Source organism: Panulirus ornatus, chromosome 67 (assembly GCF_036320965.1).
Source record: "Panulirus ornatus isolate Po-2019 chromosome 67, ASM3632096v1, whole genome shotgun sequence".
NCBI lineage: Eukaryota > Metazoa > Arthropoda > Malacostraca > Decapoda > Palinuridae > Panulirus > Panulirus ornatus.
Window position 1 is genome coordinate 5,989,274 of NC_092290.1, and position 72,089 is coordinate 6,061,362.

Below are 72,089 nucleotides of genomic sequence, written 5' to 3' on the forward strand. Positions count from 1 at the left end.
TTCTGAAAAGTTGCTCCATATGTACAAGAGATTGACCCATCCCTGTGTGGAGTACTGCTTTCGCATCTGTGAAGGTTCTAACTCTGAGTACATGTTATACAAAGTGAAGTTTAAAGCATTTCAAGTTATCAGCTCTCCCAGTCCATCCTCACATCTTGACCCACTTGCCCTATACCCCAATATTAGTTCACTCTCCCTGTAGGTAGTAGTTTTGAGTTTTACTCCTAAGAGGGAGCTGCTTGTGTATCACCTGCCATTGGCTAGACCATGTAATACTCAGCAAGTTACTGCATTACATAATTATTGTGCAGCTGTAAGCAATTCAAGGGTAGGCCATTTTGATTTGTTTCTTTCCCTACACCTTAGAGCTTTGAAATATGTACTCCTCATGTCTTTTCTAACAGCTATGACCTGACTCATCTTTGAATGGCAAGTTTTCCATTTCCGGTTAAATTTTGAGATATTTTTCCTCTTACTTCTCCCTCATTAACACTCTTCACATTTTCATTAAGGTCTAGTCTCAACATGGACTTTTGCTCATGACCGAAGCTTCTAACATAAAGAAAAAAAGTGGACACTGTTCCTCATAAAAGATTTCTTAAAAAGTAAAATTATAAGGCATGCTTAAGGGGAGCGCTATTTTGTTTTTGATATTTATCTGAGAGAAGGAGACATGGGACATATGTCAGGAGGGACTTTTTAGTTTGTTAGAATGACAAGTGACATAGTGTTGGGCTTGGCCATGCAGCTACTTCTTCTCTTAATATTGGTAAATGACTTGCCAGAGGGATGTGAATCATACCTGAATTTGTTTTTTGATAATGCTAAGAGTCATGAGTGAAGTAAAAACTTTCCGTGATTGTGATAACCTACAAGGAGACTGAATGTCAAGCTTCAGAATTGGTCAGACAGATGTTTGAAAATCAGCATTACTGAATGTGAAGTGATGGAGGTGGGACACTGAAAGAAACCTAAGTATGAATAGCATCTTGCAGAAGACAGAGTACAGACATATATGTGGGTTAACACAGTATCCAACATATCACCAGAATGCTGCATTAGAAAATGTTTTTAAATTTGGTTATTTGTCCTGAAATACATTTGTATTGTGCATATAGTATATTTTTTGATAATTTTTTCTTACATTATGTGAAATTATTACAAAAATAATGATATAGTTATTAGAAAAAGCCTAAGCAACAAATATCTTATTACTGTATGAGTGGAGATAATACTTTTTTATTGAAAATTGCTGTTGCACCCTTGTAGACTTTGGGCTATGAAATGGCATTCTCTGACCACTGTGTGATGCAGTCTTTGTTAGCCTTAAAACCTAAAGCCTTTACCTCAGCCTTCATCAACTATGTTTTCTTTTGCATCATTTGTTAGTCTCAGTTTCATATCTTTTCTGGAATGTAACATCTTTCCTTTACAGTTTCTTGAATTTCACTTGCTCTGCAACCATTACATCAGCTATTGCTGTCTCACCTGACAGAGACATATTTGTAGGGCTGATTTGTCTAATGAAATTATGAAGCCAACCCTAGTATGCAGTAAATTTGCTTTTGCTGACTGGCTCACCTTTTTTCATCAATTCCTCTTGAATCTTCATGGCTTTAATTCTAATCATTTGCCCAGTCTTTTCAGGGCATCCTCCTTCTTCACATATGTCAGCATCCTGAGAAGCTTTGCCATTTTCAAAATAGTGAGCTGAGAAAAGGCTTTCCTGAGAGATTCGCTTTTCATCTTAATGGCGCAGGTGCTTTTTTTCATTAACACCATAACAGCGAGTAACTAAAAAAGAGCTAGACCCACACTCAAGGTCATTCAGTATCTCAGAATTTTCCTGTAAGATGAGGGTCTTCCTTACCCTTTTGGCAGGTTCACTTGTTGTGGGAGTGCTTGCAAGACACTTAAGCATAATGATGACTGGTTCACATGGGCAGAAGTGAATAGAAATATACAAGTGGCAAATGATGTGCCCTTACTGTGTGAATAGTAATAGAGAGCTGATGCTGTGGGCAAAGTTGCTTGTCCAACATCAGAACCCCACAGTGCGCAGCCAGCAGGGCTCATCACTTATCGCAATGGCTTATGTTATAAGAATAGAAGTAATGTAGTTGCTTAGGCCATATCAGGATCATGATATCAAATTGTGATATATCCTGACATTTCTGTATATATATATATATATATTATCCCTAGGCATGGGGGAGAAAGAATACTTCCCACATATTCCCTGCATGTCATTGAAGGTGACTGAGAGGGGTGGGAGTAGGGGGCTGGGAATCCTCCCCTCCAGTTTTTACTTCCCTAAAAGAAGGAACAGAGAAGGGGGCCAAGTGAGGATTTTCCCTCTAGGGCTCACTCCTCAGTCCTTGACTCTACCCTGCTAACACAGGAAATGGCAAATACGTATGAAAAAAAAATTATATATATATATATATATATATATATATATATATATATATATATATATATATATATATATATTTTTCTTTTTTTTCTTTCAAACTATTTGCCATTTCCCGCATTAGCGAGGTAGCGTTAAGAACAGAGGACTGGGCCTTTGAGGGAATACCCTCACCTGGCCCAATTCTCTGTTCCTTCTTTTGGAAAATTAAAAAAAAACCGAGAGGGGAGGATTTCCAGCCCCCCGCTCCCTCCCCTTTTAGTCGCCTTCTACGACACGCAGGGAATACGTGGGAAGTACTCTTAATATATATATATATTATTTTTTTTTTTGCTTTGTCGCTGTCTCCCGCGTTTGCGAGGTAGCGCAAGGAAACAGACAAAAGAAATGGCCCAACCCACCCCCATACACATGTATATACATACACGTCCACACACGCAAATATACATACCTACACAGCTTTCCATGGTTTACCCCAGACGCTTCACATGCCCTGATTCAATCCACTGACAGCACGTCAACCCCGGTATACCACATCGATCCAATTCACTCTATTCCTTGCCCTCCTTTCACCCTCCTGCATGTTCAGGCCCCGATCACACAAAATCTTTTTCACTCCATCTTTCCACCTCCAATTTGGTCTCCCACTTCTCCTCGTTCCCTCCACCTCCGACACATATATCCTCTTGGTCAATCTTTCCTCACTCATTCTCTCCATGTGCCCAAACCATTTCAAAACACCCTCTTCTGCTCTCTCAACCATGCTCTTTTTATTTCCACACATCTCTCTTACCCTTACGTTACTTACTCGATCAAACCACCTCACACCACACATTGTCCTCAAACATCTCATTTCCAGCACATCCACCCTCCTGCGCACAACTCTATCCATAGCCCACGCCTCGCAACCATACAAAATTGTTGGTACCACTATTCCTTCAAACATACCCATTTTTGCTTTCCGAGATAATGTTCTCGACTTCCACACATTCTTCATATATATATATATATATATATATATATATATATATATATATATATATTGTCTGAAAAATTCTCCTTCAGTTATCATAAGTTGATGTTTTGATTATGTAATCTCTGTTCCCCTTTCACTGGGTGGGGTTCTGGTAGCTCTAAGGCTGCGTTTCTGTTTTAGGGAAATGATGGACTCCTTTGGAGTGAGAAGTTTCTCAACATGGTTGTATTCCTTTTCGTTCATTGATTATGATACAGCTTCGCTGAAGGTGACTTTTCATTTGTAATGTAACCACATGCAAGTGGAGTCTGGTAATGCCATTATCATCAGTTTATTCTATATAACATTTCTCATTTTCATTGCTACTCTGTATAGTGCACTGTAATTTCATGCCTGTTGAATTTATTACATTTCAAATTTCTTTGGTATTCCTTTGTTTTAACCCTCATACACAACTTATTCTGCATTTACACATATACTCTGTACCTAATCGTACTTCCCGTACTTTACTGCTGTATATCCTAAACACATGCTTCATACAAATCTGCTCTGTTTTGTTATGGTTTTCATTTACAGTTGCTTTATGCTCTAGTCAAACTTCCCAGCCACTACTCCTGTATATCTTTGTCAGAATTCTTTTATGTGTCTGTTCTAAACTATGTCATACTCCTCATACACTGCTACTGTTTTAATTTCTTTCATCCTTTATTTAGTTTTTCTTGCCTTGTCTCTTGGCTTTCTTTTAGAATTGTCTTCATTCTAGATGCTGACTTATCACAGTGTTATCTTTGTAATGCCATTTTTTCCAGATTTTTTTCACTTGTAAATCACTTTTAAGTAGTGCCTTTATGCAATAATAAAGAGGATCAAACCAGGAATCAAATGCAGTTTCAGATCATTAACTTCAATGAAAGCATCTTTGGTATGAGCAGTTTTGATCTCTTTGGTGAAAGAAATACTTCTTGATATTGTGAACCATTTCTAACTGATGATGCAGAATGAAACATTACAAGTACTGTGTAAGAAACTGAAATGAGAGAAATGAAAGCATTTCTGAGTAATGGCAGTCATTACAAGTGATGAACATTCATCAGATCATTTTAGGTACAGCACTGACATTTAATTTTGCCAACAGATGATTATATCTTTATTGTACTGTTGTGTGTTTAATTCGTGCTTCACCTATTAGTGTTTGAAAATTTACTTTTTGCATAGGAAGTACTCTGTCATTATTTGAGTCTGTCCTTTGATATGTATTAAATGTTTTTGAGGTACTACAGTACAATATATCAGAAAAATTATATTCTTTATTTCTAGGTTTGTGATATTGCTTAAAATGCTTCCAGGTTCTGATGATGTTCACATAAATGATAATTGATTTGTGTGCAGCTGTAAGCACCAAAAATGCTACTGACCCACAAATCCTCCAACCCATGTGCCTGGTGACATGAAATAATGATGTGGTTTTCCAACTGATTATTTTAAAAACCCTAAATTGAAATAGTTCTGTGTATGATTCACATCTTTTATTAAAGAAACATTAATATCCTAATCATAAAGATGATCCTGTGTGGTTACAAAATATATGGTACAGTGTATGCTTTCACTTATGGTCAGTTACGAACAGAAAAACTTACATATTTACATGAATTTTGTGGAATCAAACTGAAAAAATTTCCAAATGTTTTTTTACTGCAGAAGTGAAATGTCCAGATATTGAATTTTTGATACAGTGTTACCTCTTTAAAGATTATTAAAAGTAAAGGTAATCTGAATTTAACAGGAAACTAATGAATGAACTAGAAAGATTTCTTGAAAAAGCAAACATTTTAAGATAGGTAAAATCTTTATCATTCATGACAAAAATCAAAGTGACCATTAAAGTATGCAGGAAATGATGTTTGAATATCATCATACTTCAAAGTGGTTTCAAGGAGTTTTAGAGATACTTATATCTCCTTGTTATATGCAGTTAGGAACACCCATACATACACACTTATTAACATGTGTTCCAGTGTCTTTTTATGGATGCTGACTTACTTTATATTTTCTAGATCTTTAAGGAAAAGTTTTAATTTCTATTTGAATTAATTCTCTTTAAGTTAGTGATAAAATCTATTGTGTAAATTGGAATCAGTGCTGAGTTTGATTTTATTTAATAATGATTAGAAAATTTATTTGTATTTCTCTATTTTGATAAGTTGATTTCCTTGAATTCATAAGTAAGATCACATCCTCTGCAGGTGAAGCTGAACAGTGATGGTCAAGTGACAGACGAAGGAGGAACCAAAGGATCGGGGAAGGGCAGCGTCATCAGCATGAAGACACATAAGTGCTCTCACTGTCCTTACTCTACACTTGTTGCTGCACGCATGATTGACCACATGCGCACACACATAGGGAAGAGACCATTCCTATGTCCTCACTGTCCTTACTCTACATCAAAAAAAGATCATCTACGAAGACATGTGCTGACCCATACGGGAGAAAAACCATATTCATGTAGCATTTGTCCTTATCGATCTAACCGTAAGGACACACTGAAAGGGCATGTTTGGACTCATCATTCCTAGGTTTTGTAACTCTCCTTGGATTTCTTATGTTAGCTGAGATGGCACAGGCAGCTGAGGCCCTAATCAAGGCCATCATATTAACACTATATATATACATATATATGTATGTATACCCAAGCCTGAGCCAGGTACCCATTTTATTGAGCATCCCCTAGAGGTGGATGAACAGCTGGGTTGCAGTGAGCAAAAGAAGATAAAACAATTTCTGTGACTTTATGTGATTTTATTGATGACCCAGTGAAAAGTATTTTACTTCTTTGTGATTCATGAATATCAAGGAAATTGATCTATCCATTTTAATGCAAGAACACTGTAAAATTTCCACTTTATTCACACTGAATAACATAATTAGTTATTTTACTAATACATACTTTATCATGACAAGAAACTTTCTATGTAGCAATCTTAGAAATAATAAATATATAGAATATACCAAAACATCTGACTGCTTAAGTTTTATAATCCATTATTTATCAATCTTCTGGCATCGTAGTTCAGAATATCCTTAAGGTTAATTTACATGTGAACTATTTTGTATACATATTATCAAATAGGTATACATTATCATAGATAGATGGCAGCAATACTGTATATAGTTCTGTCTATCTATCTATCATCAGTAACTTCGTTCCCTTCATTTTCTTGGGGTGGATCAGGTATGTACAACCTCTGAAATCACTTCTAAAGTATAGAAAATATAATGACAAATGAAAAACTAACTTTACTCAAGGATGAAAAAAATTCATAACAGTACATTGCAACAATGAACTATTTAGAATGTTGGTCTCATTCTGTGTATGTGTGTGTGTGTTTGTGTGTGTAATTGTGGATATGTAATACCTATTTGTGTGGGTGTAATTACCCATTTGTTGTACATGCGGACGGAATTTTGCCCTCTGGGGACTTTATCTCTAAACTTATTTGCTGTCATTTCACTTTTTAAAGTTTTGATTTGCTATCATTCCACTTTTTAAAGTTCTGTATGATATCTACATTAACTATTTCTTATTCATTATATTCCATTTGTCTTCCACTCCTATACTGTAAAAGTACTTCATCACATCTTTTTTAACAAGTATCTTGCTTAATTTCATGTTGTCATATTGTTGTTGTATCCCAACATCTCTCAAAGGACTGCTCATTGTCTACATCATTAATATCTTAAAAACCCAAAAGTTGTGATCAGGTCACCCCTCAGTCTTTTCTCTTCCATGGTGATCACATTTAAGGCCTATAGTCTTTCCCTGTTTGTCAGCTTTCTGAATTCTGGTATCATCCTTGTTGCTTTCCTCTTGACCCTCTTATTAGCTCTCTGTGCTTCTTTAGGTGTGGTAACCAACTTGATTGCATATTCTTATTTTGGCCTTATGTAGGATGTGAACGGTTTGCTGAATATATCCTTATCCATGAACCAGAATGCAGTGCTGATATTTACTGCAGATAGTTGGTCTCTTTAACTGTTCTCCAAAGGTGAGACTTTGGCAACAGGGTATGGGTAATATCAACATTCAAGTCTTTATGCTAGATGATATTTTTATTGAGGCCTTCTTTTGTTGTAATACATTCTCATTACTTTATATCTACTCAGGGCAAAGTTCAATCATATATCAGATCAACTTTGCAATTTGTAAAGGTCCCTTTGTAACTTGATGTAATCCCCATGCTTTTCACCTCCCCCATGACTTTGCATCATCAGCAGATATATTCATGTAGGAGTCCATTCTACATGATAAATCATTCACGTAAGTCAAGTCAAGAAGAGTTGTGGTTCCAGAGCAGAACCTTGCCACACTCCACTGGTGACCTCATTCCATTTTCAGAAGACTCCTTTGTTATGTATCCTTTGTTCTCTTCCAATTTGATGATCATCTATCCATAAAGCAGTCACCCCTTATATCTACTTGGTGATCCAGCTTCATAGTCAGCCTCCCATGTAGTAAAGTGTCAATGTCTTTTCGCAATCAAAATAGAAACAATCAACCCAGCCTTCTCTTGTCCAAGTGAGTTCACTCTCTTGTAGAAACCGAAGAGGTTTGTTATGCATGACTTTTTTCCCTTAAAACCATGTATCTCATTTAGGTATTTCTCCTCTTCAGGAAGTCTTCCATTTTCTCTGTGATTATCTTTTCCATTGCCTTACTGACTACACTTGTTAGTGAGACTGGTCTGTAGTTCAGCATCTCTCTCCAGTTTCATTTGTCTGAGGTAGATATAATATTTGCCCTTTTCCATTCTCTTGGCATTATGCCTTTCTCCAGCAACATAATAAACAGTATTTCAAGAGGTTTTGTGTAGTATATTTACACAATTTTTCAGCACATGGTGAAATTTCATTTGGATCATGAGCCCTTTTAGGTCAAAACCCTTCAGTATTCTGTTGATGTCTTCTTTAGATATCTCATTGCTGTATAAAACCTTTCCATCCATCTCTTTGGTATTGGGAATATAGTGTCTACCACTGTGTAAACACTTTTGAACTTTTCGTTCAGGTCCTAACATATCCTTACATCATCCTCTTCTACTCTTCCCCCTGCATCCCTTGACCTGATTAGCTGTTCTTTAAATGACAATTTACTTCTGTTTAATGTATGGAAGTTTTAAGCTTTGTGCTGATGCTGACTTACCCACAACAGTCTTTTCAAAGTTTCTTTGATCCTCCTTTTGTATCTTGGAATGCTCATGTGTGTGTATTTATTATTACTCATTTGTGCTGTATGGGAAGGGTGTTCCACTCTTACATTCCCATTTCTTGACCATTTTCTGATGTGGATTTGTTGGAAATGAGATGCCTTGAAGACAATATGTGTGTGAATGGAGTTGATCATGCAAAGAAAGGGGTGCAGTATCAAGCAGATAATGATTAAGAGAGCTGACTTTGGTATGCTGCAGTGGTGTGGACATATGAATAGGATGAGCAAAGAGACAAAGAGGCTATACATTTCAGAAGTGGAAGGAGCAAGAGGGGAGTACCTATGATGAGATTTCCCCATGATGGTATGATAGAGTGAAGCACTTATCACATGTCTTGCTTTATGAATAAAATAATTATCTAATCTTGGTTAATCTGGGACTGATTTCAACCACATGTCGAGTCTTCTTTTAAATGTTTCTTTGTTGTTCCATGTATGTATCTTACTTATCCTGGTAAAATTTTGAATAGTTGTTCTAGCCTCCTGGTTGGGTTTTAGTATAATGTTGATTTATTATCGGTATGTTCCACGAGATTCTAGAAAATTGCTAATTCCGTATCTTCTTTGTCAGAGGCTTTCAGATTTAATCTTTTTTCCTTATCTTCAATTTTTGCCTCATGTAGATTTTTATATATCATTTCTTCTTTTTAGATTGTATACTTTCAGTTCTTTCTTTCTTCCATGATATTTCAGATCTTCCATTCTCTTGATTATGCTTGTGAAATGCTTTTTAATTCTCTGTTAATATTTTTCTTGTTTCATTTTTGACCATATGTCAGCAGTATTCAATTTTGTATTTCATTTATACACCAGATATTTTCATTAATTGGTTTACATCTCTTGTAGAGAATGTTTACATAATCATACCACTTATTATTTGGCTCAGTAGTGCTATCTTCTCAGTATTGTTCTGAATACTAGTAGCTCATCCATGAAAAGCTCCAGATCTTTTAAATTTGTTTTTCAATGCAACACTTTCTCTGTTGGGTCTTTATATAATGTCATAAAACGTGTTCTTACCTGTGTCATAACTTTTTTGCTCCAGTTCAAGTTTAAAGATCCTGTCACCTTGCTTCTGCCCATTCATAAATCATATTTAAGTCTTTTGTGTCTCCTTGATCAGTTTTTAATCTAATCATTTTGCCTACTTTGGGTTGTCAGGAAAACTCAATACTATGCTTTCCTTTACTCTCAATATATGATATCATTATTATAAAGAGGATTGAGGTTAATGCTATTCCTTGTGGTACCCTAGTGAACTTCCTTAAACATGGATCCATATGCTACTATAGTACCTTGAATTTTTTGTAAGTTAGAAACTTTAATGCATCATCATAACTTACTATTCATATATTGTTTAGCTGTTTCACTTCCAAGTCTATGATGTCCTTTTTCAAATGTTCTTGCATACCCAGCTACCATGCAATGTTATAAGGGTTATAAGGTTTGAATCCTTGCTGTTGGAGAGCATTATGTTTTCTATGAATATGTATGGTCATATGCAGTATATAGGGTGGGGGAGGGGGCGAAAATTCTGGGGGCCTTGAAGAATGTGTGGAAGTCGAGAACATTATCTCGGAAAGCAAAAATGGGTATGTTTGAAGGAATAGTGGTTCCAACAATGTTGTATGGTTGCGAGGCGTGGGCTATGGATAGAGTTGTGCGCAGGAGGATGGATGTGCTGGAAATGAGATGTTTGAGGACAATGTGTGGTGTGAGGTGGTTTGATCGAGTGAGTAACGTAAGGGTAAGAGAGATGTGTGGAAATAAAAAGAGCGTGGTTGAGAGAGCAGAAGAGGGTGTTTTGAAGTGGTTTGGGCACATGGAGAGAATGAGTGAGGAAAGATTGACCGAGAGGATATATGTGTCGGAGGTGGAGGGAACGAGGAGAAGAGGGAGACCAAATTGGAGGTGGAAAGATGGAGTGAAAAAGATTTTGTGTGATCGGGGCATGAACGTGCAGGAGGGTGAAAGGAGGGCAAGGAATAGAGTGAATTGGAGCGATGTGGTATACCGGGGTTGACGTGCTGTCAGTGGATTGAATCAAGGCATGTGAAGCGTCTGGGGTAAACCATGGAAAGCTGTGTAGGTATGTATATTTGCGTGTGTGGACGTATGTATATACATGTGTATGGGGGGGGGTTGGGCCATTTCTTTCGTCTGTTTCCTTGCACCACCTCGCAAATGCGGGAGACAGCGACAAAGTATAAAAAAAAAAAAAAAAATATATATATATATATATTCCTATGAGTTGACAGAGAAAATGAAACACGATAAGTTTCCAAGTGCATTTTCGTGTAATAATCACATCATCAGGGGAGACACAAGAGAGAAATATACCAGTCAGTTGATATACAATGAAGAGACATGGCTAGGATGCCATTTGGTAAACATGCGATTGTCCAAGACTGACAATGAGTGTATCATAAACTTATTATGTGGACAAGAAGGTGAATTGTGTACAAATTTTATCGACAATAAAGTTATCCAATTTGTATAGACCTTCACTAATATTAAGATTATAATTCTTTGTGTATTTAATGATAAAAGATTCAATAATATTTCTCGTGGTACTGGAGTTAGAGTTAATAACTGAGATGGCTTTACTCCAGTCAATACAATGATCATAGTTTTAAACGTGATAAACAAGGCATTTGATTCTTGTCCCGTTTCTTATACTATATTTATGTTGCTTAAGTCTAACAGAAAGGTCCTTACCAGTCTGCCCAATATAAAACTCATCACGGTTTCTACATGGCACTTTATAGATGCACCCAGGAGAATTTTCTGGTGAGTTCCCAATTAAGATATTCTTTATAGTATTATTGTTGCTGAAGGCAACATTTACATTAAAGGTTTTAAGCAACATGGGAAGTAAAGTAAAATTATTATTAAAAGGGAGAACTAAAAGATTCTTGGTGTCAATGGGAGGTTTGGGCTCAACTCTATAAAATGATTTCTTTGCTAACTTAAGGGATTTGTCAATGAAAGATCTAGGGTACTTTAACTAGATCCAATAGAATATATCTTCTCAAACTCATCATCAAATCAAATGCCTTGTTTGATCATGTTAAAAACTATGATCATTGTATTGACTGGAGTAGTGCCATCTCAGTTATTAACTCTAACTCCAGTACCACAAGAAATATCATTGAATCTTCTATTGTTAAAGACACAAAGAATTGTAATCTTAATATTAGTGAAGGTCTGTACAAATTGGATAACTATATTTTTGATAAAATTTGTAAACAATTCGCCATTTTGTCCACATAAGTTTATGATATGCTTGTTGTCTGTCTTGGACAATCGCATGCTTACCAAATGGTGCCCTAGCTATGTCTCTTCGTTGTATGTCAACTGACTGTTATATTTCTTTCTTGTGTTTCCCCTGATGATATGGTTATTACATGAAAGTGCACTTGGGAACTTATCGTGTTTCATTTTCCCCATGAACTATGATCATAGGAATATACTTGATCACATGCAAAATTGTGATCCTTTCCAACATATATATATATATATGTGTGTGTGTGTGTAGATGTAACCAGGATGAGAAGAGGGGAGAGACAGGTAGTATGTTTGAGGAGAAAAACTGAATGTTCTGGCTTTTGAGTGAAAAGAAACACAAGGGTCAAGGGGAAGAATGATTTGGAAACATCTTGGGAGTAAAGTCGGGTTGGTGAGAGGACAAGAGCTTAGGAAGGAGTAGCACTACTCCTGAAGCATGAGTTTTGGGAGTATGTGATAGAGTGTAATGCAGTAAATTCTAGACTGATGTGAAAGAAACTGAAAGTGGATGGTGAGTGATGGTTAAGCAGCTGAGTGAGTGTGTCAGCAGTTTTTTTGCTTGAGACTGGTTATTAGTGATGTGTGACTTGAATGCAAAGATGAGTAATGTGGCATTTGAGGGTATAATTGGTATGCATGGGGTATTCAGTGTTGTGAATTGAAATGGTGGAAGAACTTGTGGATTTGTGTGCTGAAAAAAGACTGGCGATTGGGAATACCTGATTAAAAAGTAGAGATATACATAAGCATATGTATGTGAGTAGGAGAGATAGTCAAAGGGCATTGTTAGATTACATATTAATTGATAGGCATGTAAAAGAGAGACTTTTGGATGTAAATGTGGTGAGAGGGGCAGCTGGTGGGATGTCTGATCACTATCCTGTAGAGGCGAAGGTGAAGATTTATAGAGGTTTTCAAGAAAGAAGGGAGAATGCCGGGGAGAAGAGAGTAGTGAAAGTAAGTGAGCTTGGAAAGGAGACTTGTGTGAAGAAATATCTGTAGAGGTTGAATGTAGAATAGCAAAAGGTGAGAGCAATTGAAGTGAGGGGAGTGGTTGAGGAATGGGATGTATTTGGGGAAGTAGTAAATGCATGTGCAAGAGACACATGTGGCATGAGAAAGGTGGGAGGTGGGCAGATTAGAAAGGGTTGTGAGTGGTAGGATGAGGAAGTAAAGTTGTTCGTGAAAGAGAAAAGAAAGGCATTTAGATGATCCTTACAAGGAAGGAGTGCAAGTGGCTGAGAGATGTATGAGAGAAAGTGTCAGGAAGTCAAGAGGAAGGTGCAAGGGCTGAAAAAGAGGGCTAATGAGAGCTGAGGTGAGAGAGTATCATTGAACTTGAGGGAGAAAAAAAAAAAAATTGTAAGGAGTTAAATAATGTGCAAAGTCAGGAGAACAAATGGGAGCATCGGTAAAGGGGACAAGGGGGAAGTGATAACAGGTAGTGATGGAGTGAGTATTTTGAAGGATTGTTGAATGTGTTTGATTATAGGGTGGCAGATGTAGGGTGTTTTGATTTGGGTGGTGTGCAAAGTGAGAGTCAGGGAAAGGAAATGTTGACAAAGAAGATATATGTGTCAGAGGTGGGAGGGAACAAGGAGAAGTTGTAGACCAAATTGGAGGTGGAAAGATGGATTGAAAAGGATTTGGGGCAATCGGGGCCTGAACATCAGGAGGGTGAGATATGTTGATATGTTTATGTATATGTGTGTGTATGGGCATTTATGTATATGTATGTGTATATGAGTTGGTGGACCATTCTTTGTCTGTTTCCTGGCATTACCTCACTGATGCAGGAAACGATGATTAAGTATAACAAATAATGATAATGATAATGACAAAGCAAAATGAATAATAAATAAATCTATATATATATATATATATATATATATATATATATATATATATATATATATATATATATATATTTATTTTATTATACTTTGTCGCTGTCTCCCGCGTTTGCGAGGTAGCGCAAGGAAACAGACGAAAGAAATGGCCCAACCCCCCCCATACACATGTATATACATACGTCCACACACGCAAATATACATACCTACACAGCTTTCCATGGTTTACCCCAGACGCTTCACATGCCTTGATTCAATCCACTGACAGCACATCAACCCCGGTATACCACATCGCTCCAATTCACTCTATTCCTTGCCCTCCTTTCACCCTCCTGCATGTTCAGGCCCCTGATCACACAAAATCTTTTTCACTCCATCTTTCCACCTCCAATTTGGTCTCCCTCTTCTCGTTCCCTCCACCTCCGACACATATATCCTCTTGGTCAATCTTTCCTCACTCATTCTCTCCATGTGCCCAAACCACTTCAAAACACCCTCTTCTGCTCTCTCAACCACGCTCTTTTTATTTCCACACATCTCTCTTACCCTTACGTTACTCACTCGATCAAACCACCTCACACCACACATTGTCCTCAAACATCTCATTTCCAGCACATCCATCCTCCTGCGCACAACTCTATCCATAGCCCACGCCTCGCAACCATACAACATTGTTGGAACCACTGTTCCTTCAAACATACCCATTTTTGCTTTCTGAGATAATGTTCTCGACTTCCACACATTCTTCAAGGCCCCCAGAATTTTCGCCCCCTCCCCCACCCTATGATCCACTTCCGATTCCATGGTTCCATCCGCTGCCAGATCCACTCCCAGATATCTAAAACACTTCACTTCCTCCAGTTTTTCTCCATTCAAACTCACCTCCCAATTGACTTGACCCTCAACCCTACTGTACCTAATAACCTTGCTCTTATTCACATTTACTCTTAACTTTCTTCTTCCACACACTTTACCAGACTCAGTCACCAGCTTCTGCAGTTTCTCACATGAATCAGCCACCAGCGCTGTATCATCAGCGAACAACAACTGACTCACTTCCCAAGCTCTCTCATCCCCAACAGACTTCATACTTGCCCCTTTCCAAAACTCTTGCATTTACCTCCCTAACAACCCCATCCATAAACAAATTAAACAACCATGGAGACATCACACACCCCTGCCGCAAACCTACATTCACTGAGAACCAATCACTTTCCTCTCTTCCTCTCCCTGCGTGTCATAAAAGGGGAGGGAACCGGGGGCTGGAAATCCTCCTTTCCAGTTTTTACTTTTCCAAAAAAAGGAACAGAGAGGGAGAGCAAGTGAGGATTTTCCCTCTTAGGCTAAGTCATCTGTTCTTAATGCTCTCTTTAATGCGGGAAATGCCAAATATATATATATATATATATATATATATATATATATATATATATATATATTTATTAGTTTGATGGTGGTTTAAGTCACAAAAACATTGAAAATATGAAATGGCATGTGAGTTTATTTTAAAATATCTGAAATGGCATACGACTTTAGTGGAAGTTTAAGTAAGTCGGGCATTCCCTACAGGTTGGGCTGGACAGAGCTGATCAGAGGAGCAGAGGAGGAGGATCATCTGGAGCCCGACTGGTTCACATGACTGCCAAGACTCATCAGTGTCCCTACTGTCCCTACACCTCTCATGTTACTACTAATTTAAAGAACCACATGCGCACTCATACTGGAGAGAAACCCTTTTCTTGTCCGTACTGCTCATTTTGTTCTGCAACTAAAGAAAATTTGAAAACTCATATTCGTACTCATACTGGGGAGAAGCCTTTTTCATGTCCATATTGTATGTATTGCTCTGCTTCAAAAGAATACTTAAAGACACATATTCGTACTCACACAGGAGAGAAACCATATTTATGTCCATATTGCCCTTACCGTTCTGCACGGAAGGATACTCTAAGAGCTCATACTTTAACTCATCAGTCATAATGTGCTTTTGAAAAACATGACGCTAGTTTTTTCTGGTCATATATCATGATAGTGATTTCCTGTATTGTAAGGTTTGAAGTTCACTTTTTCATTCTATATACAATTTGCTTATATGATATTTATTTTGAAATTTTTTTTGATAGTTTCTTTTATGACTAAAAGGAAATGAATATAATTCCTCAGTAAGCAAATGCCTATATTTTCTTTTTATGGAAAAATCAACAATATCATTGCAAGACTCTTAGTCCATTGTAGAGGTTAACCTTGTTGAAAATCATGTGAAATATTTTACAAATAAAAGTAGTATAAGACACCAACTTAGTTCTTGGTGAATCCACAAACAAAACTGCTAACAATTAATCTTTTTATTTTAAATCAGCCACATCTGATTATATTTTATAAAATGAAATGGAAAATTTGGTGTTTTATTGATTATGAACCTTTCAGTAATGAAGGAAACAAAGAATATGAGAGGTGCCCTCTCAAAATGGGTTGATAAAAACTCGTCACTGCTTTGAATAGCTTTCCTCCCGCACCATATTTTCATAACACCTTCCACAAAGCATTTATATCAACCCTATCATATGCTTTCTTTAGATCCATAAGTGCCACATACAAATCCTTTTGTTTCTAAGCACTTCTCAGAAATATTTTTCAAAGCAGACATGTGATCCAGATATCTTCTATCATTCCTGAAACCTCATTTTTCTTATCCATTCTGATACTTTATGCAAGCACCACTGAGTCAGTCACCACTCTCCCGTACAACTTTTCAGGTATCCTCAACAAACATACCTTTGTAATTCAAACACTCACCTTTGTCCCCTTTGCCTTTCTACACTGGCACTATACATGCTTTCTACCAATCCTCAGACACCTCACCATGATTCATAGGTACATTGAAAATCCTAACAAATGAATCAACAAAAAAAATCAACCTTTCTTAAGAAACTCAACTACATTACCATCCACTCCAGATGCCTTGCCATGTTTCATCTTGAGCAAGGCTTTCACTACCTCCTGTCTCTTCACCAAACCACTTTTCATGACCCTCTCATTTTGTATATCTCCTTGGCCTAAACACCCTACACCTGCCACCTTTTTATCAAAGACATTCAACATTCCTTCAGAATACTCACTCCATCATCACTTCATTACTGCCTATTACCACTTCCTCATTTGCTCCCTTCACATATTTGTTCTTTTTCTCTTACACAATAAACCTACTTCCAAAACATCTTATTCTCTCTGAAATTTAACATTACCGTCTCACTCCAACTATTTGCCATTTTTTCAGCCCCTGCACTTTCTTTTCATTTGTTCTTTTTCCCTTACACAATTAACCTCCCTCCAAAACATCTTATTCTCTTTGAAATTTAACATTACTGTCTCACTCCAACTGTTTCCCATTTTTTCAGCCCCTGCACTTTCTTGACCTCCTGCCACTTTTCCTTGTATTTTCTCTTTTAGTGATGAATGTATATATACCTCTTCACGGTGAAGGTTCTGCGTATATATGAAACACAGTAAATTTCCAAGTGCACTTTTGTGTAATGATCACATCATCAGGGGAGATGCAGGACTAAGATAGAAGGCATAGAACAGTCAGTAAATATACAAGGAAGAGACGTAGCTGAGACACCATTGATAAACAAGCATTTCCAGATGGTGATGTTTGGTCTGGCAACATGCCTGTCATAGAATTTGTTATTATGTGGACAAGAAAGGGAACTGTTGGCACATTTTACTTACAATAAAGGTATCCTTCTCATGTCTTTCCCAATAACTGGACCTGGCACATTTCAAAAGACAGGTCTTTCATGTCCAGGAAAATTCGTAAATACTTTCCCTTGTTTTTTCTTTTACACTTTATAATTCTCTCTTTATTTCAGTTAAGACCCAGCCTTGATGTGGTCTTTTGTCTGTGACTAGAGCCTTCAGCTTTAAAATTTCTTTATTTATTTATCTGTAATACTTTGTCGCTGTCTCCTGCGTTAGCGAGGTAGCACAAGGAAACAGACGAAAGAATGGTCCAACCCACCCACATACACATGTATATACATACACGTCCACACATGCACATATACATACCTATACATTTCAATGTATACATACATATACATACACAGACATATACATACTGTATATACACATGTACATAATTCGTACTTGCTGCCTGTATTCATTAAAAAACCTTCATTAATACTAATACTAATGTTACATGTCTTTGTGTAACGTTAGTGAATGTCTATACAAATTGGATAGCTTATTGTAGTCAAAATTTGTAAACAGATCCTTTTCTTGTCTGAATGATAGAAAAATATATGACAGGTATGTTGCCAGTCCCTAACGCACCAACCCAAACACTACCATCTGGCACCACTTGTTTACCATTGGTGTTTTGGGTACACCTCTTCCTTGTACATCAACCTACTGTTCAGCATCTTCATCTCATTCATTCTTGTATCTCCCCCTGACAATGTGATCATCACACAAAAGTAGGCTTGGGAACTCATGTTTTTTTTTTTCTTCATATACTAGATCACATGCACCACTGTGACCTCATGCAATTTATTTTATGTTATTAATATACTTGATTGCCATTTTCCACTCAGCGAGGTGATGCCAGGAAACAAACGAAGAATGACTAATCCACTTGTATACACATTTTTTTTTCTTTGTCGCTGTCTCCCGCGTTTGTGACGTAGCGCAAGGAAACAGACGAAAGAAATGGCCCAACCCACCCCCATACACATGTATATACATACACATCCACACACGCAAATATACATACCTACACAGCTTTCCATGGTTTACCCCAGACACTTCACATGCCCTGATTCAATCCACTGACAACACGTCAACCCCGGTATACCACATCGATCCAATTCACTCTATTCCTTGCCCTCCTTTCACCCTCCTGCATGTTCAGGCCCCGATCACACAAAATCTTTTTCACTCCATCTTTCCACCTCCAATTTGGTCTCCCACTTCTCCTCGTTCCCTCCACTTCCGACACATATATCCTGTTGGTCAATCTTTCCTCACTCATTCTCTCCATGTGCCCAAACCATTTCAAAACACCCTCTTCTGCTCTCTCAACCACGCTCTTTTTATTTCCACTCATCTCTCTTACCCTTACGTTACTTACTCGATCAAACCACCTCACACCACACATTGTCCTCAAACATCTCATTTCCAGCACATCCACCCTCCTGCGCACAACTCTATCCATAGCCCACACCTCGCAACCATACAACATTGTTGGAACCACTATTCCTTCAAACATACCCATTTTTGCTTTCCAAGATAATGTTCTCGACTTCCACACATTCTTCAAGGCTCCCAGGAATTTTACCCCCTCCCCCACCCTATGATCCACTTCCGCTTCCATGGTTCCATCCGCTGCCAGATCCACTCCCAGATATCTAAAACACTTTACTTCCTCCAGTTTTTCTCCATTCAAACTTACCTCCCAATTGACTTGACCCTCAACCCTACTGTACCTAATAACCTTGCTCTTATTCACATTTACTCTTAACTTTCTTCTTTCACACACTTTACCAAACTCAGTCACCAGCTTCTGCAGTTTCTCACATGAATCAGCCACCAGCGCTGTATCATCAGCGAACAACAACTGACTCACTTCCCAAGCTCTCTCATCCACAACAGACTTCATACTTGCCCCTCTTTCCAAAACTCTTGCATTCACCTCCCTAACAACCCCATCCATAAACAAATTCATCTTCCGCAAAGCTTTCACTACCTCTTCTCTGTTTACCAAATCTTTAATTTAATATATATATATATATATATATATATATATATATATATATATATATATATATATATATATATATATATATATTCTATCCTTATGAGGCTCCTGCAGCACTCAGGAAGCTGGCCATGTACACCAGTTGAAACCACAGGTCATCAAATGTTTTACAACATTGTGTGTGCTTTTATCTCGTTGTTATGGATACAAAATACATTCAGATAAAAGGAAGTTAAGCAAAAAAAAAACTAAGGATAAAAGAAGCTAGGTAGGGCTTTAGAGTTAAAGTTAGAGTTAAAAAACAAGATGATTAGCTGACAGGCATTTTATTGCATTTTGTAATAAGTTGAAAAGTAGTTGATGGTATACACTATTGTTGGTCTAGGTATGCTTGCTCGACATCACAGATTCCCACTCCTCCAGGGATCATGTTGCTATGCAGATGACTGAAAGTTGTGCCATGCAATTATTAAGATTTTTATAATGCAGTTGAATGAAGCATCATGCAAAAATGTGCTGTTTAGTGGTTGTTTGAGTGTTATTTGAATGATTAATGGAAACACCTCCTTATTTTAAAATAATCATATACAGTTAATTACAAGCTGAATTCTTGTTCAAGGTAATGAGTCATATTATATCATACCAGTATTGGAAAGTAATTATGGACGCACAAGAAAATTGCATTTTTAAATACAACAGCATGTTTTGAAATAAATCCTCCTATGTCCATCTGATAACCTTATGTCATGTAGCAAGAGGCTTTGCCTAAGCTACTCTGCACTATGATTGGGGAAAAGTCTGTAGGAGGTAGGCAAAAGAATTTCAAGGTGCAGTGTTTGATGAGGTTCTGGACTGAAAAGATATTGTTTAACATGATGCAGTAGGTTTTTTTTTTTTTTATTATACTTTGTCGCTGTCTCCCGCGTTTGCGAGGTAGCGCAAGGAAACAGACGAAAGAAATGGCCCACCCCCCCCCCCATACACATGTATATACATACGTCCACACACGCAAATATACATACCTACACAGCTTTCCATGGTTTACCCCAGACGCTTCACATGCCTTGCTTCAATCCACTGACAGCACGTCAACCCCGGTATACCACATCGCTCCAATTCACTCTATTCCTTGCCCTCCTTTCACCCTCCTGCATGTTCAGGCCCCTGATCACACAAAATCTTTTTCACTCCATCTTTCCACCTCCAATTTGGTCTCCCTCTTCTCGTTCCCTCCACCTCCGACACATATATCCTCTTGGTCAATCTTTCCTCACTCATTCTCTCCATGTGCCCAAACCACTTCAAAACACCCTCTTCTGCTCTCTCAACCACGCTCTTTTTATTTCCACACATCTCTCTTACCCTTACGTTACTCACTCGATCAAACCACCTCACACCACACATTGTCCTCAAACATCTCATTTCCAGCACATCCATCCTCCTGCGCACAACTCTATCCATAGCCCACGCCTCGCAACCATACAACATTGTTGGAACCACTATTCCTTCAAACATACCCATTTTTGCTTTCTGAGATAATGTTCTCGACTTCCACACATTCTTCAAGGCCCCCAGAATTTTCGCCCCCTCCCCCACCCTATGATCCACTTCCGCTTCCATGGTTCCATCCGCTGCCAGATCCACTCCCAGATATCTAAAACACTTCACTTCCTCCAGTTTTTCTCCATTCAAACTCACCTCCCAATTGACTTGACCCTCAACCCTACTGTACCTAATAACCTTGCTCTTATTCACATTTACTCTTAACTTTCTTCTTCCACACACTTTACCAGACTCAGTCACCAGCTTCTGCAGTTTCTCACATGAATCAGCCACCAGCGCTGTATCATCAGCGAACAACAACTGACTCACTTCCCAAGCTCTCTCATCCCCAACAGACTTCATACTTGCCCCTCTTTCCAAAACTCTTGCATTTACCTCCCTAACAACCCCATCCATAAACAAATTAAACAACCATGGAGACATCACACACCCCTGCCGCAAACCTACATTCACTGAGAACCAATCACTTTCCTCTCTTCCTCTCCCTGCGTGTCATAAAAGGGGAGGGAACCGGGGGCTGGAAATCCTCCTTTCCAGTTTTTACTTTTCCAAAAAAAGGAACAGAGAGGGAGAGCAAGTGAGGATTTTCCCTCTTAGGCTAAGTCATCTGTTCTTAATGCTCTCTTTAATGCGGGAAATGCCAAATATATATATATATATATATATATATATATATATATATATATATATATATATATATATAATTATTAGTTTGATGGTGGTTTAAGTCACAAAAACATTGAAAATATGAAATGGCATGTGAGTTTATTTTAAAATATCTGAAATGGCATACGACTTTAGTGGAAGTTTAAGTAAGTCGGGCATTCCCTACAGGTTGGGCTGGACAGAGCTGATCAGAGGAGCAGAGGAGGAGGATCATCTGGAGCCCGACTGGTTCACATGACTGCCAAGACTCATCAGTGTCCCTACTGTCCCTACACCTCTCATGTTACTACTAATTTAAAGAACCACATGCGCACTCATACTGGAGAGAAACCCTTTTCTTGTCCGTACTGCTCATTTTGTTCTGCAACTAAAGAAAATTTGAAAACTCATATTCGTACTCATACTGGGGAGAAGCCTTTTTCATGTCCATATTGTATGTATTGCTCTGCTTCAAAAGAATACTTAAAGACACATATTCGTACTCACACAGGAGAGAAACCATATTTATGTCCATATTGCCCTTACCGTTCTGCACGGAAGGATACTCTAAGAGCTCATACTTTAACTCATCAGTCATAATGTGCTTTTGAAAAACATGACGCTAGTTTTTTCTGGTCATATATCATGATAGTGATTTCCTGTATTGTAAGGTTTGAAGTTCACTTTTTCATTCTATATACAATTTGCTTATATGATATTTATTTTGAAATTTTTTTTGATAGTTTCTTTTATGACTAAAAGGAAATGAATATAATTCCTCAGTAAGCAAATGCCTATATTTTCTTTTTATGGAAAAATCAACAATATCATTGCAAGACTCTTAGTCCATTGTAGAGGTTAACCTTGTTGAAAATCATGTGAAATATTTTACAAATAAAAGTAGTATAAGACACCAACTTAGTTCTTGGTGAATCCACAAACAAAACTGCTAACAATTAATCTTTTTATTTTAAATCAGCCACATCTGATTATATTTTATAAAATGAAATGGAAAATTTGGTGTTTTATTGATTATGAACCTTTCAGTAATGAAGGAAACAAAGAATATGAGAGGTGCCCTCTCAAAATGGGTTGATAAAAACTCGTCACTGCTTTGAATAGCTTTCCTCCCGCACCATATTTTCATAACACCTTCCACAAAGCATTTATATCAACCCTATCATATGCTTTCTTTAGATCCATAAGTGCCACATACAAATCCTTTTGTTTCTAAGCACTTCTCAGAAATATTTTTCAAAGCAGACATGTGATCCAGATATCTTCTATCATTCCTGAAACCTCATTTTTCTTATCCATTCTGATACTTTATGCAAGCACCACTGAGTCAGTCACCACTCTCCCGTACAACTTTTCAGGTATCCTCAACAAACATACCTTTGTAATTCAAACACTCACCTTTGTCCCCTTTGCCTTTCTACACTGGCACTATACATGCTTTCTACCAATCCTCAGACACCTCACCATGATTCATAGGTACATTGAAAATCCTAACAAATGAATCAACAAAAAAAATCAACCTTTCTTAAGAAACTCAACTACATTACCATCCACTCCAGATGCCTTGCCATGTTTCATCTTGAGCAAGGCTTTCACTACCTCCTGTCTCTTCACCAAACCACTTTTCATGACCCTCTCATTTTGTATATCTCCTTGGCCTAAACACCCTACACCTGCCACCTTTTTATCAAAGACATTCAACATTCCTTCAAAATACTCACTCCATCATCACTTCATTACTGCCTATTACCACTTCCTCATTTGCTCCCTTCACATATTTGTTCTTTTTCTCTTACACAATAAACCTACTTCCAAAACATCTTATTCTCTCTGAAATTTAACATTACCGTCTCACTCCAACTATTTGCCATTTTTTCAGCCCCTGCACTTTCTTTTCATTTGTTCTTTTTCCCTTACACAATTAACCTCCCTCCAAAACATCTTATTCTCTTTGAAATTTAACATTACTGTCTCACTCTAACTGTTTCCCATTTTTTCAGCCCCTGCACTTTCTTGACCTCCTGCCACTTTTCCTTGTATTTTCTCTTTTAGTGATGAATGTATATATACCTCTTCACGGTGAAGGTTCTGCGTATATATGAAACACAGTAAATTTCCAAGTGCACTTTTGTGTAATGATCACATCATCAGGGGAGATGCAGGACTAAGATAGAAGGCATAGAACAGTCAGTAAATATACAAGGAAGAGACGTAGCTGAGACACCATTGATAAACAAGCATTTCCAGATGGTGATGTTTGGTCTGGCAACATGCCTGTCATAGAATTTGTTATTATGTGGACAAGAAAGGGAACTGTTGGCACATTTTACTTACAATAAAGGTATCCTTCTCATGTCTTTCCCAATAACTGGACCTGGCACATTTCAAAAGACAGGTCTTTCATGTCCAGGAAAATTCGTAAATACTTTCCCTTGTTTTTTCTTTTACACTTTATAATTCTCTCTTTATTTCAATTAAGACCCAGCCTTGATGTGGTCTTTTGTCTGTGACTAGAGCCTTCAGCTTTAAAATTTCTTTATTTATTTATATGTAATACTTTGTCGCTGTCTCCTGCGTTAGCGAGGTAGCACAAGGAAACAGACGAAAGAATGGTCCAACCCACCCACATACACATGTATATACATACACGTCCACACATGCACATATACATACCTATACATTTCAATGTATACATACATATACATACACAGACATATACATACTGTATATACACATGTACATAATTCATACTTGCTGCCTGTATTCATTAAAAAACCTTCACTAATACTAATACTAATGTTACATGTCTTTGTGTAACGTTAGTGAATGTCTATACAAATTGGATAGCTTATTGTAGTCAAAATTTGTAAACAGATCCTTTTCTTGTCTGAATAATAGAAAAATATATGACAGGTATGTTGCCAGTCCCTAACGCACCAACCCAAACACTACCATCTGGCACCACTTGTTTACCATTGGTGTTTTGGGTACACCTCTTCCTTGTACATCAACCTACTGTTCAGCATCTTCATCTCATTCATTCTTGTATCTCCCCCTGACAATGTGATCATCACACAAAAGTAGGCTTGGGAACTCATGTTTTTTTTTTTCTTCATATACTAGATCACATGCACCACTGTGACCTCATGCAATTTATTTTATGTTATTAATATACTTGATTGCCATTTTCCACTCAGCGAGGTGATGCCAGGAAACAAACGAAGAATGACTAATCCACTTGTATACACATTTTTTTTCTTTGCTTTGTCGCTGTCTCCCGCGTTTGTGACGTAGCGCAAGGAAACAGACGAAAGAAATGGCCCAACCCACCCCCATACACATGTATATACATACACGTCCACACACGCAAATATACATACCTACACAGCTTTCCATGGTTTACCCCAGACACTTCACATGCCCTGATTCAATCCACTGACAACACGTCAACCCCGGTATACCACATCGATCCAATTCACTCTATTCCTTGCCCTCCTTTCACCCTCCTGCATGTTCAGGCCCCGATCACACAAAATCTTTTTCACTCCATCTTTCCACCTCCAATTTGGTCTCCCACTTCTCCTCGTTCCCTCCACTTCCGACACATATATCCTGTTGGTCAATCTTTCCTCACTCATTCTCTCCATGTGCCCAAACCATTTCAAAACACCCTCTTCTGCTCTCTCAACCACGCTCTTTTTATTTCCACTCATCTCTCTTACCCTTACGTTACTTACTCGATCAAACCACCTCACACCACACATTGTCCTCAAACATCTCATTTCCAGCACATCCACCCTCCTGCGCACAACTCTATCCATAGCCCACGCCTCGCAACCATACAACATTGTTGGAACCACTATTCCTTCAAACATACCCATTTTTGCTTTCCGAGATAATGTTCTCGACTTCCACACATTCTTCAAGGCTCCCAGGAATTTTACCCCCTCCCCCACCCTATGATCCACTTCCGCTTCCATGGTTTCATCCGCTGCCAGATCCACTCCCAGATATCTAAAACACTTTACTTCCTCCAGTTTTTCGCCATTCAAACTTACCTCCCAATTGACTTGACCCTCAACCCTACTGTACCTAATAACCTTGCTCTTATTCACATTTACTCTTAACTTTCTTCTTTCACACACTTTACCAAACTCAGTCACCAGCTTCTGCAGTTTCTCACATGAATCAGCCACCAGCGCTGTATCATCAGCGAACAACAACTGACTCACTTCCCAAGCTCTCTCATCCACAACAGACTTCATACTTGCCCCTCTTTCCAAAACTCTTGCATTCACCTCCCTAACAACCCCATCCATAAACAAATTCATCTTCCGCAAAGCTTTCACTACCTCTTCTCTGTTTACCAAATCTTTAATTTGGTAAGATTTACCAAATCTTTAATTAATATATATATATATATATATATATATATATATATATATATATATATATATATATATATATATATATATATATTCTATCCTTATGAGGCTCCTGCAGCACTCAGGAAGCTGGCCATGTACACCAGTTGAAACCACAGGTCATCAAATGTTTTACAACATTGTGTGTGCTTTTATCTCGTTGTTATGGATACAAAATACATTCAGATAAAAGGAAGTTAAGCAAAAACAGCACTAAGGATAAAAGAAGCTAGGTAGGGCTTTAGAGTTAAAGTTAGAGTTAGAGTTAAAAAACAAGATGATTAGCTGACAGGCATTTTATTGCATTTTGTAATAAGTTGAAAAGTAGTTGATGGTATACACTATTGTTGGTCTAGGTATGCTTGCTCGACATCACAGATTCCCACTCCTCCAGGGATCATGTTGCTATGCAGATAACTGAAAGTTGTGCCATGCAATTATTAAGATTTTTATAATGCAGTTGAATGAAGCATCATGCAAAAATGTGCTGTTTAGTGGTTGTTTGAGTGTTATTTGAATGATTAATGGAAACACCTCCTTATTTTAAAATAATCATATACAGTTAATTACAAGCTGAATTCTTGTTCAAGGTAATGAGTCATATTATATCATACCAGTATTGGAAAGTAATTATGGACGCACAAGAAAATTGCATTTTTAAATACAACAGCATGTTTTGAAATAAATCCTCCTATGTCCATCTGATAACCTTATGTCATGTAGCAAGAGGCTTTGCCTAAGCTACTCTGCACTATGATTGGGGAAAAGTCTGTAGGAGGTAGGCAAAAGAATTTCAAGGTGCAGTGTTTGATGAGGTTCTGGACTGAAAAGATATTGTTTAACATGATGCAGTAGGTTTTTTTTTTTTTTTATTATACTTTGTCGCTGTCTCCCGCGTTTGCGAGGTAGCGCAAGGAAACAGACGAAAGAAATGGCCCACCCCCCCCCCCATACACATGTATATACATACGTCCACACACGCAAATATACATACCTACACAGCTTTCCATGGTTTACCCCAGACGCTTCACATGCCTTGCTTCAATCCACTGACAGCACGTCAACCCCGGTATACCACATCGCTCCAATTCACTCTATTCCTTGCCCTCCTTTCACCCTCCTGCATGTTCAGGCCCCTATCACACAAAATCTTTTTCACTCCATCTTTCCACCTCCAATTTGGTCTCCCTCTTCTCCTTGTTCCCTCCACCTCCGACACATATATCCTCTTGGTCAATCTTTCCTCACTCATCCTCTCCATGTGCCCAAACCACTTCAAAACACCCTCTTCTGCTCTCTCAACCACGCTCTTTTTATTTCCATACATCTCTCTTACCCTTACGTTACTCACTCGATCAAACCACCTCACACCACACATTGTCCTCAAACATCTCATTTCCAGCACATCCATCCTCCTGCGCACAACTCTATCCATAGCCCACGCCTCGCAACCATACAACATTGTTGGAACCACTATTCCTTCAAACATACCCATTTTTGCTTTCCGAGATAATGTTCTCGACTTCCACACATTCTTCAAGGCCCCCAGGATTTTCGCCCCCTCCCCCACCCTATGATCCACTTCCGCTTCCATGGTTCCATCCGCTGCCAGATCCACTCCCAGATATCTAAAACACTTCACTTCCTCCAATTTTCTCCAGAAATCCTCCCCTCCTTGTATTAACTTTCTAAAATGGGAAAAAGCAGTAGGTTTTAACTGATGTAAATACTTTTTGGTAAAGAATAAAGATAGTGGGTTCTTATTTGTGGTGTAAAATTAAAAACAAAAGCATATATATTATTTATTTTAATCCAACATAGATTACTTTTATATAGTTTGATGGCATTAGATGATGTCCACACTAATTATGGACTTCATTCAGTGTTAAATAAGATGGGCATCCTCTACAGGTGGGAATGGACACTAGCTTGGAGTGGACTGGTAGAAGAGAAGCTACAGGAGTAGTGAAGACAACAAATAGTACCAGTAAGATGCACCAGTGCCCCTATTGCCAATATTCTACAAATGTTTTAACCAATCTAACAAGACATGTTCGTACTCATACTGGAGAGAAGCCATTTGCCTGCCCACATTGTTCATACAGGTGCACAACTAAAGAGAATCTTAAAACACATATCCGCACCCACACTGGAGAGAAACCATATGGGTGTCCTTACTGTCCATACCGTTCATCACGGGCAGATTCATTGAAAAATCATATGTTTATCCATCAGTCCCAAAAGACATAAGTGATATTTCCTTGAGTATTTTGTTTCAGGTATTATCTTAGACTTATACTAAAATGATTGCCCTTAATGAGACACAACTAATTTTCACCATTTTGTTTTAGATCCTTTATTGTTCTCATGTGAAGTATTAACAGCTGAGGCTATGTATTTGCTTTTGGATATTCAATATTTTAAGTATATTGATAGAAACATGTTGAGTGTGATTCTCAATACAGATGATATTGATTTGGTAAGAATGTAGCATGCATCCCATGTAGAAATGACTCTGTACAGAATTTATTTTGCAGGCAGTGTTTCATATCAAGTTTTTTGCTTTGCAGTATTCCATATCAAGTTTTATTGGCTTCAACCATCCAGTATAAGTTTTCACTTTATAAGATCACAGTAATTCCTTAGAGCCATAATTTAGGTTGAGAATAATTTGAGGATAGATATCAAACATGTAGTCATCTCTATGTAAACAGCATTTCTGCCATATACTATATTCAGTAAATTAAAGAAAAAAATAGTTTGTTGCAGATTTCGCTAAATATTCATAAATCACATCGTTATCCATAAACATTTCTAATATTCCAGGTATTATATCACATTATGATTTAACTGATATCATGATATGACTAATGAAACAGTGCTGTTGTTAGCATAATAAATAGTAAGACATGAAATTAAGAATGTGAAGAACAGTGTACTAGAAAATAGTGTAATGAAATCTTAACCTTATCATTTTTAAGTGTTTTTTCTGGTGGACTGTTTGAAATTTCATGTCTCATTTGCCCCAAGTAGAGTACTGTAATATCTTTATTTATCAGTTTAGTTCTTTGTGCCTCTTTGCATTTTCCTCTTTGATTTGTTTATTTAGTATCAGGAACAGGTGAACAAATGATCCCACATACATCCAGTTTCTAGATATCATGTATGATCTATCAAAACCAATGTCTGCCATTCACAGATAGCCAAGCCTTACAAACTACTTAGCATAATTGATGCCTTCACGTGCTTTGATTCAGCTCATTATATATTAACCCTAGGAAGGTAACCCTTAAAAGCTGTTACACAATTGGTAATCTGGGGTCAACACAATCTCAAAATGAAGAAAAGAAATATATATATTTCATGTGTGGCAGGGTGGCAACAGGAATGAATAAAGGCAACAAGTATGAATTATGTACATGTATGTATATATGTATATGTTTGCGTATGTGTATATCAATGTATACGTTGAAATGTATTGGTATGTATATGTGCATGTGTGGATGTGTATGTATATACATGTGTATGTGAGTGGGTTGGACCATTCTTTCGTCTGTTTCCTTTCGCTACCTCGCTAACATGGGAGACAGCGATATATATATATATATATATATATATATATATATATATATATATATATATATATATATATATATATATATATTATTAAATAAATGAATATAAATGTTTACCAAATGGCGTCACAGCTTCGTCTCTTCGATGTATAACAACTGACCGTTATATTTTTCTCTTGTGTCTCCCCTGATGATTTGATTATTACACGAAAGTGCACTTGGGAACTTATTGTGTTTCATTTTCCCTGTGGACTCTTAGGAATATATTTATATATATATATATGTGTGAGTGGGTGTGTGTGTGTTGTGGGGTGGCGACAGGAATGGATGGAGGCAGCAAGTATGAGTGTATACGTGTGTATATATGTGTATGTCTGTGTATGTATATGTATGTATACGTTGAAATGTATAAGTATGTGTATGTGCGTGTGTGGGCGTTTATGTACATATATGTGTATGTGGGTGGGTTGGGCCATTCTTTCGTCTGCATGATTGTGCTACTTCACAAATGTGGGAGACAGCGAATAAGTATAATATATATATATATATATATATATATATATATATATATATATATATATATATATATATATATATATATATATATATATAATGTGTGGTGTGAGGTGGTTTGATCGAGTAAGTAATGTAAGGGTAAGAGAGATGTGTGGAAATAAAAAGAGCGTGGTTGAGAGAGCAGAAGAGGGTGTTTTGAAATGGTTTGGGCACGTGGAGAGAATGAGTGAGGAAAGATTGACCAAGAGGATATATGTGTCGGAGGTGGAGGGAACGAGGAGAAGTGGGAGACCAAATTGGAGGTGGAAAGATGGAGTGAAAAAGATTTTGTGTGATCAGGGCCTGAACATGTAGGAGGGTGAAAGGAGGGCAAGGAATAGAGTGAATTGGATCGATGTGGCATACCGGGGTTGACGTGCTGTCAGTGGATTGAATCAGGGCATGTGAAGCGTCTGGGGTAAACCATGGAAAGTTGTGTGGGGCCTGGATGTGGAAAGGGAGCTGTGGTTTTGGGCATTATTGCATGACAGCTAGAGACTGAGTGTGAACGAATGGGGCCTTTGTTGTCTTTTTCCTAGTGCAACCTCGCACACATGAGGGGGGAGGGGGATGGTATTTCATGTGTTGCGAGGTGGCGATGGGAATGAATAAAGGCAGACAGTTTGAATTGTGTGCATGGGTATATATGTATGTGTCTGTGTGTGTGTATATATGTGTACATTGAGATGTATAGGTATGTATATTTGCGTGTGTGGACGTGTATGTATATACATTGTGTATGGGGGTGGGTTGTGCCATTTCTTTCGTCTGTTTCCTTGCGCTACCTCGCAAACGCGGGAGACAGCGACAAAGCAAAATATATAATATATATATATATATATATATATATATATATATATATATATATATATATATATGTAGATGCTCTGTGGAAGGTATTAAGAATATATGGTGTGGGAGGCAAGTTGTTAGAAGCAGTGAAAAGTTTTTATCGAGGATGTAAGGCATGTGTACGCATAGGAAGAGAGGAAAGTGACTGGTTCTCAGTGAATGTAGGTTTGTGGCAGGGGTGTGTGATGTCTCCATGGTTGTTTAATTTGTTTATGGATGGGGTTGTTAGGGAGGTGAATGCAAGAGTTTTGGAAAGGGGCAAGTATGCAGTCTGTTGTGGATGAGAGAGCTTGGGAAGTGAGTCAGTTGTTGTTCGCTGATGATACAGCGCTGGTGGCTGATTCATGTGAGAAACTGCAGAAGCTAGTGACTGAGTTTGGTAAAGTGTGTGAAAGAAGAAAGTTGAGAGTAAATGTGAATAAGAGTAAGGTTATTAGGGTTGAGGGTGAAGTAAATTGGGAGGTAATTTTGAATGGAGAAAAACTGGAGGGAGTGAAGTGTTTAAGATATCTGGGAGTGGATTTGGCAGCGGATGGAACCATGGAAGCGGAATGTTTGAAGGAATAGTGGTTCCAACATTGTTGTATGGTTGCAAGGGGTGGGCTATGGATAGAGTTGTGCGCCATTTTTGCTTTCCGAGATAATGTTCTCGACTTCCACACATTCTTCAAGGCTCCCAGGATTTTCGCCCCCTCCCCCACCCTATGATTCACTTCCGCTTCCATGGTTCCATCTGCTGCCAGATCCACTCCCAGATATCTAAAACACTTTACTTCCTTCAGTTTTGCTCCATTCAAACTTACCTCCCAATTGACTTGACCCTCAACCCTACTGTACCTAATAACCTTGCTCTTATTCATATTTACTCTTAACTTTCTTCTTTCACACACTTTACCAAACTCAGTCACCAGCTTCTGCAGTTTCTCCCATGAATCAGCCACCAGTGCTGTATCATCAGCTAACAACAACTGTCTCACTTCCCAAGCTCTCTCATCCCCAACAGACTTCATACTTGCCCCTCTTTCCAAAACTCTTGCATTTACCTCCCTAACAACCCCATCCATAAACAAATTAAACAACCATGGAGACATGTATATATATATATATATATATATATATATATATATATATATATATATATATGCTTATTTATGGTACATCATATCATATAATCTTTAATAAAGTTATTTTGTCCAAAGCATCTAAAAACAAGACACACTGAACTTCTCATTATGACCCAGTAAAAAAGAATGGTAGAAAATACTTCAAAATTTACCCACTGAAGTTCAGAAAAAATAGTTGAATTTAATGAGGACTTATTCTCCAATTTTTCAATAGAACTTAGGCCCTAATACCTATGGAACAGGATGCTTCCAATCTAGTATAGATTTATGCTGAAAATATTTGTAAGAAATTTTACACTCACTGCTGTTACACCAAAACTGCAAGCAGCAACATCACATGATCTCACTTCCAATCAGGTCTAACAAAGTTAGGATATTACATTGAGTCATGTGGGTAAGTTGTGCTCACAACTAGATGAACCATGGAAAGTGTGTCACCTAGAGTGAGATTGACCTGTCTAGGTTAGGTCTAACTACATATGCTGTATAAATGTTCATCAGGGATTAACTTTGAACAGTGGGTTTTTAAATTTCTCAAAGAATTTGAGTGAACTAAGGGTTCCCTTACTCACTGGAGGCATATATGGATGCTGTAAGTCACTTAAAACCCTGAGTAGCCAACAGAAAAATCCTTAAGGCTTAGTTACTGAGAGATGACAAATGCCGGAAGATGTTGCATTAGATTACCCCCTCACCTCCAATTTATGCTATAGTATAAACAAAAGGGTATACCCTTCACTACAACTCCACAAATACAATTTCAGCATATCCCATGACCCTTCATGCTTACAATGCAGCTACCGTAAGGAAGGCTGACCACTTACTGCTCAGTTGCCTTGCGCTCTGTACACAGAGATGCACACACATCACATCATTTTCTGATTTGTTGTCCTGATGGTGGATGTGGCCAGCTCCCTGAGTGCTGCAGGAGCCTCATAAAGATAAAAAGGAATGCTTAGGCAGGCAGTAAGCATATGAAACAATTTCAAAGAAAAGATATTCTGATCAAAAATGAAGACATTGGTGTCCTTTTCTATATTGTGAATATGGCAGTTGTAAAAACACTGGCATGTGACTCTGATATATCTTTTTTAAGGTTGTTAATCATCTGATAAAGATTTAAAATCACAGATACTTAAGGCAAAACTAATGCATATGAACTACACATAACAACTTGCTGCAGTATTGAGACATGTACTGTCATCCTTAATGTCCACTTAATTGAAGGAGCAGGGAGTGCTTAGTCAAAAGAAAGTTGTCACTTGGAATTTGTTTTGATTTTGAAGTTATACTTGCTGCTGTGTATATGCAAATATATATTGAAGTGCTTTTACACTGTTCATTACTTCTTAATTCTGTTGCATGGCCTTAAGTAAGTTAGGCATACTCAACAGGTGGGGCTGGACAGTGGCGGTCAATGGACTGGTGAGAAAGGAATGAGAAGAGATATGAAGTCACCCAACACTACTATCAAAATGCACCAGTGTCCCTACTGCCAGTATTCAACTGCAGTTATAACTCATATGAAGAGACATGTTCGTACTCACACTGGAGAGAGGCCGTTTGCCTGTCCATACTGCTCATATAGTTGTACTACGAAAGAGAATCTGAAAAAACATATTCGCACTCACACTGGAGAGAAACCTTATTTTTGCCCACATTGTCCATACCGATCATCACGAACAGATTCATTGAGATCCCACTTGTTCCAACATCAAACTTAGAATTAATTTTCTTTTCTAATGTATTATTTATTTGGAAATGATTTTTTTCTCATGACCTGAACTCCTCAGCTTATCCAGTATTATAGAATATAAATCATGATGTGGACACAGTTACCCAAATTATTACACTGAAATATTTGATATGTGTATAACAAGATGCATGCTGTTTTCATTTTTTCTTGTCTCGTGAAAACTGTCTTTCTGCTTATCTATCTGTTATCATAGATTCCATTCCCATTGTAATAGAGTGAATTCATTGCATACAGGCATGTATCTTTTGTGGGAATTATTTTTTTAAGAACTGTGATCTTCAACTCTAGTTTCACTGGCAGGCAAAGAGAAGGGAAGCTTGATTCCTTGGGAATGGACTTTTAACTGCTACTTCATGAAAATTATTACGAATAATTAATGTGCATTTTCAGGCTGGTTTATTACACACACCAACTCCTATCCACACATGCATAAAAAGAGTAACAAAAAGGTAAAAGCTTATCATATTAACCATAATGACATGGATTTCATCTTAAGATTAATTTTTAGCTCTCCTACTATCTTCATTAAAAGCTTTATGTTATAACATAAAAGAAAAGAAATATATTATGGGATAGGATTTTTTTTCTGTGTTAATTTCCATCATAAAGTAGGGCAGACCATGTTCAAGAGAAAGAGGAAATTAGGTCTGGGCCTAGAGTAGTATAGCAACAAATTATGTGTGCATTCATAGCAAAAATTGGTGGCCATGGCAATTTAGAACAATATGTTAGATTTGTTTGAGTTCCAGTGGTCATTACTAATATTGATTGTAAATACTTGTTTATGTCTGTTAAGAAGTGTCCTGTTACTTACTACTAAAAACAATAAAATCATATCTGTTCATATAAATGCAGTTAGTTTTATTTCCTTTAGTCCAAAATATATCTTAACTTTTAATATCATAAAATTATATAATATCTGAAAGCATTACACTCTTTTATGAATTATATCATTAAAAGAAAGAAAGAAAATCAGAGGACAATTCATTTATCCTAATTTGGCTATTAATAAGAGAAACTCCTTTAGGGATTTGTGGTTCATTTCTCATAAGTAGTTGCTGAGTCATTTATTACTAATACAAGTAACCCAGTGACTACTAAAGTCTAAGTAAGATGGGCATCCTCTGCAGGTGGGGCTGGACAGTGGCAGTCAGTGGGCTCGTGGAAAAGGAGTTAGAAGAGATCGTACGATGACATACACCGCCAGCAAGATACATCAATGTCCCTTCTGCCAGTATTCCACAGGTGTTATAACAAACTTGAATAGGCATGTGCGCATACATACTGGAGAAAAGCCATTTGCATGTCCACACTGTTCATATACTTGTACACAAAAAGAAAATCTTAAAACACATATTCGTACTCATACTGGAGAGAAACCTTATGTATGTCCTTACTGTCCCTACCGTTCTTCTCGAACAGATTCACTAAAAAACCACATGTTTACACACCAATCATAATGATTTTCATGATATTGCATTCAATGATACAGAAATATATAAAAAGGTTCTTTTTTTGAAAATTATTTATTATTGGTCATCATAAACTGATCTTGCACAATTCTGTTGTTGATTTCTTTATTGAATACAGGTTCTTATCACCAAAGTCTTTTGCAAAAATGAACTATCAAGTTGCATAATTTGCCTTAAAAATTTAGTATTTCAAGTATTGTCTCTATAGAAATACTGTTATTTCTACTGATGAATAAGTTGCATAATTTGCCTTAAAAATTCAGTATTTCAAGTATTTTCTCTATAGAAATGCTATTATTTCTACTGATGAATAAAGATAATGGATTTTATTTATTGAATTACTCTCTTATATTGACTGGTTTGTACTTACAGCAAAAGTACAAAATGTTAATGTACTATTTCAGTTGTCCCCTTCTTGTACGTGAATTACTATTGGATTCTGTTACTGTTTGATGTATGTTATGAATGCTTTATTATTCAAGTGTAAGATCTTTGTAATTTTTCCTTAGTGTCCTGAAGTTTGTACAGTGAATAAAGAACAAATCATTGTCATTTGTGAATGAATTTTTAGCATTATTTTCGAAGTCTCTTCTTTCACTTGTTCACAGCTTTAGAATACTTTTCAGTCATAACAACAGATGAAAATTCATTAAAGAAATAATTTCTTTTAGTTAAGAAAACCTGAAAAATCATCAGTCATTATTCTCAGTTGAATGGTGCTTCTTCAAATTGACACAAGAAGGAATAAAACTTATTAGTATTATGTAAGACAACTCTTGCCCAAAAATGATTTCAGTAAAACATAAATCAGTAAAACAGGATTTATAATTCAGAACCTTATACAGTATGTATCTGATATATATGCATGCTTTTTAATTCTGTAGTGTGTAAGTTTTTAAATTTTTGAGATGTATCACTGTATTCAGTACTGCAATAAATTTTTAATAAATTTTTCTTTTCAGTATGTCAATTAACAGTACCTTCTTATTGAAATGAATAACAAAAGTAAGCAAATAGATTTAAGTTGAACTTAGCACAAAAAAGGAGCATCAGAATTTCATGACCTGAAAGTTACTGTAATGCAAATGACATTGTTATATTTTACAATACAGACAAAACTATATCTATTAGGGGCAGTATAGAATTCTTGTCCCATACATACATCATGATTGTAAATGTAGATTTGGAATACATTTAGAATAAGGTAAGAAATCTGGTCTCCTTGAATACTTTTTACTTATCCATATGTTTTTGTGAAGGGCATTGGTGCTAAATAAGAAGATTTCATCTTGTTTATCACAGTAAAACAGTTATGATAATCTGCAAATAAAGATTTAAGATTATTTTTTTCTTGCCATAACAGTAGGTCATTTGTGAGGATATAGCTCGCTGGTGATACTTTAAGCAATGATAGATGCTGGTTTTCAATATCAGTTATTCTACAATAGTGATTGGTATCTAATAATTAACACTAATGATCAGCATCAGTAATTGATACACTGGCAGTTGATATTATTTGACTAAAGGCAGAATATAATACTCAATGTACGGTACTTAGAATATTTGACTTTCAAAGCCACCTTAACAGTTTAGACTTCCTTGGTTTTGAATTAATTTGCAAGGTGAAATGGCAATCACTTAGCTTTTACTACGGGAGGTGTTACTGCTGTCACAAAAATTAGTTAAGTTGATGAATATTAACAGATAGTTATGGCAGGTATAACTGCTGTCACAAAGAACCAGTTAATTTAAATGAAAGTTGATAAATGTTGACTAGTAACCTTAAACTAACAACATTTAGAGTTTGAATGTGCTGGAGATGGCAATACCCGACCAACTCATTGTCACCACACAAGTGAGCTTAACAAAATTGAGTTCTATTGTATGAGACCCCTTGTATTCAAAATTTCTTATGGTAGCCTCAGTCATTCTGCACAGATGATTGTAGGTTAGTGACAGTTTCATGGGATTGTAGATGGCTCATCAATGATGTGTGAGGGGATATCAGCCTGTTATCTTAGGCAGGTCACAATGGGTTCTGCAATCTTGCTGGAAATGGAAATGTACTAGATTTAGAGATGGACACCATGGGTGAGCCTGAGAGAGCTACATCAAGCGTGGTGGAGCATTTATTGTACTTAGGTTGCACATGCTTAAGCTTAAGCTGGAGAGCACCAGAGAGAGGCAGTCTAGATTAAAGGCGTAGGAGTGCAGGTGTGTGCTTATGAGCTGTTGCCAAGCTTAGCACTGTTGGTGAGAGCTGTAGGGTGTTAATAGAAGAAAAGCATAGGTTCAGCCTTGTCAGCTGGGCATAGATTCAGGTCATACTGCAATACATGGGTGGTCAGCAAGGAGGAGGGTGGGGCCATTATGCTAATCTAGCAAATCAGAAAACAAGAAAGAAATGGATAGGAAGCCAGCTGGATGAACAATGTGGCATGTATGTAAACTTGATGTATTCCATTCATGTTATTCTACTTGAAGAAGGCCTTTGAAAAGTCTAAGATAAAGTCTCTGCTCTCACCTTGTGTTTCTTTTTTACCTTATTATCTCCATATTGAACAATATTTGAGCGGTCTATCATTTTGTGTCTGCACACTCCTTCAGCAGATGTAGTGAGACTTTGTCTGGACAATGATCCTTGAAAGGGTCAAGGCCCTTGAGTGGTTTGTTTATGTCCTTTCTAACAATTTCAATACATCCCAAGACCTCTTTCCCACCCTATCCTTCTGGCATTGGGAATGTAGTGTCTTCAGCTCCAGAACTTGTTCAGTTCCTCACGTATGAGTACATACTACCATTTGTACCTTTTCCCTCTGAATATTCTAATTTGATTAGCTGCTTTTTGATGATAATATGATCCTGATGAGTTAATGGAAATTTAGGATTACAGTACTATATCCCATGTCTTGTTCACATTCTTTTTACAGGTTCTCTGATCCTCCCAGCAGGACTCATTTTTTTTACTCTTGTACTTTTGTGTTACATCTATCCTATCTATGGTACTTCCCCAAGTTCTGTGCATTTTGATATTTTCTGATGAACATTACCTCTCTCTTTTTCTACCTTTCCTCTTAATTGTAGCTAATGGTACCCATGTTTTAGTTCTTCAGTTCTCTGATTTAAGTCATGGGTCCTTTCTAATACCCCTTTTATGTATTCATTAAAGACAGAGTCAATGCAGTTGCTATGTGATAACTTTTTTCAGTTGGTGTATCATATTTGATGTTTTACTTTTGATCCTACTCTGTGAAAACCCAAAACTTAGGAGTAATGGTGTTCCAGCCCCTTAGACTCTAGTGTGCTCAGTTATGTGCTGATACAGGGTATTTTCCTTCATACTTTGTTGAAAATTGTCTCCTTGACTCATTATGACCATGAAAATCTAAATTGTCCTCATCTGTTTCTTTTTAATGGAAATTCCTTATCAGAAGTTTACCATCTCTGAGGAGTGCATGTTTGACATCACTCTTTTTCATTTGATTTTTCATTCACTGTCTTTCTTAACTAATATCTTTAGATCAGTGCAATTTTTTTAAGATTATTGATTATTAGTATCACTATACATGGCTTTCTTACAGCACTTTTCCCATTATGTACTATTGGAATGGTCTGTCTATTAATATCTCAAAATTTAACATTACTTGTAATTAGAAGGTTATTTCCTCTCTCCTTTGTCTTCCCTGTTTTCCCTTACTATCTTCTACTTGTAATTAGAAGGTTAGTTCCTCTCTCCTTTGTCTTCCCTATTTTCCTTACTATCTTCTACTTGTAATTAGAAGGTTAGTTCCTCTCTCCTTTGTCTTCCCTATTTTCCTTACTATCTTCATCCTCCTGGACTAAAGCCAGATTTTACCTCTTTAGTAAGTTTCATCCTTACTCATTTGGTCCTTGAAGTCTGGCTACATCCCATCTTAATTCATATATATAAATTTAATTTAGAACTCATCCTGGCCTCAACATGATAGTGGTGAAGTTCGTGAAGTTCAAAATTACTCACAAAGGTAGCCAATTGATTATGAAAGTGAGAGTATTTCCCTTTCATAACACAATTTGTGTTTCATTGTCTGAGTTGTAGTGTACTGTTCTGCAAGACATTTGTAGAGGACCTTCTTTTCAGGGGACAAACTTAAGTTACCCAAATCAAAATATGTACTGCCAAAACAAGTACAAAACTAATGTAAGGAGGCTACCTTTCTGTGGTTATACTCTCATAGAGCAACCTCAAAGCAAAAGAAAAAGAGTTTAAAAGACATAAAACATACCTTGAACATGGCTAATAAGTGGAAACACACCAGAGAACAAAATATCTTCACAGAAGGAGGTATAAAATGGAATAAGTGGCCAACAGTTTGTAAACGAACCTGGATTGCTTTGGCATTTTTACACCTAAAGTGCCTTAACTGAGGGGAACAACCCAATGTTTAGTTCCCCTCGGTTCAAAATGAAGTACTCCAAAATCTCCAATTTGTTTGGAATCAAGGTGTGCATTGTTGTAATTACATGCTTTATTATTGATATCAAACCCTGAGTATGCTCATGAGAATTTTTCTTTCTCGAGTCAGTTCAATTCACATGCTGCTCACCATAATGCCTCTCAGTCATCATGTGGTTCTTAATGAGTGAGCAGCATCTTACTACTTTTTGAGCTTACACATGCTTTATAAGACTCTTAACATTTCACATCATGTATATAAATGCCCTATTGGTATTCTTGATAAAGGAAAGGCCTGCCAAGATTTTCATATTGGAAGAAAAGTTAGCAGTGATTAGAAATTTGTAGCAAGGGGAAGATCTATCATTTTAGCTTAACGCTGTAGTATGAACAAGCCCAGCATTTGAGCCATACAGAAGAATGTTGGCAAGATTAAGGAGGCCATTGCTAATGTTTCACTAGTTTTAGTAAAGTCTGTCCCTTGTTCAAGATCTTTTAGAAAAGGTGATGTAAAATTGAAGGTATGGAACACATGAACTGTCAAGAAATGAAATAGAGCAGCTCTTAGTGAATCCTGTGAACTCAGGTTGGACAGCTGTGCCATGTGTGTGGCTGCAGAAAAAAACAGTATTGTGGAGTAAGCAAAATATGAAGGAAGCGCTTTGTGCTAACCCTGCCCTAGGCAAAATCTCATCAAAAGTGCTCGCAGATCAGTAGGTAATGCAATCTTGCATAGTTGTTAAATACATGAAGTATCTATATCATATTGAACTGAGAATCCACAAAATGTTCCACCAGGAAGAAGTATCTATATCATATTGAACTGAGAATCCACAAAATCTTCCACCAGGAAGAATATACAAATGATGTATAGACCCACTGGGAGTCTGAAAAATTAGTGAAATTAGTATATAACCAAAGATTTATAAAGAAAAATAAAGAAAGAATGAAAGGAAGGCAATCATCAACACAATTTGGTGCATGAGTTTAGGTATATGAAATCAGAAATACATCATCAAAACTATAATGATAAGATATGAAAAAGATGAGGTGAATCAAAAACTTCTAGAAGTGAATGTTATCACAAATGTAACATGCATTTACTGCTTAAATCACAAACTATGAAGATGGCTCATGATCAACAAAAGCTTGGTAAGAACTACAAGATTAAAAGGAGTTGTAGAAAATTTTGCAAGAAAGACAGCTGTAGGTGAAAGTGATAGTAATTAGATACACTGTTGGAGCAATATAACAAACATGATAATTGTATTTTGGATTTACTTTACCATGTGTCCATCCCTAAAAGCCCCTGTAGATTGATGTATAATCTGCCAGGAAAACAGAATGTGAAAGACCTACCCACCCTATTATGTAAGTTGTGTCCTCATACTCATACACCATCTCCTTCTGCCTCTCTTTCATACCATGGGATGAATATGCTACAGCATCTGTATAGCTAACTCATTTCAGTAACTGCAAATATTTGATCATATTTATTCAGTAGGGGTGGTAGAGTTAGGTTAGATCAGGTAAAACGTAGACTGGAACTTAACTTGATCCATGTTATAATGGGTTCTTACTATATGGATTCCAGTTGCACAGCATTCTCAAGGAATGCACAGGAATCCCTACACAAATGGGGAATTGTGTGTTTTTATAAAGGGATGCTTAGTTTGTTCAGGAGAAAGTCCAAAAAAAGCCCTAGATGGAGGTAAAAGGGCATGAAAGGAAGACACAAGCCACTGGCTGTTGCTGAAGTGAGTGCAGAGTAGGAACAGGTTGAACTTTTGGCATCAGCCCTCTTTACTGAGGAAGTGGTGATAAGCAGTGGTTCATGAAAGGTGATCCTGTCCTTAGGAACAGATTATGGGTTTACCCACAGGTTGATATTGGGATATCACAACATCATTTCCAAAGAGAGTGCTCCCCAGCTGCAAACTTGTAATAGGAAGAAATAGATTTATAAAATCTTGATAGCTGTACACCAGATATTATGAAAATGTTTTATGTTGCAGGTGAGTTTTATTTCAATGGATAAGAATGATTTGAAATAACTTTAAGTAAATTGATAGTATCATACTGTATCAGCAAAACAGAAGCAGTGTTATACATTTATTTGAAACATTATTTTTCACACTCATTTTAAGGTTACTCATTATTGATTGCTTATTGACTGCCTAAAGACTTATTACTGAGAAATTTAAAAATATGTTCTTTTATGGCTTTGAATGTGAACATCGTTTGGTTTCTTTTGTTGTATAAGTTCTATTCAGCAATATATATTTTGATGTTTTGTTATTGAATGGTATTTATTACAAGAGGTTACTGGAAATATGTTGTAATTTATTAATGGCTGTTTTAGCCTAAAGTAAGATGGGCATCCTCTGCAGGTGGGGCTGGACAGTGACGATCAGTGGAGTGGTGGAAGATCATCCAAGCAAACCTGGACCTGCCTCAGTAACACGAAGATGCACAAGTGTCCCTACTGTGAATATGCTACTAGTGCCTTAAATAACTTGAAAAGGCATATAGGTGTTCATACTGGAGAGAAACCATTTGCTTGTCCTCACTGCCCTTATAGTTGTTCAAGAAAAGGAAATTTGGAAACACATATTCGAATCCATACGGGGGAGAAGCCATATTCATGCCCACATTGTCCATACCGTTCTTCACGGATGTTCTCTTTGAAAAGTCACATGTCTACTCATCATCGATTTCAAAATTTGGGAACTTCACATCCATAATAATTGTTTACCAAACCATTTAGCGTTTTGTAGCTTTCAGGTATGTTTCATATTGGAGAGGTGATGCAGAACTGCTTATGTAACTTTCTTTTCTTTCCTTGTCGTTATTTTCTCATTAGAATTCTGGATAAGTATATGAAATATAACAAATGAGTAACTGTGAGTGAACATACAGAATTTTGTATCATAAAAATCTAGAACTGTCTATTGCTATCAGAGCATTCCATAGATAAGATTAAACTAAACAAAATACTCCTCCCCATATAGTATTTCCTTTTGTAAAGCCCACTTATGTTAGTTCATTACTGATAAGAATATCTTAAAAGACCAGGTCATGACCTTAGTGTCATCTTGATTTTAATACTGGGTGTGGGTAAACAAATTGGACAACATTTGTGTAAGTGCTACACTTTCTCCATTTGCAATAAGACATGATGAAAATGTGAATAGATATCTGAGTAGAATTATGGTTAGTCACATGAAAAATTTGTGCTTTAATACTCCAGTATGGATTTATGCCCACACCATATCATCAAAGGTTTGTCTGTGAATACATTTATGATCAAAAGAATTGAAAATGGTGATTCCACCTCTCTCATCTGAGACACATATAATATTGCTACTCAAGATGTTAAATATGTGGTGTGTTGGGCAGACTTAACCAGAATGTTGATATTGACTGTAACCATTTCCTTCCAAGACCTTGAAAAGCCAAAAAGAAAACAAGAAAGATATCATGGTTGATGCTGTAAATGCTAAGGACATTTATTGACAAATAGAACTATTGATGAAAAAATGCTATATATGCATGCAATCTGATCATTTGAATTCTAGAGGTTGAGAAAATTTCCTTCATGTGTAAAAGATTTACTTATTAGCAGTAGTAGATAGAAGGATAACAGCATGAAAGGCATTTAAAGTACTGAGATGATTTGAGTTAACTGTACCTGCATCATTGCTGAGCACAGCTATATATATATATATATATATTTTCATACATATTCGCCATTTCCCGCATAAGCGGGGTAGCATTAAAAACAGAGGACTGAGCATTAGAGGGAATATGCTCCCTTGGCCCCTTCTCTGTTCCTTCTTTTGGAAAAATTAAAATGGGAGGGGAGGGATTCCAACCTCCCACTTCCTCGCCTTTCAGTTGCCTTCTATGACATGCAGGGAAGTATGACATGTGGGAAGTATTCTTTCTCCCATATGTGTATATATATTTATTTATTTATTTTATATTTATTTATTACACTTTGTCACTGTCTCCCATGTTAGCGAGGTAGCGCAAGGAAACAGACAAAAGAATGGCTCAACCCACCCACATACACATGTATATACATACATGTCGACACACGCACATATATGTATCTATACATCTCAATGTATACATATATATATATATATATATATATATATATATATATATATATATATATATATATATATATATATATATATATATATATATATATATACACATGTACATAATTCATACTGTCTGCCCTTATTCATTCCTGTCGCCACCCTGCCATACATGAAATGTAAACCCCCTCCCCCTGCATGTGCGCGAGGTAGCACTAGGAAAAGACAACAAAGGCCACATTCATTCACACTCAGTCACTAGCTGTCATGTCATATATATATATATATATATATATATATATATATATATATATATATATATATATATATATATATATATATATATATGTGTATCCTTGCTGATAGGGGAGAAAAATACTTCCCATGTATTCCCTGCTTGTCGTAGAAAGCAACTAAAAGGGGTGGGAGCTGGGGGCTGAATATCTTTCTCTCCTGGTTTTACCTTCCCAAAAGAAGGACAGAGAAGGAGGCCAAGTGAGGATTATTCCCTCTAAGCCTCAGTCATCTGTTCTTGACTCTACCTTGCCAATGCTGAAAATGGCGTATGTATTAGGAAAAAAAAAAAAAAAAAATATATATATATATATATATATATATATATATATATATATATATATATATATATATATATATATATATATATATATATATATATATTTATTTTTTTTGATTATCCAAAAGAAGGAACAGAGAAGGAGGCCAGGTGAGGATATTCCCTCAGAGGCCCAGTCCTCTGTTCTTAACGCTACCTTGCTAATGTGGGAAATGGCGAATAGTTTGAAAGAAAGAAAGAAAGAAAAAGATGCATATATATATATATATATATATATATATATATATATATATATATTTATATTTATTTATTTTGCATTGTCGCTGTCTCCTGCGTTAGCGAGGTAGCGCAAGGAATATATATATATATATATATATATATATATATATATATATATATATATATATATATTATCCCTGGGGATAGGGGAGAAAGAATACTTCCCACGTAATCCCTGCGTGTCGTAGAAGGCGACTAAAAAGGGAGGGAGCGGGGGGCTGGAAATCCTCCCCTCTCACTTTTTTTTTTTAATTTTCCAAAAGAGGGAACAGAGAAGGGGCCCAGGTGAGGATATTCCCTCAAGGGCCCAGTCCTCTGTTCTCAACGCTACCTCGCTAATGCGGGAAATGGCGAATAGTATGAAAGAAAGAAAGATATATATATATATATATATATAATATATTTATACACATATATACGTGCGAGCTTTTATGAATCTTGCAGCATCATATAATGATTTCTTGTGTAAATAGTCACTGTTTCATCATGAATAGCATTCTATGTTTGATGTACTTCAAAATATTTTGATATCAAATATTAAGGTTCATTAAGCTTTTGGAACTAGTTGTGTTTTCACTAAAACCTCATTTATCAGTATTGATTGGAGCTTAAGGTGATCTGGATATCTGAATGTAGGAATGTAAGCAAAAATCTTTGAACTTGGTCTACTGGGACATTAGAAAATGAGATAGAAAAAAATGTTGAAAATTATTAATTGAGTAACCTCCAGACACAGAAAATGCTGTATAGTTATAGTATAGTTGTGTTGCTGATTGCTTTATACACATATATCACCCTGCCAGGGTTTACCCTCATGGATCATCTGCCACATATTTGTGTCTTTTTGAATGGTACCATGATACTTTGCTGAGTGTTTTTTGATATCCTAGAATATTGAATTTCTAAGGTTATATACTTTCTTAAGTATTGTCACGCTTGCCTTCATATTAATTTTCTCAGGATCCCTATTGTCATAGTGACTGCATTTTTTTCCCAAGTCAATTTCAACATTATGGTAGATTTTGTTGTTACTAAGGTTTGAAAATTCAAATACAGTGCAGTATCAGTTGGTACAAGATAGAAATGCTTCTTCAGCTCAGTGCAGAATTTGACAAAGAAGCCAGTTAATCAGTTGGTTTGCTTCACATATGTCATGAAATTCCTGCTCTTAGCCAGTGAGGAAAGGTTCATGTCGCTAGCATAAACAAAGCACTACATGTAAAACCCATTCACACAAGGTAGACTTTGCTGATATATGGATATCATGTCATTGCTTAAGGTTTTGGATCAAACATGGACTGTATATTTATAACTGTCCTTAGTTTAGATTTTGGAGAATCACTGGGGAATCCCATTGTTGTGAAGTCATTGCTTTAACAGGGTCTGGATGAATGAGGGTTTAGTGTACTTAACATAAGTTTCTTCTTTATAGTTTGTAATAAATTGTTTAAAGGAGTCTCAGATGCACAGTTTCTCCATCCTTTATATAAATAGTTGATATGTGAATATGCTTTAGGTATTGTAATGCTCTTTGACATCAAGTGTTTATTATAACAGTAGTCTCAAAATAGTGAAATAAGTTCATACTTTATAAAGAAAATGTCATATGCCACCCTAAGTAAGATCTTGCTGCACTTTCTTATATCTTTAATAAATTTTCACCAATTCTTGAACAGAATATTGGTTAACAGAGATGCATGTTCAACAGCCATAATTCTGTGGTGAGTACATATGTTCACTGTGAATACTGAGGCAATAACCACTGTCATGTTGAAATGAATGTAAGTATGAATATGATTATATTCAGACTTTTTGATATCCCTGAGTAAGACAGGCGTCCCCAACAGGTGAGGCTGGAGAGAGACCAAGTGTGGACGGGAAGGAGAGGAGGTGCCAGCACTGGACGGGGCCACAACACCAGCATGAAGATGCATCATTGCCCTTACTGTGACTACGCCTCGAATGTTACTACTAATTTGAAGAATCATTTACACAGACATACTGGCGAGAAACCATATTCATGTCCATTTTGTTCTTTTGGCTTTGCTACAAAAGACCGTCTAAAGACACACATTCGGACCCACACTGGAGAGAAACCTTTTGAATGTACTGTTTGTCCATATAGATCATCAAGAAAAGACTCTTTGAAAAACCACATGTTAACTCATCAGATGTAAAATAGTTTTAGTTTTCATCCTTTGATAACCCTGTGTTTGCTCTGAATTTCCAGTAAATTTGTTTTTAAGTCCACTCCATTTCTAATGTTGAACAAAGGATGATGATGTTTTATGTTTGTTGTTTAATTTTTATATGCACATTTTCAGTACATAAACTTCCTTCAGCTTTTAACACCTCAGAATTCATATGAAGTTTGAGTTGATACTACAGTACCAGCATTTAACTTCTTACCTCAGTATCGATAAAATATGAGGGACTTCATTTTATCTGTATGTATAACAGCACATTTTCCATGTATTACATTTCAGTGATAAGTGTGCTTTGCAGCAGAAACTGAGAACTTAGGAGTAAAAGAAAATTAATGATGTAACATATTTTCCTTTATTTGTTTCTCAGTCATTTTACAGTCAGTCAAAAGTTTACAGAGCATTTCAAATTAGATACATTAGCATGAGATTTGTTTACTGTAAAACGGCAGAATATTTGCTTCCATTGCATCAACTTTTATCACATGTTCCTTGTAATAGTAATCCTAGTTCAACTTGGCAATTTTTACCAAAGGGCTCAATTCTCTCTTGCCCAATATCTGATTCTCTTTATGATTTTAGTTTTTTAATGAGTATTTGATTTGGGAATTAGTATAAACAAATGGTTTACATGTGCAATATGTACGAATATATGTGCAATGCAAGGGTTAAGTATTTAAGGTGTAATTTTTTAAAATTATTTATTGTTACACTGACCTCACAAATCCGATGCTTTAAGATCTTTTGCAAAATCTTAGAGGTACAAATAGAAAAAATAAAGTTACTCTTTAATCTCATCTCATTATTTACTACACTGGGTAATTGAAATATTAATGGATATGTATGTTGCATATACAGTGAAGGAATTTTGCATGTGAGCTTTATCTCATAACCATTCTTTTTTGCCATATATAGAATTTCTGCTTCTTTTTTCATTACCTCTTCACTTAGCTCATTCCTCTGTTTACTGCTCTAATACTGAAGAAGTATTTCTTTACATTTTTTCTGATGTTTATCTCACCATTCCCTGTTGTGTCCTCTTATTGATCAGCTCCTTCATACCTTAAAGGCTTATATCATGTTGACTACCTAGTTCATCTATGAACTTGAAAATTGTCATTGCTTTCAATGCGGGTACATTTGTATCCATTGACCTTCCCCGTCTTAGCTTTTTTATTTTTGGTACGATTGTTCACTGTCCTCTTTTGGATCCTTTCCAACAGCTCTGTTTACATTTTTCTATGGGATGATCAAATTGCTTACGCAGTAAATATTCTTTCTAACATGTCTGTCTATGTACATAAGGAAATTTTCACATTTGCCTGTACTGAACACATTTCACTATATTGACAGTTCTCCTGATGTAGTTTTCTGGTAATCTTCTCGGTAATTTATAAAGTCAAAGTCCATCTCTCAAAATTTTTATTTGTATATTCTTGCATGAAGGTATTTGTTGCTTAGCCTCATTTCACTGTGTCATATCCTCAACACTTTGCACGTCACTGAGTTAGATTTCATCATCCCTATATATATTGTTTCAGTGCTCAAATTCATTTAAGATTTTTTTTAGGTTGTCACAGTCCTGAATATTCCTTACTTTTTCCTAAGATAGCATTATGTACAAAGATACTTAGGTATGATTTCAAAACTATATGGGAAGTCATTCATACCAGTAAGGAATAGCAGGGTCCCCAAGCTTGAGCTTTGTGAAATATGATTAGTTACTTTTACCCAAGTTGATAAGCATTTCAGACCTGTTTTCTCTATTCCCTCCCATTTTAATCTATTTGATCCATTGAATGAGCCCTCGTTTTATACCTGCCTGGAAATTAGTTTCCTAGAGGACAGAGTCCATTTAGAGGACAGAGTCAAATGTCCTTTGGCAGCCCAAAATCACAGTCAACTCATCTCCTTTAACCTGTTTGTCTAAGCTAATGCTTACTTTCACAAAAGTATCCAAACAGCCTGACTAAGCAAAGGGGCATCAGTAAAATTTAGCCAGAGACTGAACTTTGTGAGCAGAAGAGCCTCTGAAACCACCATAAGATATGCACAAGGTAAGACACTTTTCCCTTAAAAACAGTTGCTTTTCATTTAGGTAATCTTTCCTTTGGAGGTACTCATCCATTTTCAGATTATCTTTTCATGCAGTTTACCAGATAATGCCACTCTTACGTTACAATTGCCTTTTCGAGTGAGTAATAGAATTCTAGTGGTCTGTCTAGTGTTTACCTTTTGAGTATGTAGGGTATTCTACTTACATGAATCTAGATCATTTATGAGCATGTTTATAACTTGCCCAGTGATTTTTAAGCTTTCCTTAGTCTCATCTTGTTGGTACTATAGATCATGTATCTTCAACTGTGAGGATTTCCCTCAAAGGCTTAGTCCTCTGTTGTTCTTAACGCTACCTTGCTAACGTGGGAGATGGCAAATAGTATGAAAAAAATATACATCAAAGAGACGAAGCTAGTACGCCATTTGGTAAACACTTCGATGTATATCAACTGACTATTATATTTCTTTCTTGTGTCTCTCCTGATGATGTGATTATTACATGAAAGTGCACTTGGGAACTTATCGTGTTTCATTTTCCCCGTGCACTCATAGGAATATATATATATATATATATATATATATATATATATATATATATATATATATATATGTATATATATATATATATCCCTGGGGATAAGGGAGAAAGAATACTTCCCATGCATTCCTCACATGTCATAGAAGGTGACTAAAGGGGACGGGAGCGGGGGGCTGGAAACCCTCCCCTTCTTGTATTTTAACTTTTGAAAAGGGGAAACAGAAGAAGGAGTCATGCGGGGAGTGCTCATCCTCCTCGAAGGCTCAGATTGGGGTGCTAAATGTGTGTGGATGTAACCAAGATGAGAAAAAAGGAGAGATAGGTGGTATGTTTGAGGAAAGGAACCTGGATATTTTGGCTCTGAGTGAAACGAAGCTCAAGGGTAAAGGGGAAGAGTGGTTTGGGAATGTCTTGGGAGTAAAGTCAGGGGTTAGTGAGAGGACAAGAGCAAGGGAAGGAGTAGCACTACTCCTGAAACAGGAGTGGTGGGAGTATGTGATAGAGTGTAAGAAAGTAAGCTCTAGATTGATATGGGTAAAGCTGAAAGTGGATGGAGAGAGATGGGTGATTATTGGTGCATATGCACCTGGGCATGAGAAGAAAGATCATAAGAGGCAAGTGTTTTGGGAGCAGCTGAGTGAGTGTGTTAGTAGTTTTGATGCACGAGACCGGGTTATAGTGATGGGTGATTTGAATGCAAAGATGAGTAATGTGGCAGTTGAGGGAATAATTGGTGTACATGGGGTGTTTAGTGTTGTAAATGGGAATGGTGAGGAACTTGTAGATTTATGTGCTGAAAAAGGACTGGTGATTGTTAATACCTGGTTTAAAAAGAGAGATATACATAAGAATACATATGTAAGTAGGAGAGATGGCCAGAGAGCGTTATTGGATTATGTGTTAATTGATAGGTGTGCGAAAGAGAAACTTTTGGATGTTAATGTGCTGAGAGGTGCAACTGGAGGGATGTCTGATCATTATCTTGTGGAGGCGAAGGTGAAGATTTGTAGAGGTTTTCAGAAAAGAGAGAATGTTAGGGTGAAGAGAGTGGTGAGAGTAAGTGAGCTTGGGAAGGAGACTTGTGTGAGGAAGTACCAGGAGAGAATGAGAACAGAATGGAAAAAGGTGAGAACAAAGGACATAAGGGGAGTGGGGGAAGAATGGGATGTATTTAGGGAAGCAGTGATGGCTTGCGCAAAAGATGTTTGTGGCATGAGAAGCGTGGGAGGTGGGCAGATTAAAAAGGGTAGTGAGTGGTGGGATGAAGAAGTAAGATTGTTAGTGAAAGAGAAGAGAGAGGCATTTGGACGATTTTTACAGGGAAATAATGCAAATGAATGGGAGATGTATAAAAGAAAGAGGCAGGAGGTCAAGAGAAAAGTGCAAGAGGCAAAAAAGAAGGCAAATGAGAGTTGGGGTGAGAGAGTATCATTAAATTTTAGGAAGAATAAAAAGATGTTTTGGAAGGAGGTAAATAAAGTGCGTAAGACAAGGGAATCAATGCGAACTTCAGTGAAGGGGGCTAATGGGGCGGTGATAACAAGTAGTGGTGATGTGAGAAGGAGATGGAGTGAGTATTTTGAAGGTTTGTTGAATGTTTGATGATAGAGTGACAGATATAGCATGTTTTGGTTGAGGTGGTGTGCAAAGTGAGAGGGTTAGGTAGAATGATTTGGGAAACAGAGAAGAGGTAGTAAAAGCTTTGTGGAAGATGAAAGCCGGCAAGGCAGTGGGTTTGGATGGTATTGCAGTGGAATTTATTAAAAAAGGGGGTGACTGTATTGTTGACTGGTTGGTAAGGTTATTTAATGTATGTATGACTCATGGTGAGGTGCCTGAGGATTGGAGGAATGCTTGTATAGTGCCATAGTACAAAGGCAAAGGGGATAAAAGTGAGTGCTCAAATTACAGAGGTATAAGTTTGTTGAGTATTCCTAGGAAATTATATGGGAGGGTATTGATTGAGAGAGTGAAGGCATGTACAGAGCATCAGATTGGGGAAGAGCAGTGTGGTTTCAGAGGTGGAAGAGGATGTGTGGATCAGGTGTTTGCTTTGAAGAATGTATGTGAGAAATACTTAGAAAAGTAAATGGATTTGTATGTAGCATTTATGGATCTGGAGAAGGCATATGATAGAGTTGATAGAGATGCTCTGTGGAAGGTATTAAGAATATATGGTGTGGGAGGCAAGTTGTTAGAAGCAGTGAAAAGTTTTTATCGAGGATGTAAGGCATGTGTACACGTAGGAAGAGAGGAAAGTGATTGGTTCTTAGTGACTGTAGGTCTGTGGCAGGGTTGCGTGATGTCTCCATGGTTGTTTAATTTGTTTATGGATGAGGTTGTTAGGGAGGTGAATGCAAGAGTTTTGGAAAGAGGGGCAAGTATGCAGTCTGTTGTGGATGAGAGAGCTTGGGAAGTGAGTCAGTTGATGATACAGTGCTGGTGGCTGATTCATGTGAGAAACTGCATAAGCTGGTGACTGAGTTTGGTAGTGTGTGAAAGAAGAATGCGAATAAATGCGAATAAAGAGCAAGGTTATTAGGTACAGTAGGGTTGAGGGACAAGTCAATTGGGAGGTAAGTTTGAATGGAGAAAAACTGGAGGAAGTGAAGTGTTTTAGATATCTGGGAGTGGATTTGGCAGCGGATAGAACCATGGAAGCAGAAGTGAATCATAGGGTGGGAGAGGGGTGAATGTTCTGGGAGCATTGAAGAATGTGTGAAAGTTGAGAACATTATCTCAGAAAGCAAAAATGGGTATGTTTGAAGGAATAGTGGTTCCAACAATGTTATATGGTTGGCGGTGTGGGCTATGGATAGAGTTGTGCGGAGGAGGGTGGATGTGCTGGAAATGAGATGTTTGAGGACAATATGTGGTGTGAGGTGGTTTGATCGATTAAGTAATGTAAGGGTAAGAGAGATGTGTGGAAATAAAAAGAGTGTGGTTGAGAGAGCAGAAGAGGGTGTTTTGAAATGGTTTGGTCACATGGAGAGAATGAGTGAGGAAAGATTGACCAAAAGGATATATGTGTCAGAGGTGGAGGGAACGAGGAGAAGTGAGAGACCAAATTGGAGGTGGAAAGATGGATCGAAAAAGATTTTGAGTGATTGGGGCCTGATTAAGAATACTTCCCACGTATTCCCTGCGTGTCGTAGAAGGCGACTAAAAGGGGAGGGAGCGGGGGGCTGGAAATCCTCCCCTCTCGTTTTTTTTTTAATTTTCCAAAAGAAGGAACAGAGAAGAGGGCCAGGTGAGGATATTCCCTCAAAGGCCCAGTCCTCTGTTCTTAACACTACCTCGCTATCGCGGGAAATGGTGAATAGTATAAAAAAAAAATATATATATATATATATATAAGAATACTTCCCATGTATTCCCTGCGTGTCGTAGAAGGCGACTAAAAGGGGAGGGAGCGGGGGGCTGGAAATCTTCCCCTCTCATTTTTTTTTTTAATTTTCCAAAAGAAGAAACAGAGAATTCGGCCAGGTGAGGGTAGTCCCTCAAAGGCCCAGTCCTCTGTTCTTAACGCTACCTCGCTAATGTGGGAAATGGCGAATAGTTTGAAAGAAAAAAGAAATATATATATATATATATATATATATATATATATATATATATATATATATATATATATATATGCGAGTTACAAGACTCTGCCTGTATGAGGTTATTCCATGAGTGAAAGATTACATTTGACAAGGCTGATCCACTGGGAATTCAGTCTTATCAAAGAGCTTCTCTTTCCAAAGGAGTCTGTATTTCCCTTCTGCTGAAAGTAGCACAGCCTTGGACAAGAGGAACCATTCAAAAGGTCCTGGTTAGCACTAGGATTCTCATAGAAATTGGTCCAGGGGTAATTATGATTAAATGATATATATATATATATATATATATATATATATATATATATATATATATATATATATATATATATAATATATATATATATATATATATCTTTCATTTTCATAGCAGAAACTGAAATTCAGCCTGAGAACTTGATATCAAAATGCCTGTCTTTACTTTAACCATCCTTTGTTTTCAATATGAGTAAGCTGGGCATTCCCAACAGGTGGGGCTGGACAGTTTTGACCGGAGGATTGACCCAAGAAGAGCAGCAGGACCTGGAATAGCAATCACCACCTTCTACAAGACGCATCAATGTTCATACTGTTCATACAAGACAAAATTTACCTCAAGTTTGAGAAACCATATGCGTACACATACTGGAGAGAAGCCATATTCTTGCTCCTACTGTTCCTTTTCTTCTGCTACAAAGGATCGTTTAAAAACACACATCCGCACCCACACTGGCGAGAAACCATATTCTTGTTCGTTTTGTCCTCACCGTTCCTCTCGGAAAGACTCTTTAAAAACTCATATGTTAACTCACCAACTTTAGATTCACCATTATGTGAACAGTTACAGTAATAACATTTGTTATACTATGATATGACTATGTGCAGCAGATATACAAAAGAGAAAAATTATTTTTCAAATGTCCCTTTAAAAGAAAAGATGCAAGATTAAGAAATTATACACTTATACATGATTCGTCAGTGATGCTACAAATCAAGTATACATAATCAGAAACAAAGCACATTGTGGCAGGTACAATCTTTACATATCAAGGAGTAATAGCGCAAAAGTTAAACTTAGAATCATCATTAATTTACAAAACTGGTATGACTCCCTGTGGTTTTCTTACTGTGAACAGGAGGCTTTTTCATAAAACTATCTTATTTCTGCTGATTAGAATTTTAGGCAACCTGTTAAAGTTTCCATATATGCCACAAAATTTAGGTTTAAGAGAAAATTCTTAGTCTTTCAATTATACATGTAGAGAAATCTAATAAATGTGGACATGTGTTTTTTTTTATCATATAACATTACACAAGAGCATTTAATCTGATGTCATAACATTTGCCTCTTTGCCCTATAGTGATGCTGTACACAGGGTTGTTTTCATATGCTGGAAATGCCTTTATCAATGTTGTTGTTCAATTGTACAGAGCTGCTCACAGACAGTGAAAACACCCAGTATCAACACCTGTGTGCCTCCCTCCTCCATATGTCCTCCAGATGTACTCACCAACTACAAAATATGACTAACATATCCAACAGCTATCTCTGCAAATTTCAAAGTTCACCATCCCACTTGGCTTAGCAATCACACCTATGAACCCTTAGGTGAACTACTCGTAAATCTACTGCAACCTCTTGATATCCTTATCTCATGTGACCAGCCAATCAGACTTTCAACCCACCCCCTCCAACAGCCAGCCTCACTAGACATCTGGTCACCAAGCCTACACACACAGACCACCTGGAGCACACCTCGTGAACTGTTCCCAGACCATCTGCACATTCATCTATACAGCCAACAAAAAGACAGTGCAAGTTTAGGAAAGCAGACTGGCCAGTCCTCACAGAGGACATGGGAACAAAGATCCAAAAGTTCAGAGTAGATGATTTCCCATTCTTAAATCATGCTATTTCACATTTTAGCAACATTTCCAACCAAAACAACAAAATGCTAGTACCACAAAACAGAAATAAGTATAACTTGAATATCTCTCCACAATTTACACTTCTCATTAAACAAAGAAACCAGCTCAGACAAAGTCACTCACCTTTAGTAGAATTTTAAAGACAAATCCAAACTCTGAATAAACGTCATCACTCACCTTATCACTGAAAAACAAACTGAAAACTGGTACACCTTCCTCATCACAATGAACCACAAGGCCCACAACAACCAACTCTGGTTCACTTTAAGGATCCACATGTACCACACCAATCCAGTCCTCATTCCTAGAGAAATCTTGGCCCATTCCAATGACATCCCTTCTCCCAAAAGCACAAAAACATAATCAGCTGAGACCAACATCACCCCTAAATAGGAAAGGCAAGAAAGAACAATACAAAACCCATCCAGAAACAACTTCCTTCATGCCGTTCATTCCCAATGATATAACCAGTACAGTTACAAACTTAATTGTCCTCCTGTTGTCCTCCTATGGGCCCTGACAACATCAAATTTTTTCTTAAAATCACTTTGGTCCATTTGCAATCCAGATATCTTCAACCACTCTTGGCGACACAACATTTTCCCTAACATCTGGAAATTTGCCATCATAATACTAATTCTAAAGCCCTCCAAACCACACAGCTCCCCTTCTTCCAACTGCCTTATATCACTTCTGTGCTCAGTATCCATACTCCATGAAAAACTGATCCACAGCAGAATCAAACAAAGCATGCTACTTTCACCTTGACAACATAGCTTCAGACCCAACCACTCCACTGCCATGGTACACACTGACCTCATAGAAGATATCTCTAGAGGGCTTCAATCAGACACAGCCCCTTTCCTGCATAGTACTAGTGGCAATAGACATCAACAAAGCATTTGACACTGTCCCTTGACACATTCTAACACTAAAGAGACATGACGCCACCTTTCACAATAGTGATATAATGTGGTTAGCCAATTTTATATCAGCCACCATTGGAGAATCACTCACAAGGGCTTCACCTCTAAAACTCTTGAACTCTACAATGGAGTTCCCCAAGGAACAGTTTTTTCTGCAACACTCCTCAATCTCCTCATACACAGCCTCCCATTACCTCTCGCAAACCACAACATTACAACACACTGACACCACAATAGCAGCAAAAAACACACAGCACTACATTACACAATTGGAACAATGGCTCACCCAGAACAGAATGCCTGCAGCTCCATAGAATTCTTCAGTCATTTCTAATTACTCTCCCAACTACAGGTGACAAGGCATATGGCCCAGCTGGCATACCTCCTCAAGCCCAAAAGCATGTGCATCTGAGCTACCTCTTTGTCTTGCTTGCTTGTTTTGTCTTTGCCTAAGATTCCAGATTTTTCTTTTCTCTTGGCAGCATTCCTTGGTGTAGCCCGTCTTGAAAAGAAAGATCACTATAACTATTGCCCCATTGCTCTCACTTCTGGTATCTCCAAAGTCTTTGTAACTCCCCTTAACTCCCACTTTCTTAAGGAATTAGAAACTCATTCCCTTCTTTCTAATCACCAGTATGGATTTTGAAGTGTTAGGTCGACTGGTGATCTTATCTCTAATGTGACTTACTTCTGGTCCTCCTCTCTCAGGGATTTTGATGAAATTATGTTGAATATTTCATCATCTCCAATGCATTTTACAGGGTGTAGCATCAGTCTTTGCTTTCTAAATTTCCTTCCTTTGGTTTTCCTACTTCTCTCTGTACCCTTAGACTTGTACATAGTTTCCTTTCCGGCCAGTCTAGTCTAGAAGTTCTTGATGGAGTGACTTCCCCCTTCTGTCGTAGAAACAGTGATGTTTCCCAGGGTTCTGCCTTATCACTTACTGTACTTCTTATCTCAATGAATGATCACTCTTCTAATTCATCAGTAACCCTATTCACTATTATGTGGAAGATTCATCTTTGCATACTCTACCTCACTTTCCTTCCCCACCTCCTAGTACTCCTTGTCTTTCTTGTACTGAACCTATAACCTCTCTCCATGCAAATCTGAGTAGCATCTCATATATGGGAATCAGTATCCTATATAGATTCAGTAATGCCAAAATGCGATTTCTTTCTAGCTCTCTTTGTAAGACCCATTCATTTCTTCCTATTAAATTTCAAAACATTGCAATTCAGCCCTCAAATACTGTAAACATGTTGGGCACAGTCATATCTTCCACTCTGTCCTGGAAACCCTATGTAATCAAAATCACAAAGTCTGCTTTCCAAATGCTTGGGTTCTGTATGGGTACCATGATTATTTTTCTTGTAAACAGCTTCTTCATATCTACAGGGATTTTATATCTGTGATGGCTCCTCCTCCACCTCACTGGAATCAAAAGCCTTCCATCTCATTAATGCTCCTGGTATCACCTCTTTTCAAGCATCCATTTCTATATGCCATGATGTTGCTGCTCACTTTCCTTTGTACAGGTCTTGTTTGATACGTGGTCAAGGCCCTTAAGAGGACAACAGGACAACAATTAAGGTTTTACTGGTGTTGATTATATCAGTAGGAGTGAAGGGTGGGTGGACAGTTGTTTCTAGATGGATTTTCTCATGAGCTATCTGCAAGTGTCCCCTCCCCCAAGGCTTGGGCGCAAGGCACACTGCTGCTTGCTGCTTCCCACAGTTTCTGTGTGGAGACTAGCCACCTGAGAATGAAATATCATGATACCTCCTTCTTCTCTTGAGTAACTAAGCTTTGGAATGCCCCTCTTCCCTCTGTCCTCTCTTCTTTGTATAGCCTCTCTACCTTTAAGAGTCAGGTCTGTAACTGCCTGCTGAGCCCTAATTAATTTCTATTCCTTTTTCCTCTTACTTTATATCTTCGACCCTAGATGGCCTTTGTTTGCGGCATGTTTTTCCTGTGCTATGTCAGTTACTTTTTTGTTGTTTCTCATGTAAGTGAGGTTGCACCAGAGGCAAAGAAAAGACCTCATTCCGTCACATCAGATCTCTAGATGTCACATGTGATGTAGCGAAACCTCAGCCCCCTATCCACAGCTAGGGCCTACAAATCTATCTATGGTTTCTCCCAGGTGCTTCATATGCCCTGATTCAGTCTCTTGGCAGCCCATCTTCCCTTGTATACCACATCACTCCAGTTCACTCTTATCTTGTGCATGCCTTTCACCTTCCTGTAAGTTTAGTCCCCAAACACTCAAAATCTGAGTACTCCATCTTTTCATCTCCAATTTGGTCTCCTCATTTCCCCCCTTCTTCTTGTCCTTTCCTTTTTTGACACACACACACACACACACACACACACACACCCTTCTACTAGTATACTTCTTGCTTCATAAATCCCTATATCTTTATGAGGCTCCTGCAGTGATTAGGAAGCCAGACATATCAACTGGTTGGGACCACAGATCTTAAGATGTGGTGATGCGTGAATGCGTTTATTGGTAGGATACCTGGTTAGTAAGTTCTCTGCATCTTCATTGTGGTAGTTGGATCATGGGCATGAAGGGTATTGTGATATATTAGAATGGTATTTGTAGTGTTGAAAGGATGGGTGATGTCCAGGGGGTAGATGGGGACAAATATTTTGTATTTATATGTGATATGTGGCCTCTGATGGGTGTATGTTTGGTAGAATGAAGTTTATGACTGAGTTAGGATGGTAGTTGTGCAGTGCTTGTCAGGTTATTTCGGTTGTAAGTGTTTTGTCAGTGTTATATTTGTTGGGAGAGAGGATATGTGAGTAGAGGTTGATGAATTGTAAGGCAAGGGCAAGGTTTTTATTTCTGCTTTGGGAATGGTGGTTAGTTGTGAAGTGGTTTGGGTTGGAGAGGTTTAGAGCTGTTGCACAGATATAATTGCCAAGCATGTTGAGGTGGTATTGTATTGGAAGGATCTTTGTTTCACTGTGTAGGTGAATAATGTTTGTAGTTGTTAGGAAGCCATTGATTGTTCTGAATGCTCTATTTTATGTGGTTTTTAGCTTTGATATACTGTACTGTATATAAGTTCATGGATAAGATACTTGATAAACAGTTTAGACTTTTGCTAGACTTTAGAATATGCTTCTCAATTTTGGTCACCTCACTTGAAAAATATAAAGAACTAACAGAGAGGGTCCAGAGGAGCAGTACAAAGATAGCACCTGCAACAAGAGAGCTGGATTACAGGGAGAGTTATGGACCTTAAAGTTGCTCACCATTAGCAAAATCAGACTAAAGGGAGACTTGATCACTACTTCCAACTTTCTAAAACAATTTTACAATGGCAACAGAGAACATTGCTTTCAGAGATGCAAAGAAAGAGCAATGATAGTCAAAAAAATCAAAGGTAAAACTTTTTAAAAATAGCATTAAGCATTTCTTTTATAGTATAACAGTTGTTAATGAAGGGAACAAGACAAATAATGAAATGATAGATGCAGACAATATACAGAAGTTTATAAAAAGTTTAGTGAGATAAGTTCAAGAGGTGAAGTCCCATAAGTACAGAGTTCCCTCCCTGTGCTATGTAAGGAGGTAATAGCACACACAGAAATGAAGTTTATGCTCTTAAGCTGTACTTATAAAGTAATATGGTATGAATAACAGAGACATAATGAATGAGCGTAGATGTGTTCTTCCATATTCCTACCCTTGTATACCATGGTTACTCAAAATGTGCTATGCTGCACACTCTTGCATGAAAGAGTCTGTAAATGAATTCTCCATTTCACCTGAAAATGTGAAGTACAAATGTTATTTAGCTATAAAAAGCCAAAATCACTGTTTTTGATAATCAATTAAGGGAAATATATAAAAGATATCCCTGGGGATAGGGGAGAAAGATTACTTCCCACGTACTCCCTGCGTGTCGTAGAAGGCGACTAAAAGGGGAGGGAGTGGGAGGCTGGAAATCCTTCCCTCTCATTTTTAATTTTCCAAAAGAAGGAACAGAGAAGGGGGCCAAGTGAGGATTTCCCTCAAAGGTTCGGTCCTCTGTTCTTAATGCTACGTCGCTAACATGGGAAATGGTGAATAGTATGAAAAAAAAGATGTTGTAAAAGAATGGAAAAGTAATCTGCTTCCCTTCATTTTCAGACTTGAAACAGTAGCTACAAACCATTTATGTAATTAATGAATATTAGTGGTTTTAGCTTCTTTAAAGTCATGTATTACACCTGAATATAAAAGTCTTAATATGTGTTAGAATGGATGATGTATGATTTGTTGCATCATAATTGCACTCACTGCAAAATCTGTTTTTGATAGTGCCTGTAATATGTTGTGAAATATTTTTAAAAATATTTTAGACCAGTACCTGAGTTTCTGTTAACATGATAATCTTGTTCACTGCTGTGTGACTCATGTTTAGATGAACAGTCTCAAAGACTCGAGCTTAATGTGAACAGTATTCTTTCCCTATATTATTGATTAAGATGGGCGTCCTCTACAGGTGAGGCTGAACACCGACGATCATAGGACTGGCCGCAGAGGAACATCAGGGGCAGGAAAGATCCTTTCTACATCTGGCAAAGTGTTGAAGTGTCCCTATTGTACTTATGCTACGAATGTAAATACAAATTTGAAGAAACATGCACGCACCCATACTGGGGAGAAGCCTTATGCCTGCCCTTATTGCCCATTCAGAGCATCTCAAACAGAAAACCTTAAAAGACATATTCGTACTCATACTGGAGAGAGGCCATTTGCATGTAGTTTCTGTTCTTATCGTTCTACTGAGAGGAGCAGCTTAAAGAACCACATATGGGTACATCATCCATCAGGTAATTTACTCACTTTCCTTGTGATCCAGCAAAATGATGTATATTACTGTGTCTTTCTTTGCATTCAATGAATGTTCATTATTCAGATGCCATTTTAAGCTCTGCTTTATTTGTATGGTAGGTAGTATTAGATAGGCAGCCAATGACCAGGGAGGTATATTACCAGTACTACCCACTTGGTTATCAGGAGTGTTAATGACATCCGCTCAGTGAACCAGCACATTAGTGGTTGTTAAGTTGCACTCCTCTGACCCAAGTAACTGTCTTTTCTTTCTTCCTCACTAAAATGTGGACTACTGGCATTTGTTTCACAAATGTACAGTCTTGCTGTGTCGTATGTAACATGTGATAATACTTAACTCACATAGCTCATTCTTTGTAACTAGATTTTGATGCAGTTAGCATTATGTGCTAGTTCTGCCTTTTGACAAGATGGTAGGAGCAGTAGACAGAAGTAGTAAGTAGGAACATTTAGGCAGGATTATTTGGTAGAAGCTGTGGGTAGGAGCATTAAATAAGAGTAGTCATTAGGGACATTAGATAAGAGCCTCTGTAAGCATTATGCTAGACTTGCCCTCTGCTGGTGGCCTGTTAAGGGAAAGGTACTAAAGGCTAAGAAACAGAACTGGAATTCTGCAGTTATGGAGATTCTGTTGCCATGGCCACCCCTTTGAGGGAGTTCCTGTTGAAACAGGCACCAGAGATATAGACTGATAAATAGCTTTATTTGTATTTGCGAGATATAAATTGTAAATAAATTAACATAGGAAAATGAGGTTTAGAAATTTTGTTTAGATATAGAATCAAATCATTAAGAAAATATTGATGAAAACAAATACATACTGTGTTATATGATTATGTATGCTCAAGATGCAATAACCGTATTAAAAACATTGAACATCTGTTGCCCAATTATCCTGTGCTCACCCAACAAAATACAAATACTACAACACTTTTTGACTTATGGTTGCACCTGGAGGATGCGACTAGCTTCCTGAGCAATGTGGGAGCCCCTTAGAAGGGGATCTTGGGGCAGGAAGGTAACATAAGGTAAGTTTTGTAATTACCCATTTGTTCTGTATGAAATAGTGATTTTATACTTATGGGGCTTCTCTCTTGAACATTTTCTGCTACCATACAACTTCTTAGCTTTATGTATGCTGTCTGCAGTAACCATGACCTCAGTTATTCTGTTCCAAAAAAAGTATTTTATTTATTTTTTATTATACTTTGTTGCTATCTCCTGCATTAGCAAGGTAGTGCAAGGAAACAGATGAAAGAATGGCTCAACCCATCCACATACACATGCATATACACACACGTCCACACACGCACATATACATACATATAGATTTCTATGTATACATATATATATACATATACAGACATATTCTTAAATACACATGTACATAATTCATACTTGCTGCCTTCATTCATTCCCATCGCCAACCCTCCACATGTGAAATGACAACCCCCTCCCCCTGCATGCACTCGAGGTAGTGCTAGGAAAAGACAACAAAGGCCACATTTATTCACACTCTGTCTGTAGCTGTCATGTATAATGCACCAAAACCACAGCTCCCTTTCCATATCCAGGCCCCACAAAACTTTCCATGGTTTATCCCAGATGCTTCACATGCCCTGGTTCAATCCATTGACAGCATGTTGACCCCAGTATACCACATTGTTCCAATTCACTCTATACCTTGCACATCTTTCACCCTCCTGCATGTTCAGGCCCCAATCGCTCAAAATCTTTTTCACTCCATCCTCCCACCTTCAATTTGGTCTCCCACTTCTCCTCATTCCCTCCACCTCTGACACATATATCCTCTTTGTCAATCTTTGCTCATTCATTCTCTCCAAAAAAAGTATTTCCATTATATCCTTTTTGATGTTTCCTTTTTGATTTTATGTTCTTTCCTCCAGTTGCTTTTTCCTTACAACTCTCAAAGAATTGTCCACCACCTATGTTTTCAGTCTGTTATAAAAACTTAAAGGCTGTGGTCATGCCACCCCCACTCTCCTCACTTCTCTTATGGATGAATTTAAGGCCTCCAGTCTACTCCTGTAACGTGCCTCCTTTAATTCTGGTGTTTCTTTAGTTGCAGAGACTAGACCTTAGATGCATATTTTAGTTTTCACCTTACTTGGGAGAGAAACACTTTGCTAAGGATTTCTTTATCCTTATACCTGATGGCTATTCTGATATTTTCTAGCAGAAAGTTTGCCCCCTTAACAGTTCCCCTAATATGGGACTGGTGACTAGTTAGGGACACTATTAAATCCCAGTTTCTTCTCACACATAGAATTCTGAAGCCTATATACTGCTAGGTAATGATCACAATGAGGCCTTCTTTCACTGTGTCCAATCTTCACTATTTTACGTTTGCTCAGATTGAATTTCATCAACCATGTATCAGACTAACTTTGGAGTCTGTTTAGGTTCCCTTGTAAGTTGATGCAATCCTCCTCACTTTTTACCTCCTGCATGACCTTTTTATCTGTCTCTGTGTCTGCCTGTCATTACCTCATTGTCCTCTGTGGGGAGGGAATTTTACACTCCTAGGGCCTCATCTCCTAAACATTCTCTGCTGTCTTCTTAGATTCATGTATTGTCTGCAAAGTACCTTGTCCACTACCCCATACATTTTCAGATGCAATGTCACATATATGTTTTAGTATTTGTCGTGTCTCCTTTGGCTTGATTGCCATCTGCAGACATCTGGGCATGGAATTATCAAGGTTCATGAAGTATTCTAGGTCCATGTATTGGGTCCATATGGTCTTTATCTCCTAAATGAGGTGAGATATTGATGAGGTGTTGCAAGATGAAGCTACCTGATCATGCATTCTGAGCACCCACTGTGCCTAGAAATATCATGTGTACCCACATTTTCTTGTTTCCAGGCAAGAATTCTGTCTTTCTCCTCCTTAGAAAGGTAAGATTCAACCATCTTTAAGCACAGGAAGAAGAAATACAGTGCCCACAAGCAAAATTTCCAAAATGAAGTAACAGCCTGGAAGAGTAAAGAAAGAGCATCATTCTCAAAAGATAGTCTGAGTCACACAGAGGAGGATTGCTGGTGCTCACACTGATGATAATGCTAATCTCAGTGACCACATGTATGATGATTTCAACCTAAGAGTGTCATATGCTCATACCAACAATAAACCTTAATTGTGTATTGCCTTTGAAAATATAAAGGGGCAGACAAAGCTTTTTACGGACATCATAGATATCTTTCATGTTCAATTGCCATTTCCTGCATTAGCAAGCTAGTGCCAGGAGCAGAGGAAGAAAGGCCACATCCACTCACATCCATTTACAAGTTCTCATATGTAATGCATTGAAACCACAGCTAGCTATCGACAGCTATTCCCCACAGACCTTTCCATGGTTTATCCTGGGTGCTTCACATGCCCTGGTTCAGTCCATTGACAGCAAGTCGACCCCAAGGTACCACATCACTCCAATACACTCTGTACCATGTGCATCTTTCACCCTCCAGTATTTTCAGGCTCTGATCACTCAAAATCTTTTTCCCTCCATCCTTCCATCTCTAATTTGGCCTCCCTGTTCTCCTTGTTCCCTCCAGACTTCTGACACAGATATCCTCATTGTTAACCTTTCATCTCTCATTCTCTCCATACGTCCAAACCATTTCAGCACACCTTCATCTGCTCTCCAAACCATGTTCTTTTTATTACCAAACATCTTTCTCACCCTTTCTTACTTACTTAATCGAACCACCTCACACGACATATTGTCCTCAAACATTTCATTTCTAGCACATCCACCCAACTCTGCACAACCCTGTCTGTAGCCCGTGCATTGAATCCATTTGATATTGTTGGACTATTTTATTCCCTCAGACATACCCATTTTTGACCTCCCAGATAACAGTCTCTCTTTCCACACATTTTTCATTGTTTCCAGAACCTTCACCTCTTCATTCATATATATATATATATATATATATATATATATATATATATATATATATATATATATATATATAACATATATGTTATATATATATATATATGTATATATATATATATATATATATATATATATATATATATATATATCTCAGTGAATGTAGGTTTGCGGCAGGGGTGTGTGATGTCTCCATGGTTGTTTAATTTGTTTATGGATGGGGTTGTTAGGGAGGTGAATGCAAGAGTTTTGAAAAGAGGGGCAAGCATGAAGTCTGTTGGGGATGGGAGAGCTTGGGAAGTGAGTCAGTTGTTGTTCGCTGATGATACAGCTGGTGGCTGATTCATGTGAGAAACTGGAGAAGCTGGTGACTGAGTTTGGTAAAGTGTGTGAAAGAAGAAAGTTAAGAGTAAATGTGAATAAGAGCAAGGTTATTAGGTACAGTAGGGTTGAGGGTCAAGTCATTTGGGAGGTAAGTTTGAATGGAGAAAAACTGGAGGAAGTAAAGTGTTTTTAGATATCTGGGAGTGGCTCTGGCAGCGGATGGAACCATGGAAGCGGAAGTGGATCATAGGGTGGGGGAGGGGGCGAAAATCCTGGGAGCCTTGAAGAATGTGTGGAAGTTGAGAACATTATCTCGTAAAGCAAAAATGGGTATGTTTGAAGGAATAGTGGTTCCAACAATGTATGGTTGCGAGGCGTGGGCTATGGATAGAGTTGTGCGCAGGAGGATGGATGTGCTGGAAATGAGATGTTTGAGGACGATGTGTGGTGTGAGGTGGTTTGATCGAGTAAGTAACGTAAGGGTAAGAGAGATGTGTGGAAATAAAAAGATCGTGGTTGAGAGAGCAGAAGAGGGTGTTTTGAAATGGTTTGGGCACATGGAGAGAATGAGTGAGGAAAGATTGACCAAGAGGATATATGTGTCGGAGGTGGAGGGAACGAGGAGAAGTGGGAGACCAAATTGGAGGTGGAAAGATAGAGTGAAAAAGATTTTGTGTGATCGGGGCCTGAACATGCAGGAGGGTGAAAGGAGGGCAAGGAATAGAGTGAATTGGATCGATGTGGTATACCGGGGTTGACGTGCTGTCAGTGGATTGAATCAGGGCATGTGAAGCGTCTGGGGTAAACCATGGAAAGCTGTGTAGGTATGTATATTTGCGTGTGTGGACGTATGTATATACATGTGTATGGGCCATTTCTTTCTTCTGTTTCCTTGCACTACCTCGCAAACGCGGGAGACAGCGACAAAGCAAAAAAATATATATATATATATATATATATATATATATATATATATATATATATATATATATATATATATATATATATGCACAGAGATAGGAGATAGGGGATTAAGAATACTTCCTACGTATTCCCTGTGTATCGTAGAAGGTGACTAAAAGGGGAGGGAGCGGGGGGCTGGAAATCCTCCCCTCTCGTTTTTTTTTTTTTTTTTTTTTTTTTCCAAAAGGAGGAACAGAGTGGGGCCAGGTGAGGATATCCCACAAAGGCCCAGTCCTCTGTTCTTAACGCTACCTCACTAACACGGGAAATGGCGAATAGTTTAAAAGAAAAAAAAGAAAAAAAAAATATATATATATATATATATATATATATATATATATATATATATATATATATATATATATATATATATATATATATATATATATTATTTATTTATATTTATTTATTATACTTTGTCGCTGTCTCCCATGTAAGTGAGGTAGCGCAAGGAAATAGACGAAAGAATGGCCCAACCCACCCTCATACACATACATGTCCACACGCGCATATACATACCTATATATCTCAACGTATACATATATTCACATGTACATAATTCATACTGTCTGCCCTTATTCATTCCCGTCGCCACCCCACCACACATGAAATGACAACCCCCTCCCCACGCATGTGCATGAGGTAGCACTAGGAAAAGACAACAAAGGCCACATTCGTTCACACTCAGTCTCTAGCTGTCATTGTATAATGCACCGAAACCACAGCTCCCTTTCCACAGCCAGGCCCTACAGAACTTTCCATGGTTTACCCCAGACGCTTCACATGCCCTGGTTCAGTTTCATTGACAGCACGTCGACCCCAGTATACCACATCGTTCAAATTCACTCTATTCCTTGCATGCCTTTCACCCTCCTGCATGTTCAGGCCCCGATCACTCAAAATCTTTTTCACTCCGTCTTTCCACCTCCAATTTGGTTTCCCACTTCTCCTCGTTCCCTCCACCTCTGACACATATATAAATCCTCTTTGTCAATCTCTCCTCACTCATTCTTTCCATGTGACCAAACCATTTCAAAACACCCTCTTCTGCTCTCTCAACCACACACTTTTTATTACTACACATCTCTCTTGCCCTTTCATTACTTACTTGATCAAACCACCTCACACCACATATTGTCGTCAAACATTTCATTTCCAACACATCCACCCTCCTCCGCACAACTCTATCTATAGCCCACGCCTCGCAACTATATAATATATATATATATATATATATATATATATATATATATATATATATATATATATATATATATACATATATATATATATATATATATATATGAATATATATTGCACTTGGGAGTTGGTGGTTTGGCATGGAGCGCTTTGGGAGGGAGGGATCTAGTGCTGTTGCAAAGAATTAGGTGCTGAGCATGTTGAGGTGGGATTGTATTGGAAGAATAATGTAAGATTTCCAAATTCATTTTATGCATCATTTGTAAGATAGGCATTCCCTGCAGGTGGGGCTGGACAGTGATGACCAAACTGATTGGAGAGGAATCAGAGGAGCTGAGAGGGGCAATACTGTTGGCGCCAAGACTCATCACTGCCCCTACTGTCCTTACAGTACTAATTTCACCACACATCTTCAGAATCACATACGAACACATACAGGAGAGAAGCCATTTATGTGCCCATATTGTCCCTTCCGTTTTGCCCAGAAAGGAAGTCTACGGTCACATCTTTTGACTCATACAGGAGAAAAGCCATATGCATGTCCCCATTGTTCGTATCGTACTTCAAGGAATAACACTCTGAATGCTCATATTTGGGCTCATCATATGTAGAGTAGTAGAGATCCTGTAAAACATTTTTATTTTGTTCCCTTAGAATTTCATTTACACTAAAAGATATACTTCTGTTGGAATTACTGAAAAATATATTTCATGTCTAAGAGCACATATCTGGCTAGGATTGATGAGGTTTTTATGTCTAAATAATGTTTTTGTTGTGGATAGCATTTGATAAAGCAAGATAATTTGTTTTGTGAAAAACAAGCTATTATCAATGAATGTTGAGTCTAACTTGAGTCTTATAGGTTATTTTTTCAGTTATACTGCAGGGAAATGCATACTTACATGTATATCTTTGTAAAAGAAATTTTTTTCCATTGGTTTTAGATATATGCAATGGAACTTGTTTTTTATTTTCATCTGTTTTGAGAAAGCTTTATAACTGAAGCAGTTCATTTTCAATACTGACTGTTTTCTGCCATATCATATGATAGTATTCAATTTTGTCAGTGATTACAAGCTGTCCCTGAATCTTGCAAGTTAGTAAAGCATTCAAGTCAAAATCTCTCTTCTTCTCTGCAATATAATGTAAGATGATCATTTACGGTAAGTTCTTGTAGAGTTCTACATATTGATATTATTATTATTATTATTATTATTATTATTATTATTATTATTATCCCTGGGGATAGGGGAGGAAGAAAACGTCCCACATATTCCCTGTGTGTTGTAGAAGGTGACTAAAAGGGGAGGGAGGGGGGACTGGAAATCCTCTCCTCCCATATTTTTATCTTCCAAAAGAAGGAACAGAGAAGGGGACTAAGCGAGGATATTCCTTCTAAAGCTCAGTCCTCTGTTCTTAACACTACCTCGCTAATGCGGGAAATGGCAAATATGCATGAAAAATATTATTATTATTGTCATCATTATTATTATTGTTATTCTTTTTTATTATAACACTTTCTTGATTAAACCTACATCAGTCAATAACTAAAGACAGAATATTCAGGCTATGCCTGTCAGCGTACGTAAGCAAGAAACAATATTTTAATATTATTCTAATGCTTTTAAAAAACTTTCCTGATTAGGTGAACAAATGTGATATATTCAGTCACCCTCATTCTTTACTCTTATTATTATTACTATTATTATTGTTGTTATTATTATTATTATTATTATTATTATTATTATTATTATTATTATTATTATTATGACACTTTCTTAGTTAAAACTACATCTGTCAATAACCAAAGACAAAGTTTTCAGCAATGCCTGTCAGCTTAGCAAAACAAGGAATGATATTTTAACTGTATTATTCTAATGGTTTTAAAAGAATTTTACTGATTAGGTAAACAAATGTGATGTACTCAGTCACCCTTACTTTTACTTTCATGATCTGGAAATTCAATCAAGCTCATGTACAGATCTTTCTCTAACTCTCTCATTCAATATACATTCAGTTACATATCATAGAGTAAATATCATGTTTTCAAATTTGGAAAAGTCTTCTGATATTATCTTAAATTTTTTGCTTTTCTAGAGTTTTTTCATTATGAATAACATAAACATGATCAAGAATTCCCATCTCTTTCTAAAGTGTTAACCAGGCATATATCTTATTCAGAATCTTATCATAGACAACTACACATACTCAAACAGGTCCAGGAGACATGGGCACATGAGTGTAGAGATCTCTCACCACACTGTTATGAGTAGGTAATCACAAATAGGTAATTACACTGACACACACACACACACACACACACACACACACACACACACACACACGCACACACACACAGCACATACATTGATTTTAGGAATTGTATGGTAACAGAGAAGAATGTTCAAGAAATGGGGCTCCATTAGTATAAAACTCCCTCCCCGTAAAGTACAAATAGGTGATTACACACATACACACACACACACACACACACACGTCATATATAATGAATCTCTCAGATTTTAAATGAGAAATAAGCTGTCTTGGATAAACAGGAATGCTGGTTGGATTGTTTGTATTTTGATTGTCAGAAAACATTTGATACTGTACCACATGGGAGGCTGAGTGAGAAGCTGGATCACCAGGTTGGAATAAGCTGGAAATTTCTTCAATAGACAGAAGATTATTTTGGTGGCAGGGAACACAAGACATGTGAGTACAGCTTTCTTCAAAAGGTTAAAGGTCATTAGATGAGTGCCTCAGGATTCATTGTTAGGACTGTTATGCTTCTAGATCATTTTGAATGACTTGCCGAAGGTATGAATTCATATCTAAGCTTGTTTGCAGTTGATACAAAGGTCACAAGCAAAGTCAAAAGCAAGCAGGATTGCATTTACTTACATGTGGCCCTAGAAATTCAACCAGAGCATATGTAGTGAAAAGGATGGGAAGAGAGAATGAAAGGACTCAATGTGATCATTATCTAGCATCAGCATTCTGACTGTGAGAAAGACTCATGAGTTGACATTGTCCCTAACCTGTTGCCAGAGTCGTGCATCAGAAGAATAATAAGGGGGGGACGGAGTGTCTGGTGGTAAATCTAAAGCATTTAGAGAAATTATGATAATATAACTATTCAAGTATGTATCCTTGAGCAGGTGTCCCTCATACCCAATACAGCATTCAGCCAATGTAATCTTACTGTTGAGTAGATGATTAGAGCTGAATTATGTGTTAGGGCAAAATGTGAGGCCATATTGTAAATAATGTATTTTGCTCAGATGTTGTTAATTGGGGATGTAACATGTTGTAGCTAAATCTACCATAGAAAATATGCTGCTGTTTCCTAGAGAGCATCAGAAATGTAAGATGAGTAGTAGGGATGGGAGACAAAAGCCTAGATAAACTTACACTTAAAGTGAGAGCATTTATTCAGTTCTAAAGAGGTAACTGAACACTACAGCATCAGTGAAACAGCACTTCTTATGGGAAATTGATACAGTTCATAGTGCACAGTGAATGACAAAAACAAATATGTCCACAATGAGTTGGGAAAACAACTCTTGAGTATGAACTTGGGAAAGAAGAGTTCAATTAGTACTAGACATACTTTGCTTGATATTGATATAAAAAAAAGCCTTGAAAGAATTGAAGAATGATACAAAGTATGTGCCCATATGTAACAAAATTATTTTTTACTGCTTAGCATCTTCCTTTCCTCAGGAGACTAAGAGAAGGTTAGTGGTGGTATTTAGGGGAATTAGTGAGCTAGGGAGTGAAGATGGTAGATCTGTAGTGTATTATTTCACTTTAGCATTTGGATGAGAATTTTGAACAACTTCCTATTGAATGAGGATGATATGTACAAAGTGACCCTGAAAAGGTGGATTTATATTATCAGATGTGATCCAGTGCTATGACAGAAACCACAGTCAATAAAAGTGTCAGTAATTAATTGCTGAATAACAAAAGTAATATTCAATATAAGAGAAAAATGAAGGAATTCTTAGCGTATTTTTAGGTGAGACACAGAATACTGATAATGAAATATGAAATGATGTTTAAGCTATATACATAAAAGTTTCATCGTGAATCATCGCACACACACAAAAAAAATAACACAAGAATGATATAGGCTTATATATGATTAAAACACTGGAAGGGGCAACCTTAGCAGTGTCTGTGAAAGTACTGTATGTCAAGAGATAAGGAGAGAATGATGCTTCAGATTTGATGCTTCATGGTGTAGTGTTCACTTTATCTTTTTTGACAGCATTTGTGTCTGACTTATAATAGAAACTGGTTAGAAAACTGCCATATTTTTAAGTCATATTTAGTCACAACTTGATAATCAGTCAATGCACTCCTTGAATATCTAATTGGCAGTTTAGTACTTATGTAGTGTATATGACACCATTTGAAGGTACTCCAAAATCATGCTTAGTTTTGAAGTTTTTCATTAAGTTTTCCGATTACTCATAAACTTATTGTAACAAGCCCTTGGTGACATACCCATGGCTTACAAATATTTGGTAATTAAACTGCCCAGTGATAGAGAAAAGTAAGGTTTTGGGCCTTTGTAAAGGAGATGGTTGGACTGATAGCTTTCCTTTCCATAAATCACACACTATATCCTATTAAAACCTCAAGTAAATGGA

The 72,089-nt window shown here is 37.3% G+C and overlaps 2 protein-coding genes across 2 annotated transcripts in view; both read left to right on the forward strand.

Annotated features, from left to right (window-relative positions):
* The first annotated feature begins 21,197 nt into the window (after positions 1-21,197).
* On the forward strand, positions 21,198-34,910 carry LOC139747068 (uncharacterized). The gene is made up of 3 exons (XM_071658860.1): positions 21,198-22,349; positions 28,635-28,677; positions 33,699-34,910. The coding sequence occupies exons 1-3, from the start codon at positions 22,012-22,014 to the stop codon at positions 34,026-34,028; spliced, it is 711 nt and encodes a 236-aa protein (XP_071514961.1). The 5' UTR covers positions 21,198-22,011; the 3' UTR covers positions 34,029-34,910.
* Positions 34,911-68,040: 33,130 nt separating this feature from the next.
* LOC139747115 (uncharacterized) overlaps positions 68,041-72,089 on the forward strand; it is a 14,842-nt gene continuing 10,793 nt past the window's right edge. The window contains exon 1 of the mRNA XM_071659003.1: positions 68,041-72,089. This exon is cut by the window's right edge and continues 655 nt beyond it. The gene's annotated coding sequence lies outside the window, so the exon portion shown is untranslated.

What these genes read in the sequence shown, in the direction of transcription:
- LOC139747068 (XM_071658860.1), top strand. Translation starts at nt 22,012, where the DNA reads ATGACTGCCAAGACTCATCAGTGTCCCTACTGTCCCTACACCTCTCAT. An exon ending in GCTCATACTTTAACTCATCA is followed by an intron (nt 22,350 to 28,634) that starts GTCATAATGTGC and finishes GTATATTGATAG; the next exon opens with AAACATGTTGAGTGTGATTC. An exon ending in ATACAGATGATATTGATTTG is followed by an intron (nt 28,678 to 33,698) that starts GTAAGAATGTAG and finishes CATACTCAACAG; the next exon opens with GTGGGGCTGGACAGTGGCGG.